Source organism: Gossypium hirsutum, chromosome A13 (assembly GCF_007990345.1).
Source record: "Gossypium hirsutum isolate 1008001.06 chromosome A13, Gossypium_hirsutum_v2.1, whole genome shotgun sequence".
Taxonomy (NCBI): Eukaryota; Viridiplantae; Streptophyta; class Magnoliopsida; order Malvales; family Malvaceae; genus Gossypium; species Gossypium hirsutum.
In genome coordinates, this window is record NC_053436.1 from 75780004 (window position 1) to 75852092 (window position 72089).

General features: G+C 33.3%; 1 protein-coding gene and 1 pseudogene across 1 annotated transcript; both read left to right on the forward strand.

The window, feature by feature from the left end:
• The first annotated feature begins 24088 nt into the window (after nt 1-24088).
• On the forward strand, nt 24089-32619 carry LOC107893590 (branched-chain-amino-acid aminotransferase-like protein 1; annotated as a pseudogene).
• A 26357-nt stretch (nt 32620-58976) lies between these two features.
• LOC107893589 (uncharacterized GPI-anchored protein At5g19250) lies at nt 58977-60177 on the forward strand. Its single transcript, XM_016818622.2, has 2 exons — nt 58977-59210; nt 59546-60177. The coding sequence occupies exons 1-2, from the start codon at nt 59120-59122 to the stop codon at nt 60055-60057; spliced, it is 603 nt and encodes a 200-aa protein (XP_016674111.1). The 5' UTR covers nt 58977-59119; the 3' UTR covers nt 60058-60177.
• The last annotated feature ends 11912 nt before the right edge of the window (nt 60178-72089 follow it).

Consider the following 72089-nt stretch of genomic DNA (forward strand, 5'->3'; position numbering starts at 1 on the left):
TTTGGTAAAATAAAAAAAAGTTTTACGAATTTGGATGTTTATGTATAATAGCAAACCTTGGAAGCTAATAGTTTGGTAAGTAGTATGTGTCTTAGCAAGTGAGGTTTGTCTTCTTTTTTTTTTTTAAATCATGGTAATCAGAAATTGCCCAAAATGAGAGAATCAAAGCAAAAGGGTTCATTTTTGTTCTCTTGTAAACTAAAGGGGTTGGAATTCCCCATTTTCACATCTTCCATATTTATTAGAATTTACCCAACAAAATGAACCATTTTAAGAATTTGATGGATTTTATTTTTTTCTTTTTACCTATAAAGCTATTAATACTTTTGTAGATTAACTTATAAATATTTATCCAACAACAGTTAGGAGTGAGCAAGATTCGATTCGAAAAAATCGAAAAAAATCGAATTTTAAATTATTCGAATTGAGTTAATCGAGTTAATCGAATTAACTCGAATTTTTTTTCGAATTTCAAGTTCGAGTTGAGTTGAATTCTCGAATTCGAATAACACGAATAATTTGAATAAACCGAATATAAACTATATTTTTTAAATTTTTTGTAAATTTTAAGTTTTTACTAATTACTTAACCCAATTTCCCCAAGCCTAAATATTTTATTTTATCCCATTTCCCCAACCCCAAACCCGTCTGCCATTTATTTTCCCAAAACCCAATTTCTCCCCCAAATCAAACCCCCATGCCCCAGCCAATTCCATCTTTCAAAGTCCAAACCAAACCCCAAATTATTTTTCTTTTCTCTCCATACTCCAATCTCCATTTCCACAAAAATCAAACCTTAAAATCTATTTTTCTCAAAAAAAATCTTAAAATTAACCCTTCTTCCTTCTTCTTCTTCTAGTTCATTCAAACCTTCAAATCAAAATCTTTACCTCCAAATCGAGTTGTTGTATTTTTATTATAATCTGGTTGTATTGTTTTTGTTGTTTATTTGGACTAATATTATTTATTTGGGTTGATGTTGTGTTGCTTTTATTTATTCACTAAAATTATTTTTTTGAAAAATTACATAAAAATAAATAACGCTAGAGTCAATTTTTTTTAAATTTAACTCGAACAAATATATTCGATTCGAATTCCATCTCACTCGACTCGATTCGAGAAAATTTCAAATAAAGTTAGGATGATAAAATAATATTCGAAAACTTGATTAACTCGAAAATTTTCGATTCGATTCGATCAAATGCTCACCCCTAACAACAGTAATTCAACTCATATGAAAAAGCATTTTTTATTAGTTTTTTTATACGTATCCTTGTTTTGATACCTATTACAAACAAATATTCAAATACAATCATATATAAGACATGTCCAGATTCAAAACTCATACTCTTTTCTCAGATATTAAACAATATATATTTATTTTTTTAATCATAGAAGCATATGGCCATTGAGTGTTTGTCATGGCCTACCATTTTTGTCCCAAAGTGTATCAGGTAATAAAATAATATCCACACTGTAATTCTCATGTTGTGTTCTGAAGTCAATCTTACGAACAAGTTTCAACTTTTTATGGACACTTGGAAACAAACAAAATTTAGGGATTATTGCGACTATAATTTCATGGAAGATGATGAAAATATGTTGTGATAAGGTAGCAAATATGGATTTTCTAATGCCTAGGCCTCCACATCGGTGCAATAAGCATCCCCTTCATCCAAAATACATTAACCCTGTTAACCAATTCCCTTCTGTTGCTGCCTTCCTTAGTTCTCATTCAAATCCGAACCTTACAAAGTCAAAGGTGGAAAGACTATGAATCACCTTACATAGGCAAAGCTGGAGATTGTGCAGTGTTATATCTTTATCACTCGATCATGACACCCATTCTTTGGAATTACTCTTCAAAAAGATCCCTAAGAATAACCCTTCACAACCACTCTTCAACCACACAATCAGATGGGTCTCGCACATTAGTCACCATATCTAATACCAAATATCAGGTCCCATCTGAAGTGATTGATAGTGTGTTCAATTGCCATCCTAGCTAGATCTATGGTAACAAATCACTTGGCCAACTTGCTCTGATACCACCAATAGATGAATGACAGGTGGCACGTTGGGATCACAGTTGAAGAGAGAAAGTATTGGATGAAACAGGAATATTATCTCTTTTCAATAGTTTTATGCTATATCAGCAATTTCATCCTGAATTTCAAAATTTTTATTTGGATTTAATTTTTTTCAAGATGAAAAATACTGAAACTTAGAATGAAAATGCTGATGTGGTATAAAACTATTGGAAAAAGAATACAGATGACGTGGCCTCACTGTTTCATACAATCCTTTCCCTGGTTGAAGGTATATCACCACCATCTCTCTCTTTAACCCATAACAACCATCCATCGACCACCATACACAGTGGCTCTCTACCTTACCATAAGTAAGGTGAACCGCTCTACATCACTGTCATCTTCGCCTTGTTTGATCCCAGTATCAATAATTAGTGCGATAAGCATGGATCAAATACGCGACTTTCAAATTTTGCCAAATGGCAAACCCAAAAATCAACATCCTCACCAGGCAAACTCAAGATCAAACTCAAAGCACCAAACAAGCTTAAATAAACTAAAACTTTGGAAATTATTACTGCAGTCCTTATAACTACTAGACCCAATTCTAATCTTATCAACAATACTATGAACCTTATCCAAGTTATCATATCCAAGCCTATACTACTCAAAAACCCAAAAACCAACTCCCAAGAGCTGTCAATGCTACAAGAACAGTTTAAAGACTTCCAAGAGCAATTCTGACAATCTCAAGAATCCTAACAAAATCAACAACAAGCATATTAGTAGCAATAACTCTAACATAATATGCAAGAGTTATTAGTCGTTCAAAAATGGGACAAAGGAAGACGCGATGATGATGAAGAAAAAGTCTCATCTATCTGACAAGAACAAAATCCTACTTTGAACCATAGGCCACCCAGGCAAAAGGTAGGACTATTCTCTTTCCTGCAGATAACGATAATGTATCTCCCCTAACAACGACATTTTCTAAACCTTGAAGAAAATATGCATAAAATTTTTTGTTGATTCCTCAAAATTCGGTTAAACCTTTTAGCTTCTATACTTACAAAAGAATCAAAAATATATTGATGTGTCAAATGACCAGAATCTAGTATAGTGTGGCCTTCATGATGCCTATGTTGAAGACAGAAAGCATTGTATTAACTTTAAGTCAATTTCTTCCTAGAGGAAGTACTTGATTCAACTCCCCTATGCAATACCTCTATGCGATATACATCCTCGCTATAAGGAAATAGTAAAGGATATTGCATTGCCATGAAGCTTGGATGCAATTCACTAATATGGCGCAAACCAAATCTCTGATCTTCAATTATAACATCTCTCACTATTGCTGCTTCACCAGTGTTGCCAACAATTTAAGCTGCAATTTCAGATGCAATTAACAAGTTGTATTGTCTATCATCCTTATTCCTAATGGTAATGAGCTTAAAACTTTCAAACACGTAATCGGATTGGAAAAATCGATCTCTTGTCATTCGAAATACATTAGCAAGTTTGTTATGTTTATCCCAAATCTTCAATAGGAGATGGGTTTTGAATCAAGTGAAATAATTTAAAATCAATTTAAACAAGAAAAAATTGATTCAAAATAGCAATGAATCGATTTAAACATCAAACAATCGATTCAAAGTAGCTACAACACTTTAGATGCTTAAGCAAAGTAAGGAGAGATCAAAAATTGAGCCAAAAATTGCAGCCTAAACTAATATGCAAACTGATCTGCTACATTTTCAACATGATATAGTACAATTTAAAGCCAAATTACATCACCAAATATTACCTACTATCACTAAGTAATCTTGAAACTTGTAAAACTTTACTTGCACACATTGATAAGCTGATTTATCAGCTCAATCATCATCTAAACCCATCAAAACATCAACAACTAAGTTCATTTTCAACTAAGCAACATTACATTGCAACTAGACAAAAAACGAACCAAATCAAAATGTTGTATTCATTCACCAAAGAGTAACAACTGCTTGCAAACACCAAAAAAAAAACTGCATGGATCGTCATCTTCAACACTTCTCCTTGGCCTCTATGTTGCTAACACCATTCATTTTCCTTAAATATTCAAACCTGATCTTTCCAAGTGGCTTGGTTAGTATATCGGCCAGCTTGCATCTTGACCAGCTCGCAAGCTTGCATTTTAATAAGCTCGCATTTTGGTGAGCTTGTACTTTTGCAGCTCACACTTCATTCAACTTGTAGCTAGAACTTTTGTTAAGTTCACAACTTGCATTTTGGTGAGCTCACAAGCTCGTACTTCACCCTGCTATTTGCTACTGCATGATTAGCCAACTTGCAACACTCCTTCTTGACCATTTTTCAGCAAACACCAATGTTGTTTTCTCATAAAACTTCTTTAAAAATTGTAGGTTGCAACATTGCTAAGTCACATATGTGATAAGTTTAACAATAGGCCTAGTGCCTTTAACAGGAAGGTCTTCAAAGTCTTCATCTTTAACTTCATCTTTAGTCATATTCTCAACCAAATCTGACTGATATTTGATTCATCCATTGAACTGGTATAGGCCCTCTATGTAACACCCCTAATCCGTCTCTGTCGTTGGATTAAGGTTACTAAGCATTACCCTACAAATTAGAACAATTAATATCAAAACATAATTACTTATAATTCATTACAACCTTAGCATACATATACATTTGGGCCTAAAATCAGTTTGGAAATAATCCAGGACTAAATTGAAATAAATTAAAAATTTTAGGAAAAAGTTAAAAATTTTGAAAACAGGTGTCATATGGCCTTGTGACATAGCCCAAACCGTGTAATAATTGAACAAAGAGACACAGGGCCATGTCCCAACCCATGTCTTAAACTGTGTAACTCACTAAGTTAGGTCACACATTCGTGTCACAAGTTGTGTGCCAGACCGTGTAACTCTTTGACTTGCGACACACGGTCATGTCGTATGTCGTGTGCTAGATCGTATAACATACTGACTTGATATACGTAGCCGTGCATTAAGTTGTATGAAACTTACACTAAAAATAGCAAGTGACACACGGCCGTGTAGCCAAGCCGTATGTGTCGCATGGCCGTGTGACAGCCCGTGTCCCAGGCCGCGTGCTCCATAATTGACCCTATAATCAAGCCATTTCAAGACTAAAACATACCCAATCAAACATTCCATTTGTGCATGCATTCAAAAGACCTAAACACCTTTCAAACACATATAAACATACCAATTCAGTCAACCTATTTCACCTAAGCAATATGTCATTCAAAGGCACCACATTTATACCAAAACAACATTAACCAAAACAAAGTAATATTCTACATTTCAAGCACAAAACTTTGTTCCTTTAACTACCTAACGACACCAATTGTAACCATTCACATATCATCCTAAACATACTAAAAGGACCTTATATTACAAGTACCAAAAATGACCAAAGAACATAAACTTGCCTAAGCATTATAAGTCTAACATACAAAATACATTTTCATACCAAAATGTTCATTAACGCATTCAAGACATTCATTATAAAAAGGTCATATACATGTCATTTATAACCTTGGCCAAAATGACTCAAAAACTACCGAAGGGATTGTTGGATAGTGTGATAGATCTCTGACAAACTTCCAACCGATCGAGCTTCAGATAATCTAAGAAACAAAGGAAAATAACTACATAAGCAACTAGAGCTTAGTAAGCTCGTATAAACTCAAACATAACTTACCATTCCTAAGCTCAATTTATAAAATAAGCACAACATCATTACAAAAACCATAGGCTTAGTAAAATCTATATAAGCATCAATCAAACTCACAAGTTAGTAAGTTCATACATGATACATATAATTTCAACTATATCATAATAAGAATTCCATGTACACATCATTCATCACATTAACTTTTTCATAAGATCATGAACCATTATTCAATTGTATACATACCTTGCCATTAACCTTTGCTTACCCGTTGAACTATATAGAATTTCATCAGGTACTCGGGAATTGTCACACATAATGTGCCTTTCTATATAACCGTAACCTTTCCTTTTCAATAGTGCTCATACAATTTGTGAAATAGGTCTACTCACACGAGCTGTGGGTCGGAATGTTAGCTACACGATACTGCTCACACGAGCTGTGGAGAATCTGCAACAAATGGAGAACCTCAGCCACAGGTAGGACATTCAAGACCAGCACCTGAAACATGAAATCCCTAATGATATGTCATTTGTATCCTAAGAATTCTTAAGGTTCAAATGAGATTATTATCTGTCAATTACTCAAAGCATCGATATACATATATTTTCAAGTCAGTTTATAACTAACACAATATAATCAATAATCAATCAAACTATAATTAATGAGATTATAATTTATACGAACTTACTTCGACAACAATAGTTGCAATAACAGAGTTGAAGTCTAGTCCAAAGCTTTAGCTCTTCCCCTATTTAAGTCCAGTAGTTGTTTATCTTGATCTAAATAGATAATTTCATTCAACTAAGTACTTCAAATAACTTCACATATTCAATTCAATCTATAATTCATATAATCATAAAATTACAAACTTACCCTCATATTATAACTTTTTCACAAATTAGTCCTTAAGCTCAAAACTTGTAAAAATACTATTTTTTACCCTCCATACATGCTAATTGAACTTCTTAGGGACTGATATCAACCCACTTAAATCATCATTTCATAATGTTACCATGAAATTTTACTATTTTCATGAATAAGTTCTTAACCTTAAATTCACTAAAAATCACCTAACAAAACAAGTTTGTTTAACAACCAAGTTTAATAATCTATCAATTAACATCAAAACACATTCAAAAATAATCATGGAAAGTCCCTCAACCTTTAACAGTTTAGCAAATTAACCCCTAGGCTAAGTAGTTTAAACTAAAACGAGCTCAAAAACATAAAAATCATTAAAAACGGACTCAAATACATACCATGACTGAAGAATTTAAAAACTGAAGCTTCCTCCCCCTTCAATGCAATATTTGATGCGTCGTTGAGAGCACCAAAAATATCCTATTCCCTGTAAAATAGTAAAAATAATAGTAAAAATAATAGTAAAGATAATAGTAAAGGGGAAGTAGGGTCGAATCCTCAGGGACCGGATTGTACGAATGCTCGTTTCTTGAAATCTTGGACAATTTCTTGGCTAAGAAAACCTGCGTTCTTGAAAAATAAAAAAATAGAATTAAGAATCTGGAAAAATAAAAAAATAGAATTTAAAGTGAATTGAAATTGCGAAATTAAATAAATTGCAGAAATTAAAATGAGGAGTATAAAAATAAATAAAGTTGGGTAAAGAGAAAGTTTCTTATGTGGCAAGATTCCAGCCTCCGGTTGTCTCGTTCTGCCTTGGGTTCAATCATTGGCTTTTAAGTAACCCTTCTCAACTCAAGTAAGCCAGTTATAATGGAAGAGGACGCCTACGACCACCAGCTCCAAAGATTAGACTTACGATTTTTAGGGAACCTGACTCTAGCTAGTAATTTATGCTAGATCAACGATTCTCAATGGCAAATCCCATGCCATTTTGTCTCTTTGGCTCGCCAACCTCTGACGCAGTAAGTTTACGAACCGACTGTGCAATCCTTCCAAAACATACAAAGCGGCCGCCTTTGCATATGCTGAAAAGCTTACTTCTTAAAGGCCATGGATGGAAGCGTCAGCCCGTAGTGCAAAGAAACGATGAATACTTGGCGAGAAGGCTAAGTACAGATTCTAGGCTTCAAAAACCTTTTTTGGAGGAATATTGACAACTTTCGGCTAGATGGGTTTTAGTGGCTCATGATAATGGTGGAAAAGAAAATAAATATAAAAATGGAAAAGGGAGTTTTATTGAAAGAAAATATGAAGAAACAAAAGCCTATACTTTCAGGGGGAGAGTGTTTACAGAAAAAGATGAACACCCCAAATAGAGTCACTTCACCCCCTATTTATAGTGCTAGGGAGATAGTCTAATTTAACTTAAATTCTAAAAAGATAAATACATTTAATTAAAGATAATTAAAGATAATTAAAATAAAATCCTAAAATTAAATAATCCTAATAATTATCTTAATATTAATTATCCTAATATAAATAAAATGGAGTCTTATAAAATAAAATCTCTTCTTTTTGCGTTTTTAGTCCTTGTGTTTTCCATGCTCGCACTTTTGGCACAATCTTTTTCCTATGTCGCATGTCAGCCCATTGTGTCTCAAAATTCGCACTTTTGTCCCTTAATTTTACTTTTGCCTCCAAATCAGTCCCTAAAAGATAAAAAGACATAAATAGCTCAAATTAGTAGGATCAAGCTCAGAATAAACACATGATTCATACATAAAAATATGTTATTCTAGAGCATTATCAAATGGCTATTTCGGTTTTGAGATAGGAAAAATGAGAAAGATAACAACCTTTTTTTCCTTTTCTTTATTTAACATTTTATTTTAATTATCAAATTACAAAGCTAACCTGTTAAAACTATTAAAATTTCATTAAAACCTATCCAGAAACATCTACTAACATATAATAAGGTATAATTACCTCTTATGTCCATTAGCTTTCCTTTCTATAGCCATTTAGTCCTTTTAACTAATAAAATTACCCAAATGGAATGTTTGATTAGGTATGTTTTGGTCTTGAAATGGCTTGATTATAAGGTTAATTATGGAGCACATGGGCTGAGGCATAGGCTTTCACACGGTCGTGTGTGTGTCACTTGTTATTTTTGGTGTAAGTTTCACACAGCCTAAGGCACGACCACGTGTATCAAATCTTGATCTAGTACACGACCGTGTAATCTAACTCAGTGAGTTACACAGTTTAAGACACGGGCTGGGACACGGCCATGTGTCCCTTTGTTTGATTTTTACACAGTCTGGGCTATGTACACAACCTAGCCACACAGTCATGTGACCCTTGTTTTTAATTTTTTTAATTTTTTCTTAAATTTTTTGATTTGTTTCAATCTAGTCCCAGATCATTTCCAAACTGATTTTAGGGCCTCGAAGGCTCGATTTAAGGCCTAAATGTTTATGTATACCAGGGTTGTAATGAATTTTAATTAATTATGTTTTGATATTAATTGTTCGAATTTGCACGATAATGTTTTGTAGCCCTAATCTGATGACAGGGACGGATTAGGGGTGTTACACTCAAGGCCACAAAGTTTCAATCCAGTATAAAGCTTATATTATTCGTTGAGATTGTCATAACTTCTTATCCAAATGAATCAAATATAGTGTATCATCTTCCTTTAAAAATAACAGAGTATTTTTTCTCAAGCAATTGACTAATGGTAAGGAGATTATGATCTAACTCAGGTGCTAAAAACACATCTGAGATTACTTTAGTGTCTATTAGAGTGTTGATTAGAACATCACATTTTCCCTTAGCCTCAATAAACTGGCCATTTTCAATTCCGACTATTGAAGTACAGCTTCTGTCAATCTTCTTAAAGATGCTTTCATCAGATGCCTTGTGGTTTGTGTAACCACTGTTAATTAACCAACGTTTATTGACTTTGCTGCTTAAAACAAAACAAGAGGTGGTGATCAGATACTCTTCCTGAGCTTGGTTTCCATTAGCAGCTTGAGCTTGAACATGGTTCTACTGCTGTTTATTTTTACATACCTTTTCCATGTATCCAAATTGTTTGCAGCATATACATTGAATATCGAGCCTGAACCAATAGTACCTCTCCAGGTGATTAGTTTTCTTGCAATGAGAGCATAGTGGATTTTTCTCATTTCCACTGTCTCTCCAATTCTTCTCTTTCTTCTCTTTCTAGCCCTTCTTTTCTTCATTGCTTGAAGAGCTCTAGCCTTCTTTGTTTTTGGCTTGAAAGGCTCCTTTAGTGTTCTTTTCTTCCTTACTTTCCATTCTTTGCTCTTATACATAAATGGCATTTATCAACTCTGACAATGAAATAGTTGGCAAATTCTTCGAGTCCTCCAATGAAAAAACCTTTGATTCATACTTCTCTAGAAGGGTTGTGATTACTTTCTTAACAGTCTTTCTATCATTGAATTCATCTCCAAGTAATCTGATATTGTTGACTGTGGCCATTATCCTATCAGAGTATTGTTTGATCGATTCAGACTCTTTCATCTTTAAATTTTCAAAGTTTCCCCTCAAATTAATCAACTGTTGTTGCATTGTTTTATCATATCTCTAGAACTCCTCCTTCAGTTTCTCCCAAGCCTGTTTTGAAGGGTCACAAGCCATAATTCTAATGAAGATCACATCCGAGAATCTATTTTGCAGGAAAGTCATTGCCTTGTATCTTTTAGCACAGTCATCACTGTGTTGTTTTATTTGAGCTATTGGTAGGATTAGCTCTTAATGGTGGTGGCTCTATATTAGCTTCAACCACATTCTACAAATCATGAACTTACAAATAAGTTTTCATTTTTACTACCCATATGTGGTAGTTTTCACCAGCAAAAACAAGTGGTGATGGTGGTGAAAAACTCATATTTTTAGAGGAATAAAAAATAGATTTTATTTCTTTCTTTCCAAACAAACAGCAAAGAATAAAAAACCCTAAAAAATGATAGGCTATCAATACGGTTTGTTGGGTTTTGAATCAAGTGAAACAATTTAGAATTGATTTACAAGAATGAATTGATTCAAAATAGCAATAAATTAATTTAAACAAGAATGAATCGATTTAAACATCAAACAATCAATTCAAAGCAGCTACAACACTTTAGATGCTTAAGCAAAGGAATGAGAGATCAAAAATTAAGTTAAAGATTGCAGCTTGAACTAACCTACAAACTGATTTGCTACATTTTCAACATAAAACAATACAATTTAAAGCCAAATTACATCACAAAATACTACCTACTATCACTAAGTAATCTTGAAACTTGTAAAACTTTACTTGCATACATAGATAAGCTGACTTATCAGCTCAATCATCACCTAAACCCATCAAAATATCAACAACTAAGTTCATTTTCAACTAAGTTGTTAGCTCGAAAAGATCAACTCGAGATCGATAGAAAAGTTGAATTAGCCTATGAGAAGTTGTGGTGGAAGCAATAAAAATCATGTAACAAATAACACAAGGATTTACAGTGGTTCAACCCCAATTGTCTACTCCACTACCTTAGCTTTCCACAACTAAGGATTTTTCGAAATTTACTAATTTGGCAACCTTTGAGGATAAGGTTTAACCTTACAATCTCTCTTAAGACTTATACCCCAAATTTTAAGTTTCAACTCCCTTAAGGTTTCTACCCAAACCTTATGAATAAACCCTCTCTCAAAGAGAAATAAATAAGCAAACAAAGAACACAGTCCTCACAAGATCAGGATGTTTGCCAATTAAGCACAAATACAAAGAAGAACAGTTGAGATAAATGAATACAATGAAAGCTCAAAAGTGTCTACAAGAAAAGGTATGAAGGAATTAAGCTCTAGGTTGTTTTGATTTATCTTTAAGTTTTGCACATTGCTCTTTGTGTTGCTAGACCTTTGGAAGATGGTATTTATACCCTCTAATTGATTTTCAACTATTGTGGTTGTTGTAAAAGTCAATGTAATCATTGGGGATGAAATACCAGGTCATTAATTACACCTGCAACAACGAGTATCGATACCTATTAAAAAGGTATCGATATTTTTTTGTAATTAATATAGATTTCAATGACTGTTAGAGTAGAAATATCGATACCTTAGGAAATATATCGATACCTTAAGAAAAGTATCAATATCGGATCGATACCTACTAGGGTTTGAAAGAAACAGAATGTCAATTTAGTATAGATTATCAAAGGAGTATCAATATCTTGTAAAATATCAATACTTAGACAAAAAGTATCGATACTTTTTGTCCTGGAGCAATTCTAACTTGTTTGAAAATGGTTAAAACATATTTGAAAATGTTTGACTCAATTGAAACCATTTCAACTTGATTTTATCAAATTTCTCAACTTTACTTTTATTCAAAAACACTTTAATTTGTTATATCAAAACATATTATCCAATAAAGCTTAGTTTTACATAAGCAACATTACATTGCAACTAGACAAAAAATGAACCAAATAAGAATGTTGTATTCATTCACCAAAGAGTAACTGCTGCTTGCAGACAACGACAAAAAACAAACAGCCGCATGGATAGTTATCTTCAACAATAGGCCATCTATAATTATTGGATCTAAAGAATTATTTGTATTCTGAGTCCTCAAACTACCAATTCTGTTGTTGACCTCATTATTTGTGTTATATAAGTATAATTGTGTAAATTTAGCTCTTACTCCAGTTGGGCAGCAAATATCCAATCCTATGATGGTTTTGACCACTAACTCTAAAAATGCAAAGACCGTTACCATTGTATATTTTGTTGCTTATAACACCTCCAATAAAAATGGATACAAAAATAGAGTTGTATGCACATCTGTTATATCTAAATTTCGATGATCGTGGATCGCCAGTACGTTGCAATAAACATTTTATAAATTCAAGTGCTTCCTGCAATAATGGCAACTGAACTTTTCCATATAGTAGAGTGAGAATTTTGGATCTCTACTATTCCTACTTTTTTCTATCATTTTTTTCATATCACGCGATGGCTCCACAACTCTCACAAACTGAACTTGGATAACCAAATTTCCAAGCTTTGTAACATGTTCCTAAGCATAAATATATTAGGAAATAATTACATTATGTATTAGTATTTTTGTGATAGTTTTGTAACATAAATGATTAACTTACTTCTATGTATTCCTTGTAATGCATTTTGACGTTAGATCGGTAGTATTTTGAACACCATCTACATTATGAAAATGGAATTTAGAAATACAGTTGTACTGAAGACAACTATGTAGTAGGGGTGAAGCCAAAAAAAATTTTAGGGGGGCGAAATTAAATTGTAATTTTTAATAACCTATATTTTTATAATTTTTAAAGGATTCAATCAAATTTTTATCATTTTTAGGGGGGTCAAAGTGTAATTTTACCTTTACTAATTTAAAATTTCTAAATTTCTAAATGGCTTAAATAAAAAAAATTTCATTTTAATGGGGGCCGAGACCCCTATCAACCCCCTTAAATATGCCACTGCTATGTAGAATTTATAAGTAAACTTAGCAATAGAAGAAGTTCTATTGTCAAAGTCTAGTAGTTTTGGAATAATAGAATTACATGAATGGTTAATCATTGAAGAACTTACTTCAGTATGGTGGTAGTTTATATAAGACATATCCGAATGGTATAGAAAGGCATGGTGTGGTAAATGTAGTGGTGCTAATGACATATTCGAATGGTATAGAAAGGCATGGTGTGGTAAATGTAGTGGTGCTAATGGTCTCATCTAAATGGATGAAACATTAAAGAGAGGAGATTTTTTGACATGTGCATCAAAGAATTTTACACGAATATTGTTATCATAATCTTGGGTGATACATTCTCATCATTCCAATAATTATCTGAGTAACCCATAAAATTTTATTCATCTGGAAGTTTTGACTGTGTTCTTGAAAGGCACAACATTCACTTTTTTTTTGTTGATCAAGATTTCTCTTTTGATTAATTTATCTTTTCATCTTATAAAAAGTAATTCTAAAAGTAAAATAATTATTTTTATTTTTAAAAATATTTTTTTGGAATAATTTCCCATAAATAAATTTAAATTTTAATATGTGAATTATCAATTTTTATGTAATAGTAAATAAATAAATAAGTTTAATTTATCTATTCAAATTATTTTTAGGCATAATTGCAAAAAAATACCCTCAATGTTTGGGGAATTTTGGTTTTGTGTCATTAACCTTTTTTGTTTTATTGACACTTTTAATGTAACGATTTTTTTAAAAATTAGCTCAGTTTTAACAATAAATGTGAGTTGACCGCCAGTCAAATAGTAGGTCAACGAACACATAAGCACGATGTCATAGATGGTGTCATCAAAACAATTTTTTTCATTTTTTTCCCATATTTTTTTCTAATCTCTTTCTATTTCCTTCTAAACATTTTTTTTCTCAATGCTTTCCCAAATTTCTCTCTTTCCAAACACCCAAATTCAGATTATCTTATTTAGAAACATGATTTGAAATTGAGGAATATGTGACTAACCAAGAAAACATAATATTACAATATTACAACAAAGAAAACATGATTCGGATTACCTACCTTGTCAAACCAGCTAACCAAGAAAATACAATATTACAACAAGAGCCTAATATTCTATAATCTTTACAAGAAACTGGCTTTTTTAATCTTTGGATAAGCTGCAGGCAATCAAAACTTCACAATAACATGAGACCAACTTCTCTGACTTGCCAAGGAGCAGAGTTGACGAATTGCAATGGTTTTAGCAGAGGTGTAAAGGCATTATCACCATTAAAGTCCCTGCAAATCACTGCAATATCAAATTATGCATCATAGTTAAGCTTCAATCAAAGGCGAATGAGGTTTTAGCTAATTTAGTGAATCTTTGTTGTCACTTCTAGCCACAAAAAGAGGCAAAAAGATCGCTATTCACACACACACACAAAAAAAAAATTCCTAGGAATTTTCTCATAAACAAAACAGTTTCTGGCCTTCCATAGAGGCCAACCGCATAAACCAAACAATCTCCTTCAAATCAATAGAGACAAACATAACAAGAAGGTTCGCAACATCATCCCCAACATTTCTTAAAACTAGATAAGCCTTTTCGTCTTGTTTTGTAATTGAACTTCAAATTGAGAAGAAAAGTATGTGTTCCAACAGTTCCGAATCATGCTCACATTTTTTTTCTCAATGTTTTCCCAGATTTTCTCAATGCTGAATTTGGAGGTTAAAATTGGTAGATCTAGCTAAATTAGTATAAAATGGGATGTGGGATTTGCTAGGTTTTTGTTAAAACACTAGAAAGTTAGCTTCTTTTTATTGTATGGATTCATTTTTATTCTGTTCGGTTGGTGAGAAAACTAAAAAAAATGGGTTTCATTAGTTTGCATGCCCTTTTGGATGTTTGTTATGTCATTTCATTAACAAAGATGTGTTTATTAGAAAAAAAAAAGAAGTAATAACTCATGGAGGCGTTGAGAAAATCTGGAAAGAGAGAAAAAACTAAAGATGTGTTTGGAAAGAAAGAAAATCTAGGAAAGTATTGAGAAAAAAAATATTTTAGAAGGGAAGAGAGGGAGAAAAAAAGAAAGAAAATGGAAAAAAATGAAAAAAAATATTTTGATGATGTCATCTATGACATCGTGCTTATGTGGCATGCCACATAGGCTATTTCGTTGGCCTGTCGTTTGGCTGACTGTCAACTCATGTTTATCGTTAAAATTAGGTTGATTTATGAAAAAATCGTAACATTGAGGATGTCAATAAGAAAAAAGGTCAAAGGCACAAAACCAAAGAACTACCAAACGTGAAGGGTATTTTTTGCAATTATGCCTTATTTTTATCCTAATTAATGGTAATTAATGTGATAAAAAAACAAAATTAGATTACCATTGGTTAGTATTAACAAAAAATTAATAAAAATATTAGATAAAAATGAAAATATACAAAAAGGAGAAATCATCACTTGTCGCAATTGAAAATTTAGTATGACTAGAGGTGTCCATGGGCCGGGCCGAGCCCAATCAAAAATTTAGGCCTATTTGCTAAGCCCGGCCCAAAAAATGGGCCTAACATTTTGCCTAAGTACAGCCTAGATAAAAATGTTAAAAGCCAGACCCGGTCTGCCCGTATGAATTTTTTATATTATTTATTATATATTTTTTTAATTATGTATAATACATAAAAAATACTAAAAACATTAGAATAAACGTTTCTCAATAAATTGAAAATAAATTAAAAATATATATGTATACTAAAATAATACTAAGGTAGATGCAACTTAATACGGAAATGTCTCTAAAATAGTAACAAAATAAACCATAAAACAAAAGTATACAATATCCAAACAATAACAACATAATAGTGAAAAAAAACAAGAAAATAGCAAAAAATAGTAAAAAAGACAACAAAATTTTTTTTTGCATACTCGGGCTGGGCTCAGGCCAAAAAAGCCTTATCCAAATAGGACTTATTTTTTGTCCAAGCTCATTTTTCGGACTTATATTTTTATCCAAACCCTTCCACTTTTCAAGCAGGTCTTCAGATCGGGTCGGGTCACTCGACCCATGAATAAATCTAATGTGAACCTTATTATATTAAATATATATTATCTATTCAAATTATTTTTTTCCTAATTAATGGTAATTAATGTGATAAAAATAAAATAGATAATTATTGGTTAGCAGTAATATCAGATAAAAAATAAAAATATACAAAAAGGAGAATCTCCACTTGCCGCAATTGCAAATTTAGTATGTGTACTTAATTAGTACTAACAAAAAAATTGATTAAAATATTAGATAGAAATAAATATATATATATACAAAAAGGGAGATCACCAGTTATGGCAATCATATTATATTCTTCTCGTATTATCTAAAAAAGTAAACAATTAATCATAAAATATCGTTCATTGTCATAATCTATGATTAAAGAATAATTTGAGCAATTATCATACTATACCGACTTGGATACGGTGATGCATTCTATATTTGGTTCTAAATTCTAAAATACATTTTTCTTTGCCCAAATCTCAACTTAATGCTTTGATCCATCATCATTTTTCTTATCGCCCACAAATTCTAACCTTTTACATTTCTTATTACCACGTTTTAAGATGGACCAGCTATGGACAGTTTTGTGATTTATTGCATTTATTTTTATGAATATTTTAATCGAAAACCTTGGATTGCTTAAGCATGTGACTATAGTTTGATCCATCTTTATCAGTTGTTTTAATATAAAAGAGTGTAGAGAAGGGTGCAGATCTTGTAATCAGTTGAAGTGACTGATGTTTTAGAATATTCAATATGCTTATCTCATCTTTTTCTACCTTTTTTTTTTCCATGCTCAATCTCCTTTTCTTCACATTTTCAAGCTTCTTAATTCAATTTATATTGTAGACTCCTTTTACACTTCCAATATTTAAATTTAAATTTTTAAGAGTTTTATTCTGTATGAATATTTTTTATACTTTATTTTAATTTAAATATTGGGTAATGTTTAGATTTATTATGGTTTAGAACTTAATTTATTTTTATTATAATTATTTTTTAAAACAATGGATGGATATATTTATTGAAGCAAGACAATTACTTTTACAAATAAGAAAAAAGAAAGAAAAATATAATCAAATAAAATACAATCCCTAAGACTTAAAAAAAAATCATTGATTCCAGTCGTACTTGAACTTTCAGCGTCTAAAAACCAGAATACCAATAAACTGAAAAGCTCTCAAATTCACCTCTGTCCACATCCGTTGCTAGTTACAAATAGTGGTAGAAACAATCGACAGAAAACAAGCCAATAGTAAGCACCCTGACTGGTGAGATCCATTCCAATCCTCTGTCTCCTGCAACCATCACCCTCAGGCCTGACTCATCCATCACATCACTTCCGCGAACACTTTTTGTCACTCGCCTTCTACAATAAGATAACAACTGGGGTCCCCTTCGCTGACGGGCATCCTATTAAAGGGAAGATCCGTATGCATCCCGTTACTGTTTGAGCTGCCCCTTGTGCAAACCGACATTTTCACATTGATACGTGTAGAGCTCTTTTGATACCATACATCTCCCGTGACAAATAAATAATGAGAGACCCTGACTCCGACAAGATCACCACCCTTTGATCACCCAAATCTACCCTCGTTCCACTCCAAGACGATAGCATCCAGTCTATGGTTGTGATTTTATAATTTTTTTACAATGTTTATATTTTTTTCTAATTTTTAATAAGTTTTAAATATATTTTTTAAATATTTAATAATTTTATAACTTTTATTAAATTTTATTTTTTATCATTTTTTGCCAGATGTCACGCTATGGTTGTGACATATAGTGACTTTAACTAAAAAAAATTAGGAACAGTTAACTTTAACGGTCAAAGTTAACAATCAAAGGGGGAGAGAGAGAGAGAGAGGGAGAGAGAGGGAGAGGGAGAGAGAGAGGGAGGGAGGGAGGGAGAGAGAGAGAGTGAGGGGGAGAGAGAGAGAGAGAGAGAAGGGACTTAATTACATTTTTTTTAAGTTTGAGGGTTTTTTACACCCTTAAGCCTTTTAATTATTCAAGAAAAGTTAGAAAAAAAAAGGTGATATTTTATCTTATTAATTTTTTCATAAATAATTTTATAAAGAATGATATTATTGAAAAATGTAATATTTTTTATTGTTTCTTCGAAACTGACCCAAAAAAATTGATTAATTACGAAAATGACTCAAGTGCAAAATTTTGTACGAGAATGACCTATTTCCTGTAGTGCACATCGGTGCCACCATAACCACTAGTGGCACCACCCCTAATAATGACCCAATGATTGGTCATATTAAAAATAATAATTACTTTTGGTGTCGTCATTCCCATTGGTGGTACCAGTATGTATTTTCTACATACCCATTAAAATTACGGGTATTTTGGGACAAAAAGAAAAAAGAAAACTTTAATGGGTGTCACCGTTCTCTTTGATGGTATCAAATAGTTTTTTTTGAAGTTTTTTTTGTGTCGCCATTCTTGTTGGTAGCACCCGTGTCATAAATTTGGTTTTTTTGTGCTGCCAAGCTGTGTGACACCAGTGATTTTTTTAAAAAAAATTGAATTTTTTTGTGCCTACAAGTTGTGTCGCGGTACAAAAATGCTATATATACCCATATCCAGTGGATGATCAATATATGTTCAAGTAATTTATTTTTAAAAAAAAATATTATTGAAGAGATGTAAGAAAGTGAGAAAATTTTGGAATTAGTTGTAGAGAAAGAACAAGAAGATAATTTTAAATGTTGAAAAAAAATGAGACAATATTTCTTTTTGAGTGTTTGTGTTTTAGTTAGAAATTTTGATAATTTGAAGGTATGTTTTATTTAATGGTGATCCAGTGGAGCTCGAACACTGACAAATTTCATTTGTCATTTGGGGAGTGTATCATCACTTGCAAATTTTAATTCTCAATGGAGAGTAATGAGAAATTTTTTACCATGGTTATGTAGTCATAGATTCAAATTGGTTATTCTTTCAAGGGTACCCTTTAGGGGAGGAGGTGTCGATTACGGTGGGTACAAGTTGATGGTAGTCTTTATGTGGCAGCGATTTTAGTTATTAAGTTGGTTCATTAGATGAAGGCTGACCGAACATTATCTCACTAAAAGCACCATTGGGTTACGGGATTCCTGACGGACTCAAACCAAGCAAAGTTGATTATCATAGGATTTTTGATGGACCTGATTCAAGTAAAAGATGATGAAATAAGATAAATTATTAAATTACATTAACAACTGTGTAATATGATTATCCCAATTGTAGTTAGTATTATTGTAATAAAAGTTAAGATGATAGTAAAGATAATCAAGTTTTCGATCCATTATTAATGTAAGTAGAAGTATGATAATTAAAAAGAAAAGTTTTTTAGTTTAGTAGAAAAAGAATGATCGTGCTTAACCTTTAAAAAATAATCCTTATCCGAACCGATATAAAATCGAGAAGACTAAAATAAACCAAGAAAGAATGAGGAAAGAAAATGATAAAAGAAAAAAAAAACTGGGGAAAACATGAGGAGAAAGAGAAAGGGAAAAAAAGCGTGAACACATGACGGTGTGAAAAAAAGTTGAAACGAAGAGAAAAAAAAATCCATAAGGAAGAAATTGAAATGGAGATGAATAAATGGTGTATGAAAAAAGACGAATAGTAGGAATGCTAAACAGACGGAGAAAAATTAGGCTTAGTATGCCGTGATGGAGAAAAAATCCTTTTAGAGAGTTTGAAAAAGGAAAATCAGGAAAAAAAATGTAGGATTGGGAAGAAAAAAACCGAAAAAAATATAACTAAAATAAAGAAGAGGAAAAAATATGGGCTTAACGGGCGTGACTAATCGATCAAATCGCCGTTAGGTGGGCAGGGCAGTGCCGCCAAGTTACTGGCCAGCACCGGCCTACCACCTAATGTTGATTTAACCAATCGGTCACGCAAGTCAGGCCCTTTCTTCTTCTTTTTCTTCTTCTTCTTCTCCCTATATAAACCCCAATGATCCCCCTTCTACCCCACAAGTTTTAGGAAAAAAAAAAAGAAAGAAAGAAGAAATTAGAAATTTTTTTGGTGTTATTTAAAGTTTGAGATTGTTGTGTTGGTATTTTGTGGGGAAATTTTAATATATTTAATATATGTGAGTTTTTAATTGTAATAATTGTAATATATTTATTATTTTTAAAGTGGTGATTAATTTTTATTAATTATGCATGTATCATAATGAGTTATCTTTTCCGAGCAATGAGTCACATTACACTGATGATTAAAGATCCAATAAATATTTTGATATTTATTAATCACAAATATATTTATAGAGTTGCGGTTTAATTTATATTTACTTAGTTAATTTAAAAAATGTGGTTATATGATATGGAAAAGATGAGTATTGGATGTTGAGACTGCAAGTCCATATTCTGAGGTACCATCCAAACTAAAGGATAATGCCATACTTGGATGCAGCCAGATCTGGAACAACAGCATCCATCTGGACATTTGCCTTGAGGGTGAACTTAATATCTGCCTTGGTTAAATGATGACGCCCGGAGGCCCACACTTTTCATTTACTGTGTGGGAGTGTACCATCACCCTAGAAGATGTCACAATGCAACTCAGGCTCCCAATTGACGGTGATGCGGTCATAGGTCCAAGTAAAGTGGTCGAACCTTTGGCCCTCTGCTACTAGTTTCTTGGATGCTCGCTTGGTAATGGGGAAGCTAGATTTACTAGTTTAAAATTTTCCTGGTTGAATGAAAATTTTCAAACCTTATCGAGCAATGCCACTGAGTCGGAGCTAATGTGCGCTGGTCGAGTGTATATATTACTACTGATAAGGGGGTACTTATCTCGGACACAAATAATAATAATGCCACATTATGTACTTGCCTCTATTGGCCGATTTGTACCGAGCTCATTCCTTCAGTTGGGGCTCAACGATTTTGGTGACATTATATCATGAGCTTTGTCATACAACAAAGCATGAGACACAAGATATATGCGGATGTCTGATACTACTGCAATCTTGGGCTTTGTATAGGATGCCATTTCTGGCATCAGTGGCTCACCAACCACATGTTTGGCCACTCGTAAATAGTAAAAGAAATTGTAAAATTGAATCAATTATATATATATTTTTTGGAATCTATGCTAACAAGTTTGATTCGTTTTCAGATGGTATATGTGCTTAGGTATTAGGAAGTCGGAAACACTCGTTGTCTACTACCAAATGATATAGGCATATGTTGCAAGATTTCCTATTGATGTACAAGTGTACAAGTAATAAAGTAGTGAGTATTAGAGTTATCATCTCTATAAGGACTGATTTAAAATAATAATTGTAAAATTAACTAATAACCAATTTGGTAAGTAACGAAAATATGAGTGAATTGAGTTAATAAGTACTTAAATTAAATTAACCTAAGTATGCAAAACAAATTAAAACAATAATACAAAATGTAGTAGCAGTGAAACATTGACACAAGTTTCAATAATAATGACATGAAAGGCTAGAAAATTTATTTCCCCTTAATATGCAATCATCGAAAGCAATGATGTAAAATGTTGTGGTGATATGGCAGTTTACTAATCCAAAATCCATTGGATGTAAGCTTCTCTTGAAGTCACTACGTTAAATCTTTTAATCACCTTAACATATGTCCATGCCAAGTTATCCTCAAGATCACATTTTCAGACGTTGTTCCTAAGAATTATGCAAGGTAACATTATATTTCTATACTGCTACAAATTTAATTAGTAGAAGAACTAAAGATGCACCTTTCGAGTTGTATGTCTATTAATTACCATATTCTTAAATGTAATAATTAATTCAATTGCCTTCTAATATTAGCTACGCTTAAGCAAGTGTTAAATGTGAAAACCACTCGAATGAATAAACAATCAATTCCACAAAACATTATTAGCAAAACATCGATAATTTCATACTAAGGATGCATAAATATTCTAGCTAGGGGTGAGCGTTTGATCGAATCGAATCGAATGAAAAAACTTTGAGTTAATCGAGTTGAAAAATCCTATTTTATCATCCTAACTCGATTTGAAATTTTCTCGAATCGAGTCGAATGAGATGGAATTCGAATCAAATCGAATCGAATATATTTGTTTGAGTTAAATTAAAAAAAAATTATGCTTATAACCACTGTCATTCACCGTAATCAAATTTGTTATTAACTTTCATCTTATCATAATTCATTTATTAATATTTTATATACGAGTTAGCTTCTTTGCTGACTTAGTTGATTCAATTATCTTCTGATTTTTGTCACTTGTGTATTTTGAAATTAAAAAACATATTAAATAGTAAAAAATGTAAAATTTAATTTAATAATATAAATAATAGATATAAATAAAATTATTACTATTTAGGTTTAGGAAATTTTTTTGGATGATTTTTTTATTTAGGGGTGAAGGTTAAAAGTAAAAGTTTAGGAGGAAAATAAAAAGTTTAGGAGGAAAATAAAAAGTTTTGAGGGTTAGGGGAGTAAAATTTGGGGGGAAGAGGGGAAGTAAATGGGGGGAAAATATATTGGGGTGAAGTAAATGTAAAATATTATAGTTTAAAATATATTGGGGTGAAGTAAATGTAAAATATTATAGTTTGATATTCAATTTATTCGAATTATTCAAGTTATTTAAATTTGAAAATTAAAATCGATTCGAACTTGAAATTTGAAAATAAATTCGAGTTGACTCGAATAACTCGATGATTAGCTGAACGTCGGTGGTTTTCTGCAGCTAGCTCACGTTGCTTCCTCAAAAACTCATTGCACCGTTCTTGGCCTCAATGCTCTCATTCTTGTGTTTTGATTTTTCTGCTCTCGAATTTTGCATGTGTTCGTTCTATTCTATTCTATTGTGTTCTCTGTCGAGTTTTGTTCCTTGGTGCTGAAATTTACTCCCTATTTATACTATTCAGTTCTTTACATCTTTTCTATTTTTAAGCTTAGTGGTTCCTTGATTTTTTTTGTCATTATAGTGGTTTCGTGATTTTCGCTTCCCATAAACTAACAGTAGACTAAGTCCTTTGTGTACATGTTGGAGATTGACTAATCATGCCACAACTTGCACATCTGTGAATTGGCAAAGTGCGAGATGGGGCCTTTGATGTGCTAGCTCTATGCATGTGAACTGTGAACTACGAGCTCTATGTAGGTAAGCAGTGCATCGTGAGTTGTATACTACAAGCTCCCCGCCAGCGAGATGTGTAATGTAGTTGTATTGTATGCGAGCAGTGCATGCGAGCTCCCCGCCAGCGAACGTTGCTTGCGAGCTGTGTAATGTGAGTTGTACTGTATGTGAGGAATGCATGCGAGCTGACAATGCAAGATGTGTATCGTGAGCTCCCCGCCAACAAACAGTGCTTGTGGGCTAAGAACGCTAATTGGCTAGCATACAGGCGTAGTGTGAACTAACCTGCGAACAGGCCAGCCGTGAATTGTCTCGTGGATTGGTGAACTACAATGGGTATGGTAACACCAGTGTGCACGGTAAAAAACAAATTGTTCTTGTTCAAAGATTCATTTTCATAGTTAATCAATTTTTTAAGTTAGTTAAAAAAAAGCATATTTTTATTATTAGGGGTGGTGCCTCCAATGGGTACGGTAACATCAGTGTGCACGGTAAAAAAAACGAATCGTTCTTTTACAAAGATTTATTTTCATAATTAATCAATTTTTTTAAGTTAGTTAAAAAAAGCATTTTTTTTTACTTTTGAAAGCTTCACCAAATAAAAGTAATAAAATATTTTTAACGTTCCATTCCTTTATTAATTTTAGCTAGCAAACAAAATAAATATATATCATTTCCCATTCTTTTAACTTTCAACTTCTTTTTTTCAATTATTTACTCAAATATAGTGTTTTCTTATTTATAATAATATATATAATTGAAATATTAGTTAAAAAAACGAAAGAACATAATTTATTAAATAAAAAATTAATTTTAAAAATATGTATCAATTCGTTGAAAGTTAATAGATCAGATTCGTAGCTGAAGCATCTATTTACACAGTTTTTCCTCTGAATTGCCTTTTTTTTCCCATATCCAACAAGTATCCATGGCAGACCCAAAGCAAGAAGCGATAGAAGTCATCCATTCTTGGTCTGCTCCGAGATCACTCAGTACTAGTCTCATGTATTCGTTTTCTCAGGTAATACCAACTTCCTTTTTCTGGGTTCCTTGTTTGGTAGCTGAGGAAGTTTGACAGAAAAAAATGAAGAAGATGGAAGTATATCATGAATCTTGTTTGTATATATTCTCTGGGTTTGTTTTAAAACGGAACCTTTCATTAAATTTTAAGTACCCCATGACTTTGCTGGGAAAGTTGGGAAAAAATAAGATCAAACACAAATTTTGAACTTTTCTTTTCTTTTCAAAATATGGTTTATTAAGAAGATTGACTGCTGCTCAAGTTGATGAAGAATAAAGAAAAATCTTACTTGTTTTCCAATGTGCTAGCTGCTGATAAAATGGAATTGCTGATTCCATAGTAATTAGCCCATTAGATTTGTTGTGTTATGGTTCTTGGCTGTTTGATTGGTTGCTGAGAAAATTAAAGTAGTGAAGTTGAATCATGAAAAGGTAGTGAAATCACTTGAATGGGTGTTTGTTTTAGGGATTACAAGACTTAGTTTTTTGGAATATGCCAACCTCACTGTTTGAGTGGCTTATTTTAATTGATCATGAGACTTTTGGATCACATTCGCTGGTATCTTCAAGCTTTTGCAGTGTCAGATGCCAATATTTATCCATGCTAAATATTTATCTGACACTGGTATGTTAAAAAAATTCGAAGTTTATCCATGTATTTTGAAGGTTCCTCTGAGGATCATATCCATGTACTCATGTCCGGATATGGGTCATAGTTAGACAGGGGTACTTGAAAAATAAACAAATGAAGACCTTGAGTAACATAGTTGTATTGCTCTACTGGTTTAATAAGTGTTTTACTGAATCATGATCCTACTACTTCTTGGATTTGCAGTCTTCATCTTCAACATTCCAGGATCAAACTTGCTTAAATATAGGCTCTGAAAACTTGTATTTAGTTGAACTAGACGGTATCCCATCTTATGGTCTAAGCTTATCATCTCAGAAGCTTATTAGAGTGCTGAAAGGTTTGTATCATTTAAGTAACTAAAAATATTAATATGAATTTCAAAACTGGGTTTAGTCCATGAGTGTAATCTGGGGACACTAATGGCAGCTGAAGCCGCAAATTTCTCAACAAGTTTCTCCGTTTGCCTCTTTCTTTTTCTTATATTATATACACTTATCATTTTCTTCCATACTCAGAGGGATGACATAGAAGTGCTGAACCTCTGTATGGAACTTTTCTTCATGTTACTGGTGTTGAAAGGCCCTACCGTGAAGATGTTCTCTCTAAGATGGTATGTCACATAAGCTTAACCAATGTTTTGCCAGAATTTATTCACTTTATCGAAACACTTTCATTTTGGGTTAAACCGGTGATGTTATCCCTTAATTTATGTGATTAAAATTCCTTGGATATGTTGGCTTTGGTTGTGTTCTACAGATCAAATATCTCTTAAGGTTGCCTCTCTGAATAATTTATTGATCATGGGACAAAAGGTTAATTATGGAGGGAAAGAAGATAATCAAAATGAGATCAATGTGGCAGCCAAAATTAATTGACTGATGTGTATGAAGCACCGACATTTATGTCATGGGAGTGTACTGTGTCAGACTAGTCTCCAACACAAAAGAACATGTATCGGACATGCGATGACACACCCATGTTCCAAATGTCTGATTGTATGTTTAGATCAGAAGCAAAAGCACAGCAACTGGAATGTCTGAATGTCTTTGTAGTCATGCTACCTTTTTGCTGATGCTGTTACAATTCTTTTTTTTAATCTTATATATAAACACTCTAGCACATGAATGAAAACATCATTGTTTCCATCAAATATCCTACCTTTATAAAGGATGCTTTATTTTTTGTAAACGTATTGCATTGCATTCTGTTTCTTTTGTGTCTGACCCTTTCAATTTAAACAATGACTTTTCTTTTTCAGTTTCTGGTTTCCCTTTATGTTTTTGTTCTTTGTTTCACTTGTTAATGGCATCTCCCTCATATTTGTATTTTTTTTTGGAATAGGAATGCGATGGTAATAAAGTTGTTAACAACATTATTTATGGTCCTGGAAAAAACAGATACCGGTATTGTAAGGTAATCTACATATTTCCATCTAGCAAGCTTAAGTTTAGTTCTATTCTGGAAATTATTGCTAATCTTGTGTTTTAAGTATTATGTTGAATGTATGACTTTGCTTAAGAAGGTAGAAATTTTTATGTTTCTTTGAGAATAGATTGATTCTAAAGGAGTTAATTTCTTAAGTTATCTTCATTTGTTATAAATATGTTCAATGGCAGAAGGTTTGGTGATGGATTTTTTGGTTGACTTTGGCTTTTTCCTATATATTTCAATTCTACTAAAATGGAGACTGTTGAGAAACATATTATATGGAATGCATCAGCAGATTCTGAGATTGAATTCTGGTTTATGAGAGCTAGAAATTTTAGCTTTGAGTTAGTAGTTTCTGAACTATTTCCCCTCTTCTTGCATACAGCATATTGCAAAGCAACGGGTGCCTGGTTTGCCAAATGACTTGCTGCAGAAAGGAAAGCACTTTATACTGATACAAAATCCTCTCAATATACTGGTAAGCTGTTTGGAACTCATTTTCCATTTTACTTCGCTCAGAGAGAATCATATCAGTAAACTAAAAGGAGATCTGTAGTTTTATAGTAGATTTTGCATTGCTTAGAAGTGAACTGTTTAAGGTTTCATATGTTACCTTTATAAAGGTATTGCATATTTTATGAACTTGACAGCTTATACACTGGAAGATTTGAAAATTTCAGGCTTACTGCTTAATGGTCCACAATTTGTTCTCTCTGATGTCATTCACTGATAATATTTATGTTTTATTTGTGCTTATTTTCAGTCATCCTTTGAGAAGGTTGTGCCTCCATCTTTCCTTGAGCTAGGCTTAGGAGATTTGGTTTCCATTTACAGTGAGCTTTGTGCATTGGGAAAGCCCCCACCAGTTATCGATGCCGCAGACCTTCAACAAAATCCTGAGGTTGTTGATCTTTTCTAATAAGATAACCTGGAATATGACACTATATAGAAAGCCTGTTATCATACTGCATATGAAATCTTACAATGTATTGAGCTGTTATTTTGCCAACCTTGAAATCTGATACCTGTTTTCATCTTTACATCATTCTTATATTTGCTACCCACGGTTCATTAAATTATACAATTGCTCTATATGTGTGTGTGTGTGTGGATTCATATTTATTCATCTTATCTATGTGCAGGACACTTTACGTGGTCTTTGTAAAGATTTGGATATTCCTTTTCAAGATGCAATGCTCAGGCATGTGGAAACCTACTTTTCCCTTATGCTAAAACCTTTACCAACTTGCTCTTCATGCTATGCAATTCAATAAACTAAGGAGTAAGAATCTGATTTGGGTATATTCAATTTTTTAAAGTGTTTCCATGTATTTTGAATGCTCTTGGTGGGTTATATCTTCATGCTCATGTCCAAATATGTTTAAGACTCGGGTACATAAAAAAATGACGAGTCAAAGTAATATAGATAATTAAATTGCCTTTTCATGACACTAGCTGTATTTCTATTCTTATAGGCACACGTCTTTCTCTTGGATGTGTCCCTTTTTAACTTTGCAAACAGATCACTTCTACCAGAATTAACTGCTTGATGCAGTCTTATTTCATACTTTATGTGCAAAGATATGATTTATACAGTCTTTTCTATGAAAATATCATTATCATGATGGCTTTATGATCAAACATTGATCAGATGGGAAGCTGGTCCAAAACCGATCGATGGTTTGTGGGCACCATGGTGGTATAAAAGTGTGCATAACTCAACACATTTTGCATCCCCAAGAAAGTACCCTAGGGTATGTGACCTGTTTAATTATTTTCATTTCAAATCATGAATTATAAACCAGTTGCTTGTCTTGAAACTAAATTCATAAAGTCATCTTGTAGTTGAAGTGTCTCTACCCTCTTTTAACTTAATGTTACTGGAATTTGGGTGTGGATGTTAGGATATGGGTATGTTCAACATTTTCTAAGCTTTTGCATGTATTTGGAGGGGTCCTTGAGGGTCATATCCTCATACCATGTTCGATTACTTCAAGCAAAATGAAGAGTTGGAGTAGCATGATTAAATTGTATTTATGTTCAGACTGATAAGCTTAGGCCTTCAGCCTTTTTCTTCTCTTTGTAATATTGTTGGATCTATAGTGAGTTATTTCAATTCTTTATGTGCTGAAAGTAGAGTATTTTATGAAAGAAACAATTGTCAAAAACCTATTTTAAAGGCTTTGGATTATAAGCCATGACATTATCTCTTTGCTTTTTTCTTATAAACTAATCTCTCTATCATTTCAAACCTTGATATTACTTTTAAATAAACTATATCTTGAAAATCATTACAAGAAGTGCTTAAATCATTGAAGGGTTGATAGAGTTATGTTTAATCTTATACATGTTTTCAGCCATTTCCTTTCTCATTTTATGACTTGTTGGAGCAAAGTCTACCTTTCTATAACTTGCTTAAGCGCAACGTGAGGCAAACATCTTCCCTTTTAAGGTCTCCCTTACCGGTTCCCGATCTTCCAGTTCCTGTGAATGCGAAGCTGCTTGCTTGGGTTGGTGATGAGATTGTACCTCGTGAGAGTGCAAGGGTACTTAGTCCCAGAACCATTCTCAATCTGTTCTTCATTGACTTAAAACTTTATGATTGTTAGTTCATAGGTATATTAGGTTTCTCATTCTTGCAATGCATTACCAGGTTTCAGTATTTGATTCAGTTGTCCAAGGTGGTGATGCTGTGTGGGAAGGACTTCGAATTTACAATTGAAAGATATTTAAGCTTGAAGAGCATCTAGATAGGTTGGTGAAACTAAATGCTTAATGAATTCCCTTAAGTAGGAATTGCACTAGTATTAATCATGATATGGTTGATTGTATTGGGAAAGATGAATGGATGACACATATGTGGGCTTCTGTGAGTACTTTCTGATAACTCCTAACGATTTCTTGAATTTTTTCTTTGGTTCATTTTGCAAGGATGTTTGATTCTGCAAAGGCTCTGGCTTTCATCAATGTTCCCACCCGCGATGAGGTTAGGATCCGCAGACAAATTTGAATTCACTGTCTGAAAATATCAGTGTTTCATGGGTTCAGCATTGTTTGATGACCATTTTTCGTGCAAGCAAGTTAACCGTTTCTTTCTTAGTAACATGTTTCATCATTGCAGATCAAAGAGGCTATCTTCAGAACCCTCAATGCCAATGGAATGTTCAATAACACACACATTCGATTAACACTTACTCGTGGGAAAAAGGTATGAAACATTTTCACCTTCTCCCGGTCTCTTGATTCTTGAGGAATCATTGAATTGTCTAAGATACTCCCCTATTTGGGCTAAAAAATAGAGTGGTGCAAAAAGTTTGTCATTGACATTCGTGAATTCTTAGTTAGGCCTTATATTTTCTTCCCTAATATGCTATACTTTCATCTTATTCAGGTTACTTCAGGGATGAACCCTGCTTTCAATCAATATGGCTGCACTTTGATTGGTAAAAGAGATTTTTAAGTCCATATACCATAGAGATACTCATATGTGCTTTTATCTATTGAAACATGGGTATTAGCTGCGAATTTGTACTGCATTTAGAATATGCTATCGTAGTGTATTTGCATGATATTAGCAACATTCCCTTTATAAGTAGAGAATGTGCTGTTGTGATTTGTGGGCTTTCAGCTGATGTGCTTAATGTTTCTTGTGGAAAAAATGCAGTGCTTCCCGAATGGAAACTCCTGGTTTACGACAATGAGAGTGGTATAAAACTTGTTACAGCTACAACACGTCGTAATTCACCAAATGTAAGATTCTTGGTGTCTTTTCTTGCCACTATTTTCTGCTAGGTACAGAATTACAAGAACATATCATGTCAGGTCTCGCTGTTGCTTCTTGTGGGATGAAATGCTGGGTGGTTGTTTCGATTTAATAGTATTCAAATTTTAAGGAATTTTATCTTCCTAATCAGCTGATTTTGATTTGTTTTTCTTTATTCCTTTCAGAATTTGGACTCAAAGATTCACCACAATAATCTTCTGAATAACATATTGGCAAAGGTATTGTCCAATGCAGGACTTTCATATGATTTTATGATAAAGCTGAGAGTAGATGATGTTCTAATATCTGATCTATGATTTGAATGTTGTTTTCATTCTTTCATGCTATTCAAGAAATTATTGTTCTCAATTTGACGGCTTACTATCTTTAAATGCTTCTGACAGTATCATCAACTGATTAATCAAATTTCGCAAGATAACAACTGTATTAAGTTTCAGATTTTCTTACCTGAAAGCTTCAGTAGACCTTTCTCTCTAGGTTTGGCTATTTTTGTTTTGTTTGGGTTAAGGGTGTAAACCATGATGGATGATATGACATTTATATTTTCCTGTGTTATGGTGGAGATCATGTTTCTCAGACTAATGCCAGATATGCATTTTTGTTAAACTATCTCTTGGGCTAAAATTGATTTTTGTGGTCCAATGCAGGTAGAAGGGAATAATGCGAATGCCGATGATGCAATCATGCTCGACAAGGATGGTTATGTATCCGAAACAAATGCCACAAACATTGTAAGACTAGGATTTCCCCCCAATAGCTTAGATCTATATATGAATTGGGGGTTTGGGGAATATTAAGACTGAGTATGGTATCGATATGCATCAATAATCTTCATCTTTGTTCTTGGTTATTTTTCATTGTTTTTACCAAACATGGAAAACTGCGAATAATGCCGTAGTTTGCCATTCATCTTGATAACTGATAACATTGATGGTGTGGAATGTTCAAATGCATTTAGTTGGTTATAGAAGGAAAAGCTTTTTTTCTAATGCATATGCTTTGAAAGTTGAAAATCTCTAACTGAAACATTCTTATGTTTCACGTTGCAGTTCTTGGTCAAGAAAGGCTGTGTTTTAACCCCTCATGCTGATTATTGTCTTCCTGGGATTACTCGAGCAACTGTAAGTTTCTTAAACATTTATTTGAGCTGTAATTTATATTTAGGCTGGTAAATATCAGAACTTCCTGATCTCAAGCAGACAATTTTGTCATGAGAATTTCAACTATTTCATTTGTACTTTTATATTGTATCATTGGGACTGATATGCCTTCCATGCCGTTTGGATTGCAGATCATGGAGCTTGTTGTAAAGGAAAAATTTGAGCTAGTGGAACGAAGAATTAGCTTATCTGAGTTCCATGCAGCAGATGAGGTATCCTGTTGTTTTTCTATCGAGAGCATTTATATGGAATACTTCTGAAATTCTAAAGTAACTGCATATAATTGATGAAGTTCCTTTGAACCATATGAAAAGGCCTTATTTGCTTCTATCCTATGTTATATTTTAAAGTTCATTGTCACAAGACAAGTGTTAATTATGGTAGCTAAGCCAGTAGCCTTCATATATATATTTTTGAGTTAGAAACCTTCATATCAAATAGAAGATGTTCGGATTGTTTCTATTAATCATATTGTTCAACTCAGACTTCTTAGCTACTCCTTCGAGTGTAGGCCAAGGCCAAGAAATGTATGATATGGCTGTGCCTCTTATGGCATGTACACTGTTAATAATGGTCAACTTTCAATTTATCTTCCTTGATTGTGAATATATCTTTTACCTGTGTTTTGAGTTATGATTCTAACGATGCCTTGCAGGTATGGACTACTGGAACAATGGGAGAACTCAGCCCAGTGAGTTCCTTTCTTTCTAAATATTCTATTTGAGACCTTAAGATTTCGCTGTTTGCTTATACAACATACAAGCTAACTATTTATATCACCTTGTTCTATCTAGCTGATTGAATATTTCTGTAACAGGTCGTGAAAATCGATGGGCGCATCACTGGCAACGGGAAAGTCGGGCCAGTCACTCGAAGGTTGCAAAATGCTTATAAAAGGCTGACAGAAGAGTCCGGAGTTCCAATACCAACCAACCCTTAAACATAAATGAGAGTGTCTGAAAGAAGGTTCACTCTCTTTTGGCTAATTTCCAAACTTAAAAGATTCAAGGGGAGCTCATATGTTCTATATTGAAAAAGGGGTTGATTTATTTTCTGTTTGTTTGCATGGAAAATCTTGTTTCGTTTAGCAAACTGTTTGATCAGCCTATCTTCTAGCTTCATGTTCGATATTCTTTTTCACTAACCTAAATTCCTCGTTCCAGGTTGCCATTATCGAACGTCAAATTTCAAGACGATGCGTACTGGAGAATTTGGATGCATGAACTTTGTATTCAATTACAGCTGTTCGCTATGAAACTGGTTGTGAAAAACAATGGAAAATAATGTATCCCAATAAATTGTGAAAAACTGAGTCTTATTATCAAGTCATTATAGTATCATCGGTGTTCAACTTATAATTTTGTTTGAAATATTTGTATCTGAATTTTATGTCGGACAATGTGCAAATTTTACTCTTAAAATGGCTTAATTATACCTGTTTTCTCACTATCAAATTTTACAAAAATCATATTTACAAATTATCATCCTCCAAAAGTCATATTTACAAATTGTACTCGTAAAAAGGTTTAACTCACAATTTGACCTCTGAAGTGTACTTATTTTTTCACTTTGGTATCAAAATTTTTTTTATCCAATTTGGTACCTAAAAAGTACACTCACTTCCTAAATTTGTATGCTCCTATTACACTTTTTAGTCTATATTTTTTTTTGGCTATCGTTGAAAAAAATTAATGGTCAATCATAAAACGCTATGTATTTTTTAAAAAAAGATTTAAAAAAAAGAAGTAAATGTTGTTTTATTAAATGTATATACACATTAAAAATATAAAAAAGGAGATACATATAAAAGATTTAGAAAAGTATATATAATCTAGAAAAACATATAAATTATCAAAATTTTATAAAATTAAAAATTAAAAAATGAGATAATTGAAAATAAATTAATTGAAATTTGATAAGGGAAGAAGGCGGTAGAATATCATATTCAAGTTGTTTGACTCGAGAAAGAAATATTCGGATCTGAAAAGAAGAAACCAAACAAAACAAAGAAAATAATTAAAATAAGAAAGTTAAGAATAAAGAATAAATATTTAAAATAATAACTAAATAAAGAAACGATAGAATAAAAAGTGGAAGATGAAACAAATAAATCGATGGATATGATGGATAGATGGATAAATATACAATTGAACGCTTTGAGGTATAAACCTCAACAAACTCAATTACTGACTCTAATAAACCCTCCAATAAATAATCTTTGGAAAATGGAAGGATAAAGAATGGATTCACATGACTCTTTGAAAAAAAAATGTGCATATAATGAACAATGAAGAGAGCTTTAAATAAGTACATCCAAATAAAACTCTCAAATATAAGGAAACTCTAATCAATCTAAACAGGTAGTTTTAAACTAAACTTTTTTGTTAACTAAAACACATAAAACTCCTAAATAACTTAAAATAGTTAAAAAAAATTCAAAATTCGGAATAAATATATAATAAAACCTAATAATATAATATTGAGCTCATATATAATAAAAAATAAACCTAAAAATCGAACCCAATATAATTTAAACTTGAATTAAAAGCTTGAAACTCGTAATTTTTTAATAATCCAGTCCAAAAATTCTACTTGCACAGTCTTCACTAAAACGGTCATAACTTGAGCCCCCAAACTCAAAATCGAGTGATTCAAAATACATTTCGAAACTAAGAGGTAAATCTTTGAACTCTATGAAGATATCTCAACCCAAAAAAGCATAGATTCAATCCAAAAAGCCATTGCAAGTCGACTTATTTTTCAAACTTGAAAATTGAAGCTACGATAAATGAAATTTAATAAATTTCACCTCATCCGTGCATGTATCAAGATTGCTAATATTATTATAAAAATTGTAAACAAATTAATAATATAAAAATATTTTATAAAATTTATAATAAAAATAATATTAAAAATATTTTATATTATTTATAAGTTTTAGTAAATTTTAAAAAAATTACACTATTTTCATAATTTTTTAAAACTATTAAATATTTTTATAATTTAATAAAATTTTAAAATAATTTAAATATTTTTATGTTTTTTTACATTTTATAGTAATATTATTAATTCTGTTATAAAATCAAAAGAGAAGGAGAAAGTAAAGAGAACTTATTTTATTGATCAATTGAAATATTTACAAAGTTTCTCCAAAGTGTCTATTTATAGGTATAAAAAGTATAAATGAATTAGAAATTACTTCTAATGACTATTAGAATTTAAAGTACATCAAAACTTATCTTAATTTTGATAGATATATTTAAATAAGATATTCATAACAAATTCTAACTAATTTCGTATTTTATTGTAATTTTTATTTCTATAATTTATATTTTCTTAAATCATATATATTTTTATGATTTTTTATATTTTTAATGTATATATACGTTTAATAAAAAAATATTTACTTTTTTCATGAATATTGACTATCAACTTTATTGTTTAACATTAGTCCAAAAATGGACTACTCCAATGTTTGGATTTAACTAACACAAAGGGAATGCAAAAAAATTAAAAGAAAGGAATATTCTTTCCCTGATGTGGTTAGCTTTTTTTTTTTAGGTAAAAAAGTTAAAGAGAGTTGAAATCCTTTGATTTTTCTGATTAATGTTTTTTTTTAAACTTACCATACGTAATTATATATGCAAGTATCTTAGTATACTCATGTGTGAGAGTTTTAGTGTAGTCCTAATTGTATAAAAAATAATGATGGAAAATCTTTTTATTTTTTATTTTTGTATAAAGAGGGATTTAACTAAAATTAAATTAGACGAGATCAACCTACTCCAGAATAATCATTGTGTAGTAGTCAAAGAGTTTCATCGAGTGGTTGCATGAATATAAATCTTTTCAAAGGTCTTGAGAATGTTAATACTGTCAAACCATAAGCTACCTTGTTGTCTTCTCTAAAGACATGCATTGTAACATCCTAAAAATCGGGTTAGTGAACCAAGAGGGGTTACATCTTGTTCTAAATTAAGGTTGTAGAAATTATGTAAAGTGAATTAATTTAGTTCAGTGGTTAAGTGTTGTATTTATGTGCTTGAAAGCTTGTGTTCAAATTCCTTTTTTTGAATTTTTTTCTTTTATCCCTTCATTTGGCCGTTTACACTTAGGTTATATTTTATTCTTGTTAGTTTGTTGACAATAAAGAATTGATTGATTCAGTGATAAAACTTTAACTTACTTTCAAGTCTTGAATTTGAATATTATGTGTATGTAAAATAAAATTACGTTGGCCCTTGTCTTGTTGTGCTATGCAAGATGACAAAATTTGGATTAAACTCAATGAGGATTTAGTGGGTAATTTTAAAATATATATATATATATTTTTCCTAAAAAGTCTCCACTTCTACAATCCATTTTTCCCTTCTTTCTTTTAATTTTTGCTGCCATTATTTTCCCTTGTACATTCTTTCCCCATTATTAACGTTGCTTTCACGTAATCATTCGTTGCCAGGTGCTTCTTGTTCGTTTTAAGCCGAGAGAATTTTAGGTGATTTACACATTGTGTTTACGTCAACCTGTAAGTTGTAGGAAAATGTGTGGGTTGGTCAATTAGTTGTGTACTGATCGTTGATTCAGTGTTTTGATTAGGCGAAGTTTTGAGAAAAAATAAAAAAAATTTCTAATAAAATTTTCAATTCAATAAATATTTTAATTTGTTAATATTTCTCGCTCATTATTATTCTTCACTCTTTTTTATAGGTAAACATAAATATTATAGACTAAATAAATAGTTTTTGATCAAATTATATAGATAAGGGAAAAAATATATATGGATTCAATTAAAACATATTTTTGTCTCTATTTTTAAATGTATGTTATTTTTTTTCTTAAGAAAATCTTTTATCTTTAATTTTTTCTTCCATTAACTTTAAATTTCTCCACAAATCTTTGACGTTTTCTTTTTCATTTCTTGTTTTTAAAATCTTTAATTTATGCAAAGACTATTTTATAAGATTTATTTTTAGTTGTCTTTTAATTTTTTTTGAAGGTTATAATTTTGTGTCTTAAATTTATATTACTGTATTCTTAGAGCTTACACAGTTTTAATGATAAGCACCTAGCAGTCAATTACATAATAATAAAATTAATAATTAAAATATTTTCATATTTTTTATTTTATTACATACTTGTCAGCCCCCTAACATCGTTTATAGAGCCTAAAACTCCATTAACAATGTACTAGGTAATATTTGTTCAGATCTATTCTTTTTGACACAATATTTATAACTACTCATAGTCCCTCCCCAACCTATAAATAGGAGAATAATGCATTTCAGTGCACTTGAACCCACATCTTCTTACACTGACAACAATACAAATATTAATCAAACTAATTAAAATTAGCATTTAATTAATTAACCATTGTTATTTTTTTATGAAAAGAAATTACTTATGTTTTTAGTTTGAAATGGATGTGTTCCACCATTTTCAAGTAATTTAACTTATATTGTTACAATTGTATTTTTATTTTAACAAAATTTTTTATTGAATTTCAGGAATACATACTGTTACAATATTAAAAGATTTGTTGATATATTTTTTTTGAATATTAATTAAGAGTAGTATGAATATTAATTGGGTAAATTTTTATTAAAAAAACTTGATTCTGTATGAATTTTAATTAGAATAAGAAAATTAAATTTTTATAGAAAGATATGAATCTACTTTCAGCTTCTATTCAGAATAAGGTAATTAAAAACAAATTAATAACAAATTTTATATTCCTTATACTAAAAATTCAATTTAATTAATTCTACTTTAATACTTTTGCAATTTACATTTACTGTTTTATTTTTATTTTTAAATTGTTTTGTGGTTTTTATTTTTTTATAGAGGTTAAAATAATATTTATTTGATGATAGTATAGTTTAATTTATTTACAACAACTGATTTAAATTCACTTCTTTAAATATGATAAAGAATGTTCTTTCTTAATTTGTAATTATTCATAGAAAAACATTAATTCCTCATAGAATTAATATAATCTGCCTCAACTAAATCCCATACTGAACTTGGTGGTTCTTCAAATAATTAGATTCCTATGAAACTTGTAGTCATAAACTTAATCATATGGTCAACAACTATGTTTTGAGTTCTCTAATATGGAGTATATAGACCTTTCAATTCCAATGTATCATTCAACGAATAAAGTGTAATTCCATCATTTTACTATCAGTAGCTCCACCAGCCAAAATCACCTTCACTAAGAAGGCATTATCACATTCAAGCTCCAGATATCGGAACCCCTTCTCCCATGCTAAGCATAGACCTTCTAGAATAACTCTTGCTTCGATCTTAAAAATTACATCTTTACCTAGCAACATCGAAAATTCACATAACCAATTTACATCAGCATCTCTAAACACTCCCCCAGTAGTAGTAATTGATCAATTTAGTGATATTACTTCATCTATATTTAGCTTAATCCAACATCTATTCGGAACTAACCATCGTCTAGCAGTAACCATAGGATTAACATGTAATGGATTGATTATACAAAAAATTCATCATGTTATTTTTTTTAATTATTTATTTTCCTTTTCCTTCTCTAGATTCATTATACACAAAAATTATCATGTATTTAATTTACTTTTTATGTTTGATGTTATATTTTTAGGTTTTACAATTTTCAACGCATGAATCAATTTACCATATTTTTTACTCTTAAATTTTTTAGTCACATACATTATTGTATTGTAACATTTTAGTTATTAAATTATTAATTATTATTAACGGTGTAGCGACGTAAAAATTTTAGCTTAGTCGCTAATTGTGGCGATTTATTAAGCATTTGATTTTGAAATAAAAGGGAGTCGCCACCGATCCTTTTCATAGGTGTGATTGGACACCTAATAAATTTATTTTTAAAACAAAAAGTAGATCGAGTTTAGGTCTACGTCAAAATCCAGAGAAAAAGTAGGGTTCGGGAGTCGGTTACGTGCGAGGAAGGTATTAGCACCCTCGCGACGCCCAAAATTGGTATCTTATAAACATGTGTTGTCTTGATTTTCAAAAATACGAGTTTAATGTAACATTTAGTCGTGATCCAATTGGAAAGACGAGAAATGTTAGTTTTTGGTTTTTTAGAAGGGTGTTCCGCCTTTAACTCGAGCCGACAAATTCCATCCAACATAGCGATGAAATTCGATGACTTAATGTTAAATCGGTACATTGCCTTGATTATTGAAATTAGTTAGAAAATACGAATGAGATTTTCGAAGTAATGTAAAACAAATTGAGATGAAATAAATGGAAGAACTAGAAATATATTGAAGCAAGTAACAAATATGACAATAATATTAAAAACACTAACAAATACATGCAAGATTAAATGTAATTATAATATCAAACACGAGAACACAACGAATATACATATGTAAAAAATGGCATTAAGATTATATACGTAACAATATATATAAGTATGGTATTGAAAGCATGCATAACGTGTATAAAAGATATATGTAATATGATACACAAGTATATTAAATTCACATACATAACCATAATATATAAAGATATTACAATAAAGTTGAAAGTGATACTATGTGCAAATATATATATGTATACATATATAATGAAAATATTCACTAATATTATATAACAGTAATACTAAAATGATGGTATAATATATATAAAAAAAACAAATATAATATAATAAAAATATTAAAATAAATTAATTAAGATAATACTATATATATACGTACATAATACAAAAAAAATACATATACATATATATATGATAAAGTATTAGAAAATGCATACATATATTAGGGATAATAATAGTAAAAGAAAACCATTAACAATGCAACATAAATAGACGTAGAGTAGTGGTATATACAAAATATTGCATTAAGATATTTACATAGTATATGCATATAATATAGTTATTGAAAAATATACAATATATATATGGCATTAAAAATGTACATGACAGTTATTAAAAATATATACATAAAGTAACATCAAAATATGCAACTAATAGTAAAAATATTAAATAAATAAGAAAAATACATGATATATAAATACATACGATATACATATTAGAAGTGATAAAATGCTCGTACGATACATAAATACGTACATATATAATAATGACGTAAGAAATATTTAATATATAATATTTGAAATATATGCATAAAAAATATAATGTTAGTAAATATACATAATATATACGTATTAAAAAAATAATAAAAACTATTGACAATATTTCAAAAATATATAGGATACACTAAAATGCACATAATTATATTGAGATCGTATGTTTTTAATATATGAGAAATATATATATATATAGAATACAATATTAAAATATTTACATAATATACATTTTAAAAAGAACTAATAATAATGTTTCATAAATATATAAATATACTAAATATATACACATATATGTACATAATACAATATACGCCACTACATACATAAAATATAGTAAATATAATGAAAATATAAAGATTATAATTAATAATAATAAATAACAGAAAATGAAAAAACAAATAATTTAAAAATAAAGCAGTAATATAACAAATAGGACTAAATCGAATTAAAAAACAAAGTTTGGGGCTAATTTTAAAGGAAAGCAAAGAGGAAAGGACTCATTTGAATACGCATGAAAATGTGGGGGACCAAGAGTGCAAAATTCGCAGTCATTAAAACGCTGTTCAGCGAAAAGGGATTAATTTATAAAACAGATTAAATTTCAGGGCCAAATTAAAAATAACGAAAAAACTCGATTGTAAATGCCAGAAAAGCGGAAGGACTGCGTGCATAAATATCCCATTCAAACAAAAACACGCGGATCCTGAGGTGGGTCGGGTCGGATGGTTCGGGTCATGCTTGAAACGACGTTGTTTTGGGGCTTAAGTATAGCCCCCAAAACGACGTCGTTTTGGAGGGCTATAAATAGGCCTAATTTTAGAAAAAAAGTCATTTGTAAGGGGAAGAAGAAAAAAAAAGAAAGAGAGGAAGAGAGAAAAGGGAGAGGGGAAGGATTTCGGTGGGAGGAGGGGCATCGGTCCGTCACCGGACCTTCGCCGGCGCCGGCGCCGTCCACCTTACACGGTGGCCGGAAAAGGTAAGAAATTTAAAATTTTTTATATATTTTTTATTATCGAATGTATGTATATATATATGTTAGAAAAGAAGAAGAAAAGAAAAAAATAGATTTAAGAAGATAATAAAGAAAATGAAAAAAAGAAATCACCTTCCGATTTATGTTTTCGTTCCTTGTTTCTTTTTGAGTTTTCCTCCGCTTTTTATATTTGATCTATGCTATTTGTTGTTAGAATCTATTGATGGTATTGTTATTTTTGCTCAAAAGTCGATTATTTTTCTTGTTTTCTTGCTTGAATTGTCCAACCCTTTTACAAATGTTGTGTTCAGCTCTTTATAGCCATTCTTACACTGTCTTGCTTCCCTAGAATTTGATGTTTGCGTACTCCCTTTGTTTTGCAGGGTATGGCCGGTGCTGGTGGTGGCAGAGGCTGGTATGGTGGTGGATGGGACAAGGGCAGGTGCAAGTGGCCGGATGGGACGGGGTTAGGTGGTGTTAGGGTTTCGATTGTGAGCTGGTTAGGGTTATGGGTAATTTGGGTCTGTTGTTGGGTAGTGGGTTTTGATGGGTTAGTGGGCTGTTAATTTAGTGGGTTAGGTGTTGGGTAAGGGTTTAATGGGTTTATGTTGTATTTGGGTTTTGGGCATGGTGTTGTTAAATGGGTAGTTTTAGGTTTAATTTGGAAATGTAACTGGGCTGAGTAGTTTAAAACGGCCCAAAATTGGCCTATAACAGCTGCCCTTCTTTGCTCATTGTCGTGTAACGAGAATAGAGCAAAGACACAAAGAAAGGCCAATTTTGCCCAATCTTGCTGAGTCTTGTTTTCATTGGTGCACTTCATGTTCAGATAGTCTCCTTTCAGTCCACCGTATCTTGTGGCTTTAGTTCAATGCATTGCATCTTCTGGTGTATGCCTTGTAACTTCAATCTACTCTAATGTAACTTCAAGAATATGAGATTTGTGGCTTCGATCTACTTCTCTGTACTTCAGAAAGACAAGATCTACAACTTCAATCTGCTCTTCGATCGCTTAAGTGAAATAATGTTTGTGGTCTCTTCTTCTGCTCCACTGCAACTTCAGGGAGGCCAAATCTGGTGTCTTCAATGAACTTCAATCTTTATTCTTTACTCAGCATGATCCTCTCGCAATATGAGTCTGTCTTTTTGAAACTTAATTTGAAAAGTAGATTTTGAAAAAATAGAAATTAAAAGGCTCAACTCACCTCTCGCAATATGAGTTGATTTTTGAAAACATGAATTAAAACAGAAATCGGAAATACCTCAGCATGTGAGCCGAGGCTCAACTCACTTCTCGCAATATGAGTTGATTTTTGAAAAACAGAAATTAAAAACAGAAATTGAAAATACCTTGGCATGCGAGCCAAGGCTCAACTCACTTCTTGCAATATGAGTTGAGTTTTTGAAAAGTAAAAATTAAAAACAGAGTTTGAAAAACAGAATTTGAAAATAACTCAGCATGTGACCCGAGGCTTAACTCACCTCTCGCAATATGAGTTGATTTTTGAAAAGCAGAAATTGGGATTACCTCAGCGTGCCATGAGGCTCAACTCACCTCTCGCAATATGAGTTGATTTTTGAAAAATATAGATTAAAAAAAACAGAAATTGAAAATACCTCAGCGTGTCCTGAGGCTCAACTCACCTCTCGCAATATGAGTTGAAAACAGACATTAAAAAAGAAAATTGAAAGTAGCTCAACACGTGAGCCAAGGCTCAACTCACATCTCGCAATATGAGTTGACTTTTTTTTGAAAATTAGAAATTAAAACAGAATTTGAAAATACCTCGGCATGTGACCCGAGGCTCAACTCACATTTCGCAATATGAGTTGATTTTTGAAAAATATAAACTGAAAAACGGAAATTGAAAATACCTCAGTGTGTCCTGAGGCTCAACTCACCTCTTGTAATATGAGTTGATTTTTTTGAAAAGTAGAAATTGAAAATACCTCAGTATACCCTGAGGCTCAACTCACTTCTCGCAATATGAATTGATTTTTTGAAAAATATAAACTGTCATTTGGTAGAACTTAGGCGTCTTTTCCTTTGATTCAGTACAGCTATCATCACATCTTCTTGCTTTACTAGAGTGCTTGCATATGCCGTGCATGATGTTATCATGATATGCACATGTTTGTCTTAAATGCCTTTATGCCTACATGATTATGCAATACGCCTTAGACATGTTTGTCGTATGTCCTTTTTGTTATAATCCTTGTGATGATCTGCGCTCATTGCTTTGACTCTTGACTTTCTCTTCAGGCTTTGTACCCGTCTTCAAGCTTCGACGTTTCTCAAATATCACTCTTTTGCCCTTGGTTGAACTTTGTGGTGATCTGAGGCTCTTGTATTTGTCAAATTTTCATCCAGGTAATGCTTAACATTTCTTTTATTTAGAGTATGTCATTTTACTATTTATCATGTAAATAAACACATAATGAGATGCATGAAAATGGTTAGGTAGGGGCAAAAAGGCTACCTCACATTTATTTATTTCAAATGTAACAAACAAAGAAAGTTAATCAATGATAGTAAAAAGTGTCATAAAGAGAAAAATGATCGCATTCAACGGATACAAATGCTCTAGATATTCAACACATGAACTCTTCGACGTTCATTCATCAAGAATCTTTTCGAGCATGGCTTCTTGCGTAGAAGATTTCGAGCTTTCATAAATGCTTCAAATACTGTAGTCTCGCTGTTTGACCCACCGTTCAAAACGCCTTATTCTTTAAGCCCGGGTTTGCTTCATTAGAATGCCCTTTTGGGTTTTCATCCTAATCTGTTGTGTTTAATCAAGACGCCCTTTTCGGGTTTTCACCTTGATCCTTTTTTTTTAGATGCCCTTTTCGGGTTTTCATCTTGGTTTTCTTTTTCAAGCATAATATTTCTTTACAGCATCTGAGTTCACTGGATTCGGTAACTCCTTCCCATCCATCTCGGTGAGAATCAAAGCTCCGCCCGAGAATGCCTTCTTTACGACGTATGGACCTTCCCAATTTGGTGCCCATTTTCCTCAAAAGTCTTTTTGTATTGGGAGAATCTTTCTCAGCAGGAGTTCTCCTTCATGGAATTCTCTTGGCCGTACTTTCTTGTCATAGAATGCGATCATTCTCTTCTGGTACATCTGTCCATGGTAGATTGCCTTCAGACGTTTTTCTTCAATAAGGTTTAACTGGTCATATCGAGCTCGAACCCATTCTGCTTCTTCTAGTTTTGATTCCATTAAGACTCGTAGAGAGGGGATCTCAACTTCGATGGGTAACACAGCTTCCATTCCATAGACCAAAGAGAAAGGTGTTGCGCCTGTAGATGTCCGCACAGATGTGCGATATGCATACAAAGCAAATGGTAGCTTCTCGTGCCAATCTTTATATGTCTCGGTCATTTTCCCAATAATCTTCTTAATATTCTTGTTGGCCGCTTCAACCGCTCCATTCATTTTTGGGTGATAGGGTGATGAGTTATGATGTTTTATTTGAAATTGCTCACACACTTCCTTCATCATCTTGTTGTTCAGATTCATGGCGTTATCTGAAATGATTCTTTCAGGCAAACCATATCGACAAATGATTTCTTTTTTAAAAAATCTGCAAACTGCAGTCTTCGTCACATTGGCAAACGAAGCAGCTTCTATCCATTTTGTGAAGTAATCAATAACCACAAAGATAAACCGGTGTCCATTAGAAGCTTTTGGGGAAATTGGCCCTATAACATCCATGCCCCACATAGAAAAAGGCCATGGAGAAGTCATGACATGAAGGGGCGAAGGGGCTACATGGATTTTATCACCGTAAATTTGGCATTTGTGGCATTTTCTTGCAAAACTAATGCAGTCGCTTTCCATCGTCAGCCAGTAATAACCGAGTCTCATAACCTTTCTGGCCATAGTGAAACCATTGGCATGTGTCCCACAAATTCTTTCATGGACATCTTCAAGTATTTTCCTAGCTTCAACAGTATCCACGCATTTCAAGAGCACTTGATCTTTTCCTCTTTTATACAGGATATCCCCATCAAGAACAAATCCCGTTGCCATTCTTCTGATTGTTCTTTTGTCGTTCTCATTTGCTTGCTCGAGATACCTTTGATTCTTGATGTATTCTAAGATATCATGAAACCATGGCCGTCCATCTGGCTCTTTTTCAATGCTGAAACAATGTGCAGGGACTTCATATATGCTCATTTGAAGAGGCATTATTTCTGTTTCTCTGTTTGCTTTAAACATTGAAGCCAAAGTGGCCAGGGCATTGGCTAACTGGTTTTCTTCTCGTCGGAAGTAATTAAAAGTTATTTCTTTGAATTCTTTAATCGACCCTACCACGAGATCACTATATTTGACTAATTTTGAATCTCTCACTTCCCAATCTCCACGGATCTGATAAATCACCAATGCTAAGTCTCCGTATACCTCTAAAGTTTGGATGTTTCGTTCAATTGCTGCACGAAGTCCCATGATACAGGCCTCATATTCCGCTATGTTATTGGTACAGAAGAAATTCAGCCTGGCAGTGAACGGATAATGGTTCCCTTCTGGTGATACTAAGACTGCTCCAATCCCATGCTCCAAGGCATTCGATGCACCGCCAAAGCTCATCTTCCATGACTTTTCTTTTGATGACTCACATTCTTTTTCTGTAATGCACATCAAGTCTTCATCTGGGAAATCAAATCTCAATGGCTCGTATTCCTCTGTTGTTCGAGTTGCTAAGAAGTTAGCTATTGCGCTCACTTTTATCGACTTTTGGCTCACATAGACGATGTCGTATTCTGATAGTAAGATCTGTCATTGTGCTATTCTTTCTGAGAGTGCAGGTGATTCCATCATTTACTTTATTGGGTCTAACTTTGAAATTATCCATGTCGTATGATACAGCATATATTGCCTGAGTCTCCGAGCTACCCAAACCAGAGTGTAACAGTATTTTTCTATGGATGAATACTTTGCCTCATATTCAGTGAACTTTTTGCTGAGGTAGTAGATCACCTTTTCTTTCTTTCCTGACTCATCATGTTGCCCCAGTACGCAACCCATTGAATTTTCGAACACTGTCAGATACAAAATTAATGGTCTGCCTGGAATTGGCGGTACTAGTACTGGGGGATTAGACAAATACTACTTTATCTTGTCAAAAGCCTCTTGGCATTCCTCGTTCCATTCTCCGGGATTACGTTTTCGGAGGAGTCGAAAAATTGGGTCGCACTGGTTAGTGAGTTGAGCAATGAACGAAGCGATGTAGTTCAACCTTCTTAAAAATCCTGTGACTTCTTTTTGCGTGCGCGGAGGTGGTAACTCTTGAATGGCTTTTATTTTATTTGGATCAACCTCGATACCTCTTTCACTGACAATGAAGCCTAACAACTTTCTCGAGGTAACCCCAATCGTACATTTGGCTGGATTAAGCTTTAGTTGAAACTTTCTCAGCCTTTCGAACAACTTCTTGAGGTTCACTACATGCTCTTCTTCTCCTCGAGATTTAGCAATCATATCGTCGATGTAGACCTCTATTTTTTATGCATCATGTCATGGAATAACGTCACCATAGCCCTCTGATATGTTGCCCCAGCATTCTTTAATCCGAACAGCATCACCTTGTAGCAGAATGTTCCCCACATTGTTATGAAAGTAGTTTTCTCCATATCCTTGGGGGCCATCCTGATCTGATTATACCTCGAGAATCCATCAATGAAAGAAAACAATGAATGCTTTGCTGTGTTATCCACCAAGGTATCAATGTATGGCAAGGAAAATTATCTTTAGGACTTGCTCGATTCAGATCACGATAATCCACGCACATTCGTACTTTGCAGTCTTTCTTTGGTACCAGGACTATGTTAGCCACGCACTCTGGATATTTGGAGGTTTTTGGAAGCCAGCATCAAATTTCTTCTTGACTTCCTCTTTTATTTTCAACAACATCTCAGGTCTCATCCGTCTTAGCTTTTGTTGAATGGGTTTGCATTCTGGCTTCAATGGGAGCTTATGGACCACTACATCTTTATCCAATCCTGGCATATCCTGATATGACCATGCGAATACATCTTTGTACTCACGGAGCAAAGCAATCAAATTGTGCCTGGTGCCCCCTGAAATAGAGGTCCCAATCTTCACTTCTTGCTTTCTTTCTTCAGTTCCCAAATTTATTGTTTCAACAGATTCTTGATGAGGCAAAATTTGTTTATCCTCTTGTTCCACCATTCTTAGCAAGTCAGGAGACGAGACATAGTCTTCAGCATTTTCTTCGGCTTCGAATTCTCCTAAACAAATGGCCTTCTCGAAATTGATTTCAAGATTTGTAACGAGTTTGTTCATATCGTTGATATCTGAGCACATGAAAATTGAATGGAAAAGGAAACTCTAGAGGAGCATCAAAGTATTGGGACCAAGAAGCGAAATGTTATGGCATGTTATGAGGCAAATGTACAGATAGGCTATGAAATGAAAAGATGATTATGAAATTAGTGATAATACGAAAGATCGTGACAAAATGCATCTTCATTGATATTCATTTAAATGATAAAGAGTGAATGCAAGCTCTTACAAAAGAATTCTATTATATCTAAGGACACAATAGAGGGTTAATGTTTGAGCATTACTCTGAAGACTTATCAACTACAAGAAGGTCCTCAGCAGTCCAATTGTTCAACATGAAACCAGGAGGACAAGGGCGTATCGTTGAAACATCTTTAATTGCCTCACTTCCTTTGTCAATGACATTTATACTGACATTCTGAAGACCCCTTTCAATTAATAACAGCGTGCTTTGTATATTATCCTATCCGGGGTATATCATCCCTACAGATATAAATGTTTTTGACAAAGGAGGGTACGTTATGGGCTCCCATTCTACTTCTCGGCCTAAAGTTCTCGCAATCCTTCTCTCCTGATCCTTCTTCCACTGTTTTCTTCATTGACGCATGTCCGGCTGGAACCCCAAACCGTATCGGGCCTTGTGGTGCACTGGCTTTAGAGCCCTGACTATTCCTTGCAGGTACCTTCCCAAACCTTTCCTTGCTCGGGCTCCCTTTCCTACAATCAACTTAACACCTATTCTGGTATTTCTCAACAGTTTTGGCTCGGGAATTCTGTTTCCCTCAGCGACGAATGTGGCATTGACAAATTCAAGAGATCGGAAGGAACATTCCATAGCATCTTTACTCACTTCAATGTATGGTGCGTCGGCAGAAATAGATGCTACAATGTCTTCTTCTCCCTCGACAGTGACCAAACAGCCATCCATGATAAATTTCACCTTTTGATGGAGGGATAATAGGACTGCTCCAGCAGAATGGATCCAAGGTCTTCCCAAGAGACAATTGTATGATTGTGTAATGTCCATGACTTGAAATTCAACATCATATATGTAGGGACACACTTCTAAAGGGATCTCGATTTTTCCCATGACTTCTCGTCTTGTTCCATCGAATGCCTTTACTGTAGAATGGCAGGGCCTTAAATAGGACAAATCCATCGGAATCCTAGAAAGTGTAGCCAAAGGCATGACGTTGAGTGCCGATCCATTATCGATGAGCACATTTGGTATTATAAAACCCTTACAGCGGGTTGTGATATGCAATGCTTTCACAGAGCCTCTACCATTGGGTGGTATTTCATCGTCACTAAAAGAAATGAAATTATCCGCGTTTAGGTTATTTACCCATCTATCAAGCTTCTCAACGGATATATTGTTTGCCACGTAAGCTTGATTCAACACCTTTAATAAGGAGTTCCGGTGCGGTTCTGAATTTATTAGCAGAGATAATACCGAGATTCGTGCTGGCTGCTTACTCAATTGTTCTACCACGTTGTACTCATTGTGCTTGATAAGTTTTAAGAATTCTTGTGCTTCCTCCTCATCCACAGGCTTTTTAGCTTCTTGTTCAGGCACAGTTTCATACTCATCTTCGGTCACGTGCATCGGTGCTTTTTCTTTCTGTTTCAAGTCACTGTTCTTCTTCACTGGTTCGACCTCTTTCGAATAACATCTTCCACTACGAGTGAAATGACCTACTTCCCCAACGCTTCCAGTCATGGCTTTGGGTTTTTCATCTTCAGGTGTAACGATATTGACGTCATATTTTCATGGTACTGCTTTATTGTCCTTGTAGGGGAAAGGAGATGGTACCTCGATTATCACTTTTGGTTTTACCGGCTCCTTTTTCGTGTCATAATAAATTATTAACGATTGGTCGGCGCTATATGAGAAACCTGACGATTGATGGTTAGAGGCGCATATTTTTCCTCTATCGACCTATTCGCCTTTATAAAAAATCCCAATCTCCTTATTGTCCATCATATTTTGCAGTAATCTCCAGAACTCTTCGCAGGATTGAATGTCGTGCCCCCTCAATACCACGGAATTCGCAAAAACTTTGATCTTTTGTATTCCTTGCCTCGAATACTCTGTTAAGATGACAGAGCAACCCCTTTTTAACTAGTACCTCCCAGATTTTCTGCAGAGGTGTTCTTATTTCAAAAACCCATCTTCTACTTTGTGGTTTGTCCTTCTCTCCCACTGCGCTCACATTCCCTTCGGCGTGGTTTGGGAATGGGTTCCCGGATGTACCGCCAGTGCCATAAAATCACAAAATACCCTCATCGATGAGTCCTTGAACTCTCATTTTGAAGGCCAGGTAGTTTTCCGTAGAGTGCCCCTGGTTCTCGGCATGGTATGCATAACTAGCATTTGGATCGTACCATTTCGGGTATGGAAGTTTAAGGGGTGCCATGTAATGGGGAGATATTAATTACTTTTCCAGGAGTTTTAGGTACAGTTTCCCATACAACACAGGAATAGGGGTGAATTGCGGTCTCTCAGGATTGGGCCTTGTTGGTCTTGGTTCATTTCTGGGTTGGCTTTGAGTGGGTAGAGTGTTTTGTGGGAATGTAGTGACGGGCCTTTGGTTATTCATGGTGTATACAGGGTAGGAAGGAGGTGATGCTTGGTACTAAGGGGTCTGAGGAGGATAATAGAAATTCGGAGGAGGATAATTTCGAGGTCGGGGTTGGTTTGGATATGGATTAGGGGTATAACGGCTTTCCATTCCCACCATATGGGCTTCTGGTTCTTTCTTCTTCATGGGCGCTACCCTTCTTGAACTTTTTTGACCTTCCATTCTACCACTCTTGACGGCATTCTCTATAAGCTCACCGGATATTACAATATCCGCAAAGTCCTTCGTGGCACTTCCCACCAGCTTGTCATAGAATGGTGCTCTCAGAGTATTGATAAAAAGGACTGTTATCTCAGTCTTAGTCAGTAGAGGCTCCACTTGGGCCGAGATATCTCTCCACCTTTGTGCGTACTGTCTAAAGGTTTCTGCTGGTTTCTTTTCCATCATTTGTAGGGTCATTCGATCAGGCACCATATCCGATACATGCTTGTACTGCTCACAAAAGACTGACACCAAGTCCTTCTAGGATCGGATCTTTTCCCTACTAAGCTGGTTGTACCACCGAAGAGCCAATCCTACTAGACTATCCTGAAAACAATGTATGAGTAGCTTGTCTTCATTCACGTAACCAGTCATTTTTCAGCAAAACATGACAAGATGCACCTTTGGACATCTCGTGCCATCGTATTTTTCGAAATCTGGTACCTTAAATTTCGGAGGCAGAACCAGATCGGGCACCAAACTGAACTCTTTAGCACTCAGTGTAGAGAAGGCTTCAGTACCCTCTATTGCTTTAAGTCTTTTCTCTAAGCTCCTATACTTCTCTTGAACCTCGTGATCACGGATTTTCAACTTGGCTATTTCTCCTGGATCGTCCAAATTTAGAACGAGTGGATCAGTAGGACTAGCCCCCGGGTTTGATACAAACATTCCTTGCCCTATGTGAGCAGGTGGCACCGCCCGTTGCTCCAGGTCTGTGGGTTCCTCTTGGGTGTACCCTCTTTGTGTTGCGTGGGCATGCGGCGGAGTGAATCCTGGGGGATAGAGCGGATCTTGACTGTGATTAACTCTTGACCCAGGTTCCTCGACGTCAGGGCTCTGCATGGGTCCCTTTTCCTTAACTAAAGCCGACATCATTTCCATCATTTTGGCCATTTGATCCTTCTGTTCGAGTGATTCTTCTCGAGATCTCACCATTAAATCTCTTGTCTCTTGTTGCGACTTGGCCAACTGCTCTTGTAATTCCCTTTGGACTCTTTCCATTCTTTCGATTCTTTCATTGAATTTAGCCTCCATTGCCCTAGCTTGTCGACGTGTTCTACACGAATGACGTGGTTCCAGGCTTGTGGTATTACAACTGCAAATTGTATATTTTAACCTTAGCGAATGATTATGGGATATGCAATGAATGGATGAATGAATGCATAAATGAATGCCAATCATGAAGGAAATGCAAGAAATTGGTGTTGATTTCAAGATAGCCCCTATTTAGGCATTTCATTCATCAAAGAGTTCATTACAAAACATTTTTCCATTTTCGATTCAGCCATTACACAAACTTCCTAGCTATATCACCGTATTTCTTTACTCGTGTTAAGAACTCTGATATGTTTGATCTTCGACTTGGAGGGAATTGGCAAATGAGAATTTCAACTTCTTCCAATAATTGTACCACGTGCATGGCTACCCCACGAATTTCATTTATCAAAAAGCTAAGTTGCATTTCTTTTTCTTGGAGGCCCTCTTAGTAAGCACGAATGTCTCTATCATATTGGCTATTCTTTTCTTCCAAAGCTTTCAAAAGAGTATCTAACTGTTGTTAACGATCTTGCAGTATATCTTCTAGCTCTTGTATCCTCTCTTTTAGTTCTTGACTTTTAGATCGACTAGTCATTACCTCGGCAGACACAGCTTCATATTCGGTATTCTTCTTCCTCAATTCTATCATAGCCCGCGCAGCCTTTTCCTCCTCTTTTTTTGCTTTTCCTTTCCAAAATTCCATCCCGCCTTTAATGTTGCTTATTTCTTATTTCCATTCTGCCGATGACTTGCCCAGCCCACTATTTTTTATTGTGCCTCTTAACTTTTTATTTTCCAGATGGAGGTCCCTTAAGTCATTTCTCACGACTTTAACTTCTTTTTGCATTTTCTCGGTTCTAGATCTTTCAATCTGAACGTCGATCTTCAATTGGTAGTTTTCCTCTTGAAGAGCACTAAGGTCCTCTTGGCCTTTTCTCGTTCAAATTCTTGTCTTGCCATTTTTAGCTCAGACGGTATTTCTTCCAAGAAAGGGTTCTGGACGGTGTAGTTCGTTGATGAGATTTGCTGACTATTCACCCGTTGCTTTCTCCATATGTCGTAATCTTGAGTGAGGGTATCAGCATATAAGGCTAATTCCATGAGATGAATTTTCTTCCAAGACTTTGCAGTGTCTCGGATCCTCTTCATATACCCTTCACCCGCGAAAGCGAACTCGGACTGTGCTAATCCTCCTGTTGCAGGTATGAATTAGAAAAAAATTACCTTTGGACTAATAGCAGAGCATATCCAACTCCTCCCCATAACCCGAGTAGTGGTACCCGATCTTGATTTCCAACCTTGTATAACAGAACCGAAGGGTAGATCCATGCAGGTTACATCTTCAGCTCGAAGGTTCTGAAAAACTGAAACCCAATGCTCTTCGGTGACATCCTTTGGCCATTCTCTCTCAAGATAGGCTTCCAACGGGACGAAAGTTTTTGAAAACATGTGGTATGGTGTGCGCTCTACTTTCCAGAAATGGCTCAAAATCTAGACATTGAGTAACTGCGCGCATCCGATAAAACGTCCCTTCCCCACCTTCCTACAATTGTTTAAGGATCTAATGGTCTCGGCTAAGATAGTCGGGACATGGTTGATTCCTTGTTTTAGTCTTTCGAAGAAATCCACCACCGCAACTTCTATGTGTCCAAGGACTTTCGGGAAGATGATCAAACCGTAAATGGCTAAAGCGAATAGATTTACCCTTTTCAACATGTCGGGATGGTTCTGAACCAAATCTCGTAGGGAAGACCATGGGATGCAAATGGTTTTATTCTTCTTCTTTATCTGTTTTTCAGCCCATGCGTCAGTCATGTCTGTCAATCTCACTAGCTTTTTCTTGAAGGTTATCGGCTTAGGCTCTTTCACGTATACTTTATAGAATTACGCATTTTCAACACGAAGCAAAGCAACGTACTCCTCTATAGTTGGAGTCATATCTTCTAGATTGAAGGTAAAACATTGGTAAGCCGGATCCCAAAATCTGACCATGGCTTGGATCAATCGTTCGTCTACGTTGACAGCAATCAAATTGGCTATGTCTCCATATCTTTCGGTGAAGATACCCCTAGTGTCTGAGTCCCACTAATTCCAAACCCGAACCAAATCTTCAAGGTTATTCTGGCGAACATTCACAGTTACGTGCTCGGGCAGATTCGCAATACATCCCTCCACTAAACTATCCCCTTTTCCTTTCTGAGTTTTTAGAGACCAGTCCCGAACCACGGCATTCTTCTCGGCTGTTTGTATAATTAACTCTTCCATTAGAAACCCGTTTTTTAGCAACCAAATCTCTAGTCAACACCTTCCTAATATGATGCCTATAATGCATGATGTAAAATAAGAATGAAAACAAACAAACTTGGTTAGTAACCACAACAATTATAAATTGAGAAACAAATTAAGTTACCCGATTCAGTTCTTTTGCATAAACAGTGTAAATGTAAAGAAAATGAGAGACAAGAGGCGTTTCTCTCGTGTACTTATTTTGGTGACCATTAACAGACGGAGGTTCGGCATGGCTCTAGTTAGGTGGCTCGTACGGTTCACTATATGCGGTTTCGGTTCTAGATAGGTACTCGAATTGTCCGTACTGTCATCTACTAAGATTAGTACGAAGCCTCGGTCGTAGCCCATCACAGGCTCACGAGTTCAATTCGAGGGATTACATTTACTTATGCCTATGCAGAGGGACAAGTTAACTCACGAAAGCATAAGTCATATGTAACCCGAAAGTATTCACTAGCCTGTGCGGAGGGACGAGTTAACTCACGAAGGCATAGCGTTTACTTTCACTTAAACGGATGGAGCCCGGGTATAGAGCTCATGTTATGCAAGAATACACGTGCACGGTGTGTAGGGAGAAACTCACAAACCTTTACGTCTTATTTAAAAAACTAAACCAAAACTAAAACCATAAGAATTTAAAGCTTTAAAACAACTAGACAAAACAAGTTAGAAGAATATACACAACAAGATGCAAATGCATGATTTTTCAAAAACACAATTTTAGGATCACGAATAAATATTAATTTGAAAAAGGAATTTTGAAAATTTTGACAACACGCGTTTAATTTGACTCGACTCTTAAAAATGCGGTTCCCCAGCGGAGTCGCCAGCTGTAGCGACGTAAAAATTTTAGCTTAGTCGCTAATTGTGGCGATTTATTAAGCATTTGATTTTGAAATAAAAGGGAGTCGCCACCGATCCTTTTCATAGGTGTGATCGGACACCTAATAAATTTATTTTTAAAACAAAAAGTAGGTCGAGTTTAGGTTTACGTCAAAATCCAGAGAAAAAGTAGGGTTCGGGAGTCGGTTACGTGCGAGGAAGGTATTAGCACCCTCGCGACGCCCAAAATTGGTATCTTATAAACATGTGTTGTCTTGATTTTCAAAAATACGAGTTTAATGTAACATTTAGTCGTGATCCAATTGGAAAGACGAGAAATGTTAGTTTTTGGTTTTTTAGAAGGGTGTTCCGCCTTTAACTCGAGCCGACAAATTCCATCCAACATAGCGATGAAATTCGATGACTTAATATTAAATCGGTACATTGCCTTGATTATTGAAATTAGTTAGAAAATACGAATGGGATTTTCGAAGTAATGTAAAACAAATTGAGATGAAATAAATGGAAGAACTAGAAATATATTGAAGCAAGTAACAAATATGACAATAATATTAAAAACACTAACAAATACATGCAAGATTAAATGTAATTATAATATCAAACACGAGAACACAACGAATATACATATGTAAAAAATGACATTAAGATTATATACGTAACAATATATATATATATAAGTATGGTATTGAAAGCATGCATAACGTGTATAAAAGATATATGTAATATGATACACAAGTATATTAAATTCACATACATAACTATAATATATAAAAATATTACAATAAAGTTGAAAGTGATACTATGTGCAAATATATATATGTATACATATATAATTAATGAAAATATTCACTAATATTATATAACAGTAATACTAAAATGATGGTATAATATATATAAAAAAACAAATATAATATAATAACAATATTAAAATAAAGTAATTAAGATAATACTATATATATATACGTACATAATACAAAAAAAATACATATACATATATATGATAAAGTATTAGAAAATGCATACATATATTAGGGATAATAATAGTAAAAGAAAACCATTAACAATGCAACATAAATAGACGTAGAGTAGTGGTATATACAAAATATTGCATTAAGATATTTACATAGTATATGCATATAATATAGTTATTGAAAAATATACAATATATATATGGCATTAAAAATGTACATGATAGTTATTAAAAATATATACATAAAGTAACATCAAAATATGCAACTAATAGTAAAAATATTAAATAAATAAGAAAAATACATGATATATAAATACATACGATATACATATGAGAAGTGATAAAATGCTCGTACGATACATAAATACGTACATATATAATAATGATATAAGAAATACTTAATATATAATATTTGAAATATATGCATAAAAATATAATGTTAGTAAATATACATAATATATACGTATTAAAAAAAATAAAAACTATTGACAATATTTCAAAAATATATAGGTATACACTAAAATGCACATAATTATATTGAGATCGTATGTTTTTAATATATGAGAAATATAGATAGAATACAATATTAAAATATTTACATAATATACATTTTAAAAAGAACTAATAATAATGTTTCATAAATATATAAATATACTAAATATATACACATATATGTACATAATACAATATACGCCACTACATACATAAAATATAGTAAATATAATGAAAATATAAAGATTATAATTAATAATAATAAATAACAGAAAATGAAAAAACAAATAATTTAAAAATAAAGCAGTAATATAACAAATAGGACTAAATCGAATTAAAAAACAAAGTTTGGGGCTAATTTTAAAGGAAAGCAAAGAGGAAAGGACTCATTTGAATACGCATGAAAATGTGGGGGACCAAGAGTGCAAAATTCGCAGTCACTGTGCAGCGAAAATGGATCAATTTATAAAACAGATTAAATTTCAGGGCCAAATTAAAAATAACGAAAAAACTCGATAGTAAATGCCAGAAAAGCGGAAGGACTGCGCGCATAAATATCCCATTCAAACAAAAACACGCGGATCCTGAGGCGGGTCGGGTCGGATGGTTCGGGTCATGCTCGAAACGTCGTTTTGGGGCTTAAGTATAGCCCCCAAAATGACGTCGTTTTGGAGGGCTATAACTAGGCCTAATTTTAGAAAAAAAAGTCATTTGTAAGGGGAAGAAGAAAAAAAAAGAAAGAGAGGAAGAGAGAAAAAGAGAGAGGAGGGAGAGGGGAAGGATTCCGGTAGGAGGAGGGGCACCGGTCCATCACCGGACCTACGCCGGACCTTTGCCGGCGCCGGCGCCGGCCACCTTACACGGTGGCCGGAAAAGGTAAGAAATTTAAATTTTTTTATTTTTTATTATTTTCGAATGTATGTATATATATATGTTAGAAAAGAAGAAGAAAAGAAAAAAAAAACAGATTTAAGAAGATAATAAAGAAAATGAAAAAAAGAAATCACCTTCCGATTTATGTTTTCGTTCCTCATTTCTTTTTGAATTTTCCTCCGCTTTTTATATTTGATCTATGCTATTTGTTGTTAGAATCTATTGATGGTATTGTTATTTTTGCTCAAGAGTCGATTATTTTTCTTGTTTCTTTGCTTGAATTGTCTAACCCTTTTACAAATGTTGTGTTCGGCTCTTTATAGCCATTCTTACACTTTCTTGCTTCCCTAGAATTTGATGTTTGCGTGCTCCCTTTGTTTTGTAGGGTATGGCCGGTGCTGGTGGTGGCAGAGGCTGGTATGGTGGTGGATGGGACAAGGGCAGGTGCAAGTGGCCGGATGGGACGGGGTTAAGTGGTGTTAGGGTTTCGATTGTGAGCTGGTTAGGGTTAGGGGTAATTTGGGTCTGTTGTTGGGTAGTGGGTTTTGATGGGTTAGTGGGCTGTTAATTTAGTGGGTTAGGTGTTGGGTAAGGGTTTAATGGGTTTATGTTGTATTTGGGTTTTGGGCATAGGGTTGTTAAATGGGTAGTTTTAGGTTTAATTTGGAAATGTAACTGGGCTGAGTAGTTTAAAACGGCCCAAAATTGGCCTATAACAAACGGTATAATGGTAAGCTTATGTGACATGTTAAATAATAATTTCAAACGAAAATTTTAGGTTAAATTTAACAGTTGGTCCCTATTTTTTTCATTTTGAGCAATTTGATTTTTTCTTTTATGTTCTTTTAACTTTATTTTTTTCTTTTTTTTTCCATTCTTTTCTGCTTCTCCCTTTGTTTCCCTCCCTCCATTTTTTAACGTAGTTTTTTTATGCTTTCTATTTGTTAAAACTAGTCCACAAGCTCGCCTCACTCGAAAAAAATAAATTGTTAAAAAAAGTAAAAGTATAGGGACTAGTTTTAACAAACAGAAAACATAATAAAACTATGTTAAAAGAAATAGAGAAGGGAGGAAAACAGAGGGAGAAGTGGAAGAGAATGGAAAATAAAGAACAAAAAAGGAAAATTAAAAGAACATAAAAGAAAAAGATTAAATTACTCTAAATAAAAAATATGGGGATCGATTATATAAATTAACCTAAAATTTTTGTTTAAAATGATTATTTAACGTGCCACGTCGACTTACTATTACACCGTTAATGACAATAAATGGCTCAGTGACTAAATGTTACAACACGATAACATAAGTGGCTAAAATGTAACATTTTAAACGTAAGTGACTAAAATGACTTGAAATAAACAGAAGTAACTATTTTAATTGTTTACCCTAAATTATTTTATAGAATTTTTTTATTAAATATCAATTTTAACTTCTAATTAAAGATAAACTCAATTTTAGTTGAGATTAACAAATTTATTACAATTTTTATATATTTGAAAAATAAAAGTAAAAAAATTATCATTTGAAAAATAATAGAAAAAGAAATCACGCAACGTGGGTGATGAAATTCCTAGTATTATGTGAAATCGAATGCTGGACTTTGGAGATAGAGGCAGTTGATAGGTTGAATTGCTAAGATTTCCTTTCTGCTCGCCTTTCTTGAGGATGACTTACGAGTGCTTCAACTTGGCCAAGGGTGGATGTTATTCAGGTAAAAGAATGTCAGCTTGCTTGTAATTGCAGCACTCTTTCGCCAATCCAACTACTCCAATATGCTTCTTGCACTTATGAATTCCGCTCGCTCGCTTTTTTTTCGTATAATGTTTAAAATTATTTATAATCTTTCATTAACCTTTAAATAAAAAGATAATACATTTCAGCATATTCAAACCCAAATTCTTTTACACTAACAAAAATATTGATACTAACTTAATTAAGACTTAATTGACTGCTTCCCCTTACCTTTAATACTTAATTTGATCTCTCATTTTAATGATTATCCAATTTTTATATATCACAACATTATAAATGAAGAAATTAAATTTTAACTAAGTTTAAATAAATTTTAAAGTATTTATTAAAATGTCTATTTTTTTTAATTTTTCTCGTATGATGGATTGATGATACATAGAGTTCATTTACTCACAGCATCAAGAATTTATTTAAGAACAATGAAAAATATTTTTACAAACAATAAAGAAACACAAAAGAAATAAACATATTTTTAAATATAAAATAAGCAAACATACAAATAAAGAGCTTTAATAGTAAAATGACTCCTAAAATATATCTATTTCCAATATTAATCCTTAAAGTTTCTTTAATATTAAGTAGTCCTAAGAGTTTTATTCTCTCACACAAATTGATCCTTTTTTGTGTAATAGCATTGAAATGGGTGACACTCTTACATGTTACGGTTCCAATATTCGTCTAAAATGCCACATGCACTTTTTAAATGGTGCTACATAAAATAGTAAATTTACGTGATAGAATAAGATTTTAATTTAGTAATCATTTTACTATTAAATTATTTTTATGAAGTATAATAATATTATTTATTATATAATAATTGAAAAATAAATAGGTTTTAAACCGGCCTTAAGAAATATGGGCAAGAACAAAAATAAATTGGTTTGATTCCTTATGAAAATTTTACAAATATGAAGCAAAAAAATGGAAGACCATGAAAAAGGAAAACAGAAACGTTGTTTGATATAATGACATAAAAAGAAAAAGAGGATACTTAACCTTCATTGCAAGTTTGTCCCCCGGTAACATTTAGAGCTGGATTATACTGGAACATTGTAGCCTTTTAAACCCAAAAAAGAAAAAAAGAGTTTTGCATGTGGTCCACGTGGAAGTCCCCGAAGCCTTCAACTCTTACATGTCAGTAAAGCACAGGAGTTATTGAGTAACGAATCCATAAAGTGGCACCTGTAAACTGCTTCACCTCCAAACAACAAAAGCTTATCTCATACAAAAGTTGGCCATTTCCCTTCTATTTAATCTCCTTTATCTCTACTGCTTGCAGCTTTCTTTCCGCAGCAGACACTACTTTTGGGTATTGTTTCAACTTAACACGAAGAAGCTTTTGCCATGGCGGCCGCCTCTCTCAGACAACCTTCCCTCACCACTTTTGTGTTTGTTCTTGCCATTTTCTCTCTTTCTCATCGAGTTTACAGTGATGGTATCCCCTCCCCCTCTCTCTCTCTCTATATATACTTCTCTTTTTGTGCATGGAACTGTGATGTGTTCAAATGTGTGTGTCAGTTTCTCTCTGGTCTCTCTCTCTCTATAATATGTGAATATACATGCTTTCAAGCCTATTTGGTGCTCTAAATTTCATTTAGTTTCTTCATTTTTTTTTATAATCAGAATGGGAAATTTAATTAGAAAGAGTTTAGAGTAGAAAAAGTCTTATTTTGACGCGTGCAATCAAATCTCCTTAACTTTGTGCATTATTTGCCAGTTGCTACACTTTCATCTGAATCCTATATTTGGTTCCTTTAACATATTGTACAGATGAGGAAGACCATCTTCTTCAAGGACTCAACAGTTACAGGACATCGGCGAATCTCCCAGCATTCGCCAAGAACAAAAACGCCGAATGCGTGGCCAAGAGAATCGCCGACGACGTGAGCGACGACGACAACAACCAGCACTGCACCAACCCCAGCAATTCACCTGGCAATAACGCAACCGGATTATCGGCCTATCCCAAAGCCATATCCAAGTGCGACATCGACGCCAACACCACCAGCGATGTAATGGTGCTGCCTGTTTGCGTGCCGAATCTGGTTCCGACGCTTGTTCTTACCAACTTCACACGCACCCATTACTCCAAATACATAAACGATTCCACCTTCACAGGAATCGGACTCAGTTCCGAAGATGATTGGATGGTGGTGGTTCTTTCTTCCAATAAGCCAACTGGGAGCCTCGCCAATGGAGCTTATTCCTTGCTTAATAGGAAGCTTGGTTTCAGCTATTACATGGTGTTATTTTTGTTGGGTTTTCTGCTCTTTTCGTCTTGATTTGCAGTGAAAAATGCTTGGATTTCTTTGTTGTTTTTCTTTGGAGTTTGTGATTTAATTTGTCCATCTTTTGGATTTCAATTTGTATGAAAAGTTTAAAAAAAAAAAGTTTGCTTTGCATTTTGTTTTGTGTATTTGATAATTGACGTCTTTGACATTTGTGCTTGAACCATTGTTCATCATCCTTGATTTGGAACTGTTAACTTAAATATCAATAATCGTGAACTATAGAGCTCATTTGTGTTCAAACTTTGGTTCATTATATCTTTCAACTGGGCGAGCAGCTCAGTTTCAACATGAATAGTTAATACACTAGACAAGCTTATCGGTACAATTACACCACTCAACTGCATTACGACTATCACATTCAACCCTTCACCTTGAACCAAGAAAAAATTGAGACAACTGCTTTGATTTATTATGAAACTATGTATTGCTTGTGTTTGGGCTCTTGGGGTTGGCCATTACTGCATGGTAATGGTTTTGCTATTATAGATCACCCACTGCTCATAATTCTTTGTCTATGTGGGCCATTATGACACTCAATCCCCCCTCAAACCTTGGATATTGGGTATCCTACTGATGCAATTCTTTCGCCATCCGTACGTATAACCCAAAGTTGGGTGTATTGTTTAAGATTCCTCAATATAATTGCTTAACAACTTCCAAAATATCTAATTACAAAAAATACCAATGGAGCCTCTCGACTGTGGTTATTTGCACTGTTTTGGTGCAGTTGAAGTTATTTGCACTGTTTTGGTGCAGGTGAAGTTGGTCATTTATGCATAAATTAATGAAATTGTGTGAAAGTTTAGAAATAAGTACCAAATAGTTTAAATTTTACATAAAGCTAAATTTATGTAACGAAGAGCAACTTTTTTGTCGTAACGTTGGCCAATAATGAGTCACGTCGCGACGTTGTGTGACATAAGGTCATAACGTGACAAACTGTTTGGTGTCGCCATGACATGGAGGAAGTGACGTCACAATGTTGACTTTGAGTTTTTAAAATATTACAATTTAATTCTATTTCCTACTCAGGTCAATAAAAGAATTTTCGTAAGTTCGATTGAAGCTTGGATTTGATTATTTAACATAATGTAAGTGTATTTAACACATAATGACATGTTTGAATGATATTTTTATTGTACAACCGGTGATAGTTGCTTTGGTAGTAAATGTGACATCTTGTAGCTCAGACTCGATCTATCAAGAGAATTTAGGTTTAAGTGGATTTTTTTTCTAAAGTAGGGAAGACTTGTGTTGAGTATGACTCCCATTTCAATCAAATTTGAGAAATAATCTTCTAGTTAAACTCTGTTTATTTGTTTCAATCAAACATTGATGAGTTTAGATTATTTTATTATTATTTGACCTATGAATTTAGCTTATAAATAGGCTCTTTTACAACCTTAGAAAAAACACCTATTAGATATTAGAACTTATAATACATTTAGAGAATGTTGTGTTTACGTTTTGAGGGTTCTTTGTTTTCGGGTTTTCGGGGTTTAGTTTTTATCTCCATCTTTTGTACTATTCGTCCTTTTGCCATTATAGTAAAATTATATTTACTCGTGGTTTTTTTATCCTTTTTGGAGGGGGTTTTCCATGTTAAATTTGTGTGCTCAATTTCTCAATTATTCCGCTATTTTTTTACTTGTTGCTTAATTGGGTCGATCCCAACAACTTGTATAGAAAATTTTCATAAAAATAATTCTTGCATTTAAACCCAAAAAAGTTTAATATTCTTTTAAAAAAGTCAAAGCCCATAAAAAACTCAAGGTCAAATGACGAATCATGGAATCTTAATTTTTGAATTTTGCAATTGAGAAGACGTTGGATTTTTAATTCTCGTAGATCTTGGTCTCATTTCTAAAAACTAACTTTTCATGATATTTAAAAATGTAATTACATGAGACGATGAAACGCTTACGGAACTTATTAATATTAATGGAGAAATAAGAAATTTACTGGGAATAGAGGGCCTAAGCAAAATTAGTTGAAAATGGGTGACAAGAACACAACATTTTTTCACATATTTGCGTCTCAAAGGAAACATGCTAATCGAATTAAGGTTTTGAAGAATGAAAAGGGCTTGATCTTACATGAAGAAAGGAGATGGCGATGATTGCTCGTAATTAATTTAATGATTTGTTCTCTTCAAAAGGAAGAGTGGAAGGGAAAGTTAACGGGAGCTTATGCGAAGGAGAAGATTTTTGCTCATGTAAAAAGTATGGGACCAACGAAAGCAACAGGTAATGATGGTTTTTTGGTAACTTTTTATCAGCAATTTTGGCATATTATTGGATGGGATGTGTGCAATTTTTGCCTAAGTATTCCAAATGAAGGTATGTGTATCGAATCTTTCAATGCTACTAATATTATTCTCATTCCGAAAATTGCTCAACCCAATAATTTATCAAACTTTAGACCTATAAGTCTATGCTCGGATATGTACAAGAAAATTTCTAAAACGGTAGCAAATCACTTCCAAAAAGTTCTAGATTGTTGTATAGATAAGGCTCAAAGTGCCTTTGTCCCAGATAGATTGATCACTAATAACATACTACTTGCATATGAAGTTCTGCATACATTCAAGCAAAAAAGAGTAGGTAGGAGGGGTTTTTTGGCGTTAAAATTGGACATGAGTAAAGTATATGATCGTGTTAAATGGTCTTTTTTAAGTCAAATGCTATTATGATGGGCTTTGCTAGTTGTGGGTAGACTTTATTATGCATTGCATCGATTTCGTCTTTTATTTGATTGTGATAAATGGGTGTGAAGGTGAAAAGTTCAAGCCAACAAGGGGGTTACGGCAAGGGGGTCCTTTAGGCCCCTATATTTTCTTGGTGTGTAATGAGGGGTCATCGACTTTAATGAGCTTAGCTGAAAGGGATGGGATGGTGAAGGGAGCTAGAGTAAGTCGAAAGGGCCAAAGATTTCTCATTTACTTTTTTACGGATGACATTATATTGTTCGGGGAGGCTTCAAATCAGGGGGTTCAAATTTTAATGAAGATTTTGCAAGAGTATAAAGAGGCTTCGAGTCAGTGTGTAAATTATGAGAAGTCTACGATTTTTTATAGTACAAACACAACTGATCAGCTAAGGAATTCACTTACACAATTGTTGAATGTTAGAAGTTCTTCTAATCCAGATAAATATCTGGGTATCTCTAATATGGTTGGGCAGGGGAAAAATTGGCATTTCAAGATTTAAAAGATTGCATGAAGTAGAAAATTGTCAATTAGAGCACCAAATTTCTATAGCAAGGTGGTAAAGAAATTTTCATAAAATCCGTTCGTCAAGCTATTCCTAAATATTTTATGGATTTTTTTATTGCCTAAATCGTTATGTTCCGAGACGGAAAACATTTGTGTATTATTTTAGTGGCAGAAGAGCCATAAAAAGTAGGGGATTCATTGGTGCGTTTGGAGATAGCTTTGTGAGCTTAAAGAAAATGGTGGTTTGGGATTTCATAGTTTGGATAAGTTTAATCTTTCGTTACTTACTAAACAGGGTTGGCGATTGATGAATTATCCTAATTCATTAATTCTGCGTATTCTAAAAGTGAAGTATTATCCAAACTCTAATTTTGAGAGTGCAAGGTTAAGGAATATACCTTCTTATACTTGGAATAGTATCTAAGCTGCGAAGGGAGTGCTCTAGAAAGTGTTGGGTTGGAGAGTAGGTAGTGGGACCAAAATTCTAGTTTAGGATTCAGCATTGGTACTGGGAGCTACAAACTACAAAATCCAAAATAGTGTATGTAGTCAAAATACTTTTTTGGTAGCAGAACTGATTGATAATGTTAATAGGGAATGGAAAGTGGAATTAATAAGGGATAACAATGATGCTGGAAGGATCCTAAATATCCCAATGTCCAAATTTTGACATGATGACTATCAAGTTTAGAGGTGGGAGACATCTGGAGAATTTACAATCTGCAACGCATACAAAACGCTATTACAACAGGACACAAAAGCTAAGCATGTATACAACCAGGAAAATGAAGGAACTTTTACAAAAAACTATGGGACTTAAAATTTCCCTCTAAGCTTAAAATCACAATATGGCGAATCTTAAAGAACTATCTGCCTACCCTAAGTATTCTACACTACAGAAGAATGACTAATTCTAGCCTCTGTCAGCGAAGTGCAAGTGAAATTGAAATCAATACCCATGTTGTGCAGGATTGCCTTATGACAAAGGATATGTGGCATCATTTAGGCTAGATTTTGCATGAAATGGTATTAAATATGGAGTTACTGGAGTGGATTACCTAGTTTTTTTTTAACATAACACCAACAAACAATGTAGACTTTTTGCATATGCTCTTTGGGCTATTTGAACAGAAAGAAATAAGTGGGTTCATGAGGGTCAGAGAAGATCTGGAAATTCTATAGCAGACTCAATAAGGAATCATATTCGAGAGATTGATGGGTTACAACTTTCCTTACCTGTTAAGTGGATGGAGTTGGAAAGTTGGCAATCATCAAAACCTCCATTTGTGAAAATCAATTTTGACGTGACCTACAAAAAATAATAGGAAAAATCATGCTCTGGGATTGTGATCCGGAACCCGGAGGGATAAGTTCTAAATTCAAAATTGGTTACTAACAAAAACATACCTTCAGTCTTCGCGACCGAAGCATTTGCATGCTGTCAAAGTATCCAAGAAGTATTAGAGCTGGGTTTAATGGACATGGAGGTTAAAGGAGATGCACTTTCTATCATAAAGAAATTGTTAACTGAAATAGAGGATAGATAAGAAATTGGAGCCTTAATCAAAGATGGAATAATTTTAGGTAAGCAGTTTCACACCTATATTTTCAAATACTATCATCGAATGGTGAATGGCATTGCACACTTACTAGCTGTTGAAGGCTTGAAGATAGGAGAACAGTGGAGCTTATGAGATGGTATATCTAAGTTTGCAAGAGAAGTGATGGAGAGGGATATTAGAGGTCTGATTTTTTAAGGAGATTTGGGGATTGTGTTGTTTTTGGAAAGAAGAAGGGTCTTAGTAGGGGAAGGGTTGTGAAAATATCAGAAATGATAAAGAACTTTTTTCAATGATTAGATTCCCCATGTTTTGTTGCTTTTCAGGAGGTGGGACTGTTGGTTTTCTTGGCTGAAACATAGACGTTTCTAGAGCGCCCTATTTCTTTAGTAGGGTTTGGACTCGTTCGATTGGGCATTTTTTATTTTGTCTTTCTTTTATTTTTCTGGAACTTTTGTTGTCCTATTTTGAACTCTTTGTTTTTTAATAAAAACCCAGTTGCTATTAAAAAAAAATAATTACATGAAAATTTTAAAGTTTTCCCTCAATCAAAAATTAGAAGCTAGATCAAATATATACTTCACCAAAAGTTGGAGTTCTCTCGAATAATAGTGTACACTTTTCATCTCTCTGATATAAGATTTAGATTTTCTTTGCAAGATTCTTAATCCCTTTCCAGCTTATAAAATTTTCTAATTGCAGTAAATAAAAAAATTTATATGGAGATAATAGTTCATGATATAATTACATATCCATAAATAACCTAATGCAACAATTCTAATTCTAGGAATAATAACAATTATATAATTCATGTTTCTACTCACATACACATTCATACATGCAATAGATTAAGAATGTCACTTTTTATCAATTTAACTAATCACCAAGAAATAAGGGTAAATTTGATCATCAATTTATATTGAAAGACAACACAACCTATGCTCTTATACCAATTGTTAAAAAATTGGTTTGAAAAATAGTTTAATTGCCATAGCAAAATTTTAATTTCTTTTCAAAATCAAACCTTTATTACGATATCTACAATAATAAATTTGATCAAACAAAATACTTATGTTTCCAAGATACAGAGTGACACAAATTGATCTAGGTACTCTGAGATGTGCCTAAAGTTGTCCAATTTAATCAAACTATAGTCCAAAGTTGTGATGCTTTCTACTAATATATCTTCTTCACTATTCACAAACTCGTGGTTGGTTAGAGAGTGGACTTTAACTGAAAGAGCCAAAATACAATATGAAAATCGAGACTTCCCAATGGGTAAGTTGACTTCCTTTTATATAGGGATGCAAAAATGATATTCAACTTCTAAATATGAATTAAAATTACCAATAAGATTGCAGTTATAATCTCACATATTTAGAATAAGAAACTAGAAAACTACAGCTTATTTGAGTTCAACCAAAAACAATTCAAATAAATCTTCCCTAAATTTTGACAAAATCTGCTCTTATTATGTATATATATATTTCGGGATGCTCCCTTATGTATATATAGAGAGGAAAATCACAAGAGTTATACTAGAACTTGGACAACATAAAACAATTATTTAATAGAAAGCTGAGTTTTCCTAACACTCCCATCAGCCAAAAGTCAATAGCACTAAGGAGTAGGACTCATTGTGTGTCGTAGCACCTTGTCCCTATGATGCGGTCGTTGAGAGCACCAAAAAATCCTATTTCCTACAAAATAATGAAAAAGAATAGTAAAGGGAAGTAGTGTAACACCTCTAACCCATACCCATCGCCGGAGGGTTAAAGAGTATTACCATATACAAAAGAGTCATATCAAGATAATTAGGTATAGTGATTCATTCTTAAGTTCAATTCACATCAAACATTGAAAACATTAATCAAATCTCAACCACACATTCACATTAACCATTTGGAACACATATAGTAACTTATCAAGCCATTTTCGCATGACTATACATATATACATCATCAAAAAGATAATTATTTAACAACAAAAAGTCAAGCCTATACATGCCATTATCGAAATTTAACTACTAGAGTACCAAAAGGCTTAGATAGTGTGGTCGACTTCGACTTTGAGATCCCCGAGACCGTAGCTAACGAACAAGATCTATAAAACAGAGAATTAAGGCAACAAAGTAAGCATTACTATGCTTAGTAATTAGTTTTAAGCATTTCAAACAATCAAAACGTATCATATAAAACGAACATTAAATATCACAAAACTCGTATTCTAATTACAATCACTCAGCCGAATATACACAAGTATACCACATATAAAGCCTATTGGCCGAATATAAATACACAAAGAATTTTTCAGCACATGCTTCACTTTACTTTATGGCTCATACAACTAATTTAATTCACATATTTTCATATAATGACAGACATCGACCGAATAGGTCTTTTTTCTTATTCATAGATATATTAATCATCCACACAATTTTATCGTTATTTGATACTAATGACTCACCTTGCAATCAATTCACATATAAGTACATAATACGTACCTGGTCATTACCATGTATCATACATAATCAATAATAGTTTTCTTTGAACATTTGAATTTGTAATCTCATTCGAATCACCGGCGTTAAGCCTGCTAGGTTTCAAAACCCGAATCCGTCACTAGCTCAAAGCCTGCGGAACTTTAAGCTCGGATATAGTACCAGCACTAAGCCTGCGGGATTTAACCCGGATAAATATTACCAGCACGAAGCCTGCGGGATTTAACCCGGATATATAATATATCAAGTGCTAAGCGTATTTACCCACATGATAACTCGGCTCACATAACATATCACATTTGTACTTCAATTTCTTCATTTGAGTATAAGCACACAAAGAAAACACACTTTCAATATAACTTTCGATTCAACACTTTTACGCAAGAACACATAACCATTTCACTATCTCAGCTTAACTCCTAATATCCATTCGGTTACATGCCATATACTCAAGTTATTTATTAAACAACCTTATTCAAGTAGAGACAATAGGTTGCAATTTATTTATCATACTTATCTCTTTACATCAATTATCTAATAACTGTAATTACTCAAAACTTACCTCGGATATTTTTGAACAGTGGCGGATAGGCTATTCGATTGCTTTCTCCTTTCCCTTATCTGATCTAGTTCCTCTTTGCTCTTGAGCTTGATTCAAGCATAAGGTGACCGAATGGAGTTTTCTCCCCTTTCCTCTCTTTCGTTTCGGCCAAGAACAAAGATAAAGCTTTGTTTTCATCACCCATTTTTCCTTTATTTTTATTCATTAATAATATAAAATATAAAGCCATTTTTAAGTGATAATTAATATATATATTTTTATATAAAGCATCATCATGGCCGGCCACTAATAACAAAAAGGGATATTTGACATGCAAGTCCCTACTTTTATAACATGCATTAATAGACCATTACACATTAAACTATCACATTTCAAAAATGTTTCATATAAGTCCTATTTAATAAATTTCACATACAAATGACAAAAATCAAAGTATAAAACTTTCACACATGCATTTAAACATGAATAAGTATATAATATAACGGTTAATTATTTTTGTGACTCAGTTTTGTGGTCCCGAAACCACTTTCCGACTAGGGTCAAATTAGGGTTGTCACAAGTAGGGTCGAGTCCTCAGGGACCGGATTGTATGAATGCTCATTTCTTAAAATCCTGGACAATTTCTTGGCCAACTGCGTTCCTGAAAAAAATAAAAAAACAGAATTAAGAATTTTGACATAAAATAAGAACAAAATTTAAAGTCGAATTGAAATTGCGAAATTAAATAAATTGCGAAAATTAAAATGGAGAATATAAAAATAACAGAGTTTGGAAAAGGAGAGAGTTTCTTATGTGGCGAGATTCCAGCCTCCCGTTGCCTCGATCCACCTTGGGTTCAATCATTGGCTTTTAAATAACCCTTCTCGAGAAGTATAAGCCAGTTTTAGTGGAAGAGGACGCCTACGACCACCAGCTCCAAGAATTTAGACTTAAGATTTGGCGGAACTTGACTCTAACCAATAATCGCTTTTGTGGGACTATCTTCTGCTAGATCATCACTTCCCAACGGCGAATACCACACCATTTTGTCTCTTGGATTCGCCAACCTCTACGTAGAAAACCAACGAACCGACTGTGCCACCTTCCTAAAACGTACAAAGCGGTCGTTCCTTGCACAAGTTGAAAAGATCACCTATTAAGGGACATGGACGGAAGCGTCAGCCCCGTAATGCGGAGAAGCGATGAATACCCTGTTGAGAAGGCTAAGCGCGGATTCTAAGCCTCATGAACCTTTTTGGGGAATTTCGACAACCTTCGGCTAGATTGGTTTAATGACTTATGATTTTTGGGAAAGAAATAAATATAATAGAAATGAGATTTTTATTGAAGAAAATAAGGAGAGAGCAAAAGACAGAGTTTTTGGGAGAGAGTATGGATTTTTTTTAAAAAAAAGATCTCCAATATGTGCCACTTCATCCACTATTTATAGTACTAGAAAACCTAGCCTATTCCTAATTAAATTCTAAAAGATAAATACAAATAAATAAAGATAAATGAAGATAAATGAAAAAAATCCTAAATTTAAATCTAAATAATTATCCTTAATAATTATCCTAATATAATAAAACATTAAATAGAGTCTTGTGCTATAAAATCTCTTCTTTTGCACTTTTGCCCTTATGTCTTTCATACTTGCATTTTTGGCACCACCTTTTTCCCTATGTTGCATGTTGGCCCATTATATCTTCAAATTTGTACTTTTTTCCTGTAAGTTTCCTTTTGCCTCCAATTTAGTCCCTAAAATGTAAAAGACCATAAAATAACCCAAATTAGTAGGATCATACTCAAAATAAACATGCAATTAGCACATAAAATATGTTATTCTAGAGTATTATCAAATTCCCCCTACTTAGCCCATGCTTGCCCTCAAGTATGGATCGTGTCCACTGTGAAAATTAAATGCTGCCATGAAAGAAATACTACTCTAAAGTTTTATAAAAATTTATCAAAATGTATATGAAAAATAAAGAGAACCCTTAGCTTACTTTAAGTAAAATTGAAAAAGTATTTCAATTAACACACACAAAAATTAAGATCGACTTGGATTATTTCATGAAAATTAGGTAATTTACCAAACCCATCAAGACACCTTATTTGTTTCTACCTTTAGTCCCCACATTTTATTAATATATCTTCCACTTTTCTTTTTTTTTTCTTTCTTTTTAATTTATTTATTTTTACTTAGGAATATATTGAACCTTTTGACGCGAAGAGAGATAACTGCCAAACACCCCAACCCGGTTACTCAGCCCAACACACTCCTAATTTTTATTTTTCTTAAGAACATAACGAACCTTTTGACGCGAAGAGAGATGACAGCCAAGCACCTCACCCCGGTTACTCAGCCCAACACATTCTTAAAAATTAATTCCGGTTAGCGAAGTTTTACCTAACACGTCACACAACCTTTTGACGCGAAATAGGATAACAACCCAAGCACTCTACCTCAGTTACTCAGCTAGCCACGTCTTAAGTTGCACTCATAACCACAGAAATATTATTATTTTTAAACGAAAATTTGATTTTGGAGGACTTAGGAGCAACAATCAAGTGTCAAAAATAAGTTTCAGCAACCACCTTAATAGTCATGAACATATTTTAAGCATGCAATTGTATTAAGTGTCCTTTTTTCATTTAGACTTAATTAAATTTACTAAAAGCAAATTAGGGTTAACTCTATTAATCATAATTATTCAGCCTAAAAGAAATAAAACAATGGAGATGCAATCAAACAGGAAAAATCATAACTAACTCAGTAGAAAAAAAATCATGCATGTAGGTCAAACAGTGGGCAAGTCATTGTCAAATTCTTGGGCATGAAAAGAGGCAGAATATTCTTAAAAAAAATTATATGGACAGCAACGACCAAAGCAGCAGCAACAATAAAAAAATTAGCATCTAAAACGACAGAAAAAATGAGGAATGCCTCCCCTTACTTAAAACGCATAGTCCTCGATGTGGAATAAATAAATAAATAGGCAGAAGAAAAGTTTAGAAGAACTCCCCGTGTAGTTACTGTCGTTTGTGTATTATGGTAATGAGTTCTCCCTATTGTTGCTTTGATTTACCTAGACAAAAGAAGAGAATTTTATCAACATCCAATAAAATAAAATAAAATAAAATAAAATAAAAATAATAAATAGTAAATAAAATAAAATAAAATAAAATAAAATTAATAAAAAAAATTGGGTTGCCTCCCAATAAGCACTTGTTTAACGTCGCTAGCTTGACGCCTCAACTAGTATTGGGGCTGTTCCAGCTGAATTCTTTCATTCGTATGGGTTTGGAAATTCTCCTTTTTTATCACATCCACCATATTTGGGTTTAATCGTCCTTGCGCCTCTTTCCTTGGTTTCATATTTTCCTCCAAGGGGTTGATCCCTTTTAAGTCGGCAATGGTCTCATCATTCTCTAAAAATGTGAATTTAAGATGCTCAAGAAGTGGTTTTCATTTCGGATCTGATTGCTGCACAATAGAAGGTAGGAGTTTAGTATCCATAGGAGTCAATTGTTACATCCCGAAATATGGCCTAAATGGAATAGTGGTTGCAAAACCATGAATCCGAGGTCAAAAAAATTTATTCCGATTAAGTTTTAAGGTTTATTCATTTATTTAATAATTGTGTGAAAATTTCGTGAAAAATTTTTATGTATAAGTGCCTAATTTGATAATTAGGACTAAATTGTAAAATTAGCAAAATGTGTGTTCTAGATAATAAAGAGGATTTAATTGAAATGGGTTCTTAAAGTGGAGGTCCTTATTTAGAAATTAGACCATTATATTTAAATTTGGACAAAAATAGGCAAGAATAAGACAAATTTGAAAGAAAAACGTTTAAAGGCATTTTGGTCATTTAGTAATTAAAAGAATTAAAAAGGGAAAATAAAGCCAAAATTGGTCCATCTTCTTCATGGAGGCCGAATATAGCATGGGGGAAGCCATGGTTAGGGTTTCCAAGGTTTCCAAGCTCAATAGTAAGTCCGTTCTAGCCTCGTTTTTAATGTTCTTTACGTTTTTAGAGTCCCTGTAACTTGATTTAGCTTATTCTATCAATAATTCATGCTAGGGTTCATATTTGAAAAAATACCCATAGGTTAAATGTGTTTATTTTAATGTTTTATGGTATAATATGAAGCTTGAAATTATGTTAAACAACTTTCGCTAAGCAATTTTAAGTGAAAACGAGT

Coding starts and splice junctions, on each gene's coding strand:
- LOC107893589 (XM_016818622.2), top strand. CDS start 59,120: ATGGCGGCCGCCTCTCTCAGACAACCTTCCCTCACCACTTTTGTGTTT. Junction 59,211..59,545: donor TCATCGAGTTTACAGTGATG/GTATCCCCTCCC, acceptor CATATTGTACAG/ATGAGGAAGACCATCTTCTT.